Source organism: Heptranchias perlo, unplaced genomic scaffold (assembly GCF_035084215.1).
Source record: "Heptranchias perlo isolate sHepPer1 unplaced genomic scaffold, sHepPer1.hap1 HAP1_SCAFFOLD_54, whole genome shotgun sequence".
Classification (NCBI taxonomy): domain Eukaryota; kingdom Metazoa; phylum Chordata; class Chondrichthyes; order Hexanchiformes; family Hexanchidae; genus Heptranchias; species Heptranchias perlo.
The window spans coordinates 2,220,645-2,292,733 of NW_027139559.1; the positions used below are offsets into that span (position 1 = coordinate 2,220,645).

Below are 72,089 nucleotides of genomic sequence, written 5' to 3' on the forward strand. Positions count from 1 at the left end.
AAAAGCGATGTGCTCTCAGTCCCGGATCATTCTGTCTCTGTTTAAAAGCGATGTGCTCTCTGTCCCGGATCATTCTGTCTCTGTTTAAAAGCGATGTGCTCTCTGTCCTTGATCATTTGGACCGATTCTCTGACCCTCTCCATTCACGGGCCGCGCTCCACGTTTGAAGCCCGAGCTGAGCGAGTGTTGTCTCCCATTGTGACGTCAGAGGCGCAGCGACAGGATCCCGAGACTCAGTCACCCGGTCCCACGAGCACTGATTCTGCACCATATCCGGGGCTGAATGTTCACCACTGGAGCATTGTCTCAATGTACAGACAGGAATGGACAGAGCAGCACTCAGTCTGGGCTGCAATTGGACACTAGTTCAATGTACAAACAGGAAGGGCTCAGTGTGGGACTCAGTCTGGGCGACAGTGTGACACTGGTTCAACATACATACAGGAAGGGAACAGGATACGACTCAGTCTGGGCTACAGTGTGACACTGGGTAAATGTACAGACAGGAAGGGAACAAGATACGACTCAGTCTGGGCTACAGTGTGACACTGGGTAAATGTACAGACAGGAAGGGAACAGGATAGGACTCAGTCTGGGCGACAGTGTGACACTTGGTCAACGTACAGACAGGAAGGGAACAGGATAGGACTCAGTCTGGGCGACAGTGTGACACTGGGTAAATGTACGGACAGGAAGGGAACAGGATCGGACTCAGTCTGGGAGACAGTGTGACACTGGGTAAATGTACAGAAAGGAAGGTCCCAGGGTAGGACTCAGTCTGAGCTACAGTGAGACACTGGGTAAATGTACAGACAGGAAGGGAACAGGATAGGACTCAGTCTGGGCTGCAGTGGGTCACTGGGTCAAAATACAGACAGGAAGGGAACAGGATAGGACTCAGTCTGGGCTGCAGTGTGAACTGGGTAAATGTACAGAAAGGAAGGTTCCAGGGTAGGACTCAGTCTGGGCTGCAATGAGACACTGTGTCAATGTACAGAGAGGAAGGGCCGAGACTGGCGCTCATTCTGGGCTTCAGTGGGACACTGGGTCAATTTACAGACGGAAAGGGCCCAGAGCGGGTCTCAGTCTGGGCAGCAATGGGACACTCAATGTACAGAAGGGTCCAGGAGGCACTAAGTCTGGGCTGCAGAGGGACATTGTGTCAAGGTACAGACAGGAAGGGCCCAGGGTAGGTCTCAGTCTGGGCTGCAGTGAGACACGGTGTCAATGTACAGATAGGAAGGGCCCAGGGTGGCGCTCAGTCTGGGCTGCAGTGGGACACTGGGTAAATGTACAGACAGGAATGGATCAGGCTGGGTCTCAGTCTGCGCTGCAGTTAGTCACTTGCAATCGGACTCAGTGTTCCTGGATTTGTGGAGCGAGAACACCCAAGGTTCCCGGTGACTGCTGGAAAGTGCACCTGTGTGGGTCTCCCATTGGCCCCTCAGTGTTGGATGAGAATGTATTCATAAATCTCTGATTGGCCCCTCAGTGAGGGAGGAGGTTTAACCCGCTGTACTCTTGAGGAGGAGTGGGGATCTGGGGTTAAAAGAGATTGGATTTTTTATACCCGGTTTACGCGGGAAGTGAATCACCCGAATGGCACGAAAACCGGGATCCAGGGGGAGGCGTTGTTATCCCGATTCGGAGCATCAGACCGACCACTGAGCCGCTGATATAATGTGGCGGGTGAATGTGGCATGGTATTGGCGATTCGAGACTGTTTCAAAGTGCAAGTCCAGTTGTTATAAAGCAGCGCTAGTATCGTTAAACTAAAAAGTACTGATATTACTGAGAGTATCTGTGTTGATTATATTGCTGATATTACTGAGAGTATCTGTATTGATTATAGAGCTGATATTACTGAGAGTATCTGTATTGATTATAGAGCTGATATTACTGACAGTATCTGTATTTATTATAGAGCTGATATTACTGAGAGTATCTGTATTGATTATAGAGCTAATGTTACTGAGAGTATCTGTATTGATTATAGAGCTGATATTACTGACAGTATCTGTATTGATTATGGAGCTGATATTACTGAGCGTATCTGTATTGATTATAGAGCTGATATTACTGACAGTAACTGTATTGATTATAGAGCTGATATTACTGACAGTAACTGTATTGATTATAGAGCTGATATTACTGACAGGAACTGTATTGATTATAGAGCTGGTGTTACTGAAAGTATCTGTCCTGATTTTCGAGATGATACCACCTACAGTATAAGTTTTGAGTATAGAGCTTATACTTCTGAGAGTCGCTTTATTGATCATAGAGCTGATATTACTGACTGTACCTGTGCTCAATATAGCGTTGATATTACTGACTGTATCCATGCTCAATATAGGGCTTTTATTACGACAGTATCCCTGCTCATTTTCGGGCTGATAATTCTGACACTGTGTGTTGATGAAAGAGCTGGTGTAATAAAAATATTCACTGACTGACAAAGAATTTTACAGATCAGGAACAACCCACTTGGCCCAACAGGTCTTTGTCTGGATTTATGTTCCACACGAGCGTTCCCCACACTACTTCTTCGCATCCTATCAACTTATCTTTCTATTTCTGGCCCCCTCGTGTATTTACCCACCTTCCCCTTAAATGCATCTGCACTTTTCGACTCAACCATTCCACGTGGTAGCGAGTTGCACATTCTAACCACTCTCTGGGTAAGATGTCTCTCCTGATTTCGTACTTGGTTTCATTAGTAACTACCTAATATTCATGGCCTCTAGTTTAGGACCGCCCACAAGGGGTAACATCTTCTCTTGGTCCACCCTATGGAAATCATTTTGAATATAAAGACCTCCATCAGGTCGTCTATCAGTCTTCTCCTTAATAGAGAATAGAGCCACAGCCTGTTAAGTCTTTCCTGATATTGCTGGTAAATAATGCATTGAACCAGTGACTCCAGGAATTAAAAGAAAGTAATGGCAGGAAGGAACACCCAGGCCACAATCTTCTCCCCTAGGACCGGATTAATGCCGGCAATGTCGGCACAATCCAGAGCACGTTAGAAGGGGAACTTAAAACTGCACCAATAAAGTACCCGGAGCCAGCAGGCCGTGTTTGTGCATTGCTGCGGTTAAAGCAGATTAGTTAGAAGGACTGCACTGTCAAACTCACAAATTAAAAAACAACTTTCTGTACAATTGTTGTCTTGTCCTGCCAGGTGGATGCGGGAGAACTGCTGGGACTCGCCCGGCAGAGGCGGAGACTCCGAAACGGCGCCAGAGAGTTCGATGTTCTGACCTGTCTCACTGTTTGTCGACTGAACGACAAGATTCTTATGATAGCGTGGGTTTGGGTGGGGGGTGAATTGAGATCCAGAATCCTGGACACATCATGTCAGCATCTCGGCAGAAACAAAAAGCATCAATTTCAGGACCTTAGTATTTAAAATCTACAGAGACAGAATCTCTTGTCCCCGAAATAAAATCGCAGGTTGGTTTCAGGGTTTCACTGTTTAATTCTGACTGGACACAGGGTAGAACAATGGGTGTGTTTACTATATTTAACAAAGTTTACCTTCGATTCCCTTGCACCGATTATCTGATCTTTTCAGTTGACCCAGAATCTACAACCTATTGGAGGAGGGCATTCCGCATGTCCAGTAAACTTTGTGTGAAAAAGTGCGTCCAGGTTTCACACCTGAAGGGCCCAGCGCTAATTTTAGTATTATGCCCCCTTGTTCTGGACACCTCCATCAGAGGAAATGACTTCTCTGTATCTAATGAGTGTGGTGTATTATATTTTGGTAGGAAAAATAATGGGGCCACATACTGCTTGGATGATAAGTGTCTAAATAGTGTAGAGGAGCAGAGGGTTCTGGGGGTAAAGATACAGAAATCACTAAATGTGACGATGAAGGCCATTAAAAAGCAAATCAAGCACTGAGGTTCTTTCCAGATGGATAGAATTGCAAAGCAGAGATATTATGTTAAAGTTGTATAAAACCTTGATTAGGCCACACTTGGATTACTGTGTACAGTTCTGGTCTCCATATGATAAAAAAGATATAGAGGCACTGGAGAAGGTGCAAAAAGGATTTACTAGGATGATACGAGAACTGAGAGGTTATAACTATCAGGAAAGATTGATCAACATGGAGCTCTTTTCTCTGGAAAAGGGAAGATAGAGGGGTGACCTGATAGAGGTCTTTCAGATCATCAAAATTGCGGGAGAAACCAGAACTAGGGGCCATAAATAAACGATAGTCACTACTAAATCCAATAGGGAATTCAGCAGGAACGTCTTTCCCCAGAGAGTAGTTAGACTATGGAACTCACGACCACAAGGAGTCATTGAGGCGAGTCGCCTAGATGAATGTATGGGAAGCGAGATAAACATCCGAGTGAGAAATGATATGGTGGGAGGAGAAGATGAATTAAGGAGGGAGGAGTCTCGTGTGGATTATGGACCAGTTGGGCCGAATGGAATGTTTCAATGCCGTACGTTCGATGTAATTCTGTGCAATTCTCTATTGAATCGTTTTATCAATTTATAAATCTCAATTAACGCACCCAGAGTCCATGCAAACCTATCATTTACCAACACTGTCCACGTAACAATGTACTTAATGAGATATCAACCCACCATTTACCCACACTGTCCATTTAACAGTGTATTTAATGATATATAAACCCACCATTAACCCACACTGTCCATTAAGCAATGTATTTAATGATATATAAACCCACCATTTAAGCACAATGTTCATTTAACGGTGTATTAAATGATACATAAACCCACCATTTCCCCACAATGCCCATTTAACAGTGCATTTAATGTTACATAAACCCACCATTTACCACACTGTCCATTTAACAGTGTATTTAATGAGAAATAAACCTCCATTTACTCACATTGTCCTTGTAACTTTGTATTTGGTGATATATAAAACCATCATTTACACACACTGTCTCTTTAACAGTGTATTAAATGATATATAAACCCACCATTTACCCACACAGTCCATTTAACAGTTTATGTAATTATGACCACAATCTGTCCCTGTGATTGATCACAACAATCCGTCCATCCGAATTATCACCACAACCTATCCCGGGGATTGATCACAACAATCCGTCCCTCGGAATTATCACCACAATCTGTCCCTGGGATTGATCACAACAATCCGTCCCTCGGAATTATCACCACAATCTGTCCCTGGGGTTGATCACAACAATCCGTCCCTCGGAATTATCATCACAATCTGACCCTGGGATTGATCACAACAATCCGTCCCTCGGAATTATCACCACAATCTGTCCCTGGGATTGATCACAACAATCCGTCCCTCGGAATTATCACCACAATCTGTCCCTGGGATTGATCACAACAATCCGTCCCTCGGAATTATCACCACAATCTGTCCCTGGGGTTGATCACAACAATCTGTCCCTCGGAATTATCACCACAATCTGTCCTCAAACACTTTCTCTCTTCGGACCTCTGAAAATGAGTGAAATTCGATCCTTATACCGATCACAGCACAGAAATGGTCCTTTCCGGATTTAACAATTTAACTGCTGTATCTTCAGAATATTTACGATGATAAATGTAACTGGGGAAAGACAGTGCTCATTCCACAAGTGACTGAGGTGGTTGATGCTCAGCGACAGCTGAATTCGGCGGTTAAATGGTTAATGTCCTCACTTTCAGAAACAGCCTCTCCTCAGCTCACTGACGAAACACTGTCTTTTGGCCCCAGATTTGAAAGCGCAAACATCAGAAAATCGATGGGACTTTGAGCAAACAATGTCCCTGATGCAAATGTAACAATTTATTTCTAACCAAGTATATTTTTTTACTGAACCTCCCTGGAAAAAGAAGAGAAGAAGTAAAATTTATAACTGACTTTGTTCGCAATTGGCAGCGAATCATCAAACCGGTTCGATTAGATTCCACCAGAAAGGCCGCTCCCTGTTCTGAAACAAATGAGGAATGTTTGTGTTGAAATCCACCCTGATGTCTGGCAGCAGCTTTCACAGAAGGCGCAGATCTGAATCTCACATAACAAGGATCAGATCAAATTCCCAAGTTGTGAACTGCTAAAATAAAGCAAGGAACTTGTACTCGATTGGTTTCAATGAAATAACAAGGATATAATTTGCAAAATCTGCACGGACAGTGAGAGAGGGAAAATCCTCGCGGGATCAAGGTAAGGTTCATGTTGTGTCAATTTGTTTTATTAATTAACTTTTTCTGCCCCTTCCTCCTTTCGAAAGCCGATTTCCCGCGGTCTGATATGTTCCCCAGCGTATGGAGCTCTCTTGCTCGCGGATGGAACAATTCACTAATTGTTCGCTGAGACACGAACTGAAGGTCGGCTATTTTATACCGGGAATTTCAGGGCTTATCCCTTCATGGGCCCCACCAATCTCCCCACAGACACATTTTAAAGCGGTTACAGGACAGAAAGCAGGAACATGAACTCTGGAGATTTACACAACCGGAGTCCAGCGGTGCCTCCTCCCCAACTTAGAAATTGATATTCAGTAAACAGGGGTGAGAAACTGACCTTTCTCACTCTATATGCATTTATTTGTAACTGTGACACTGGCTTTTTTTACTCACTGAATCGTTTTCTGCACGGTACACTTTTATTTAACTGACAAAAGACTGTTGGAACATTCAGTTCAACTTCGTAAAGTTTTAACACAGTCGCAATGGCCGATTATCGCGCTCTACCGGGCACCTGGAAAATCAGCCTATTACAACTACGAGCAGGTCGGAGGGACCATCACTAATCTTTATATAAAAAGTAACCACTGAAATTTCCAACAGGTGGGAGGGACCATCACTAATATTTATACAAAGAGAAACACTTGAAATTACGAACAGGTAAGAGGGTCCATCACTAATCGTTGTATGTAAAGTAACTCCTGAAATTACCAACAGGGAGGTGTGTGGATCACTTATCTTCATTTGAAAAGTAACTATTATATTACAAAAGGTAGGAGGCTGCATCGCTAATCTTCGTTTAAAATGTAATTACTGAAATTACCAACAGGTAGGAGGGTCCATCACTAATATTTACATAAAACGTAACTACTTTAATTACCAACAGGTCGGTGGGTCCATCACTAATCTTTTTAAAGAAAATAACTAATGAAATTACCAGCAGGAGGAGGGTCCATCACTAATCTTTATATAAAAAGTAAGCATTCAAATTACCAACAGTGAGGATGGTCCTTCAATAATCTTTATATAAAAAGTAACGACTGAATTACAAACAGCAAGGAGGGTCCATCGCTAATCTTTAATGAAAATTAACTACTGAATTACAAACAGCTACAACGGTCCATCAATAATCTTTATATAAAAAGTAATTACTGAAATTACCTACAGGTAGGAGGGTCCATCACTAATCATTATATAAAAGTAACGACTGAATTACAAACAGGTGGGATTGTCCATCACTAATATTTATTTTAAAAGTAACTGCAGTTATTACCAACAGGTGGGAGGGTCCATCACTAATCTTTATAGAACAGTAACTAATGAATTACAAACAGGGAGGAGGGTCCATCACTAATCTTCAGATAAAAAGTAACTACAGAAATTACCAACAGGTAGGAGGGTCCATCACTACTCTTTATATATAAAGTAACTCCTGCAATTACGAAGAGGGAGATTTGTCCATCACTTGTCTTTATTTAAAAAGTAATTATTGAATTACAAATAGGTCGAAGGGTGCATCGCTAATCTTCTTTTAAAAAGTAATTACTGAAATTACCAACAGGTAAGACAGTCCATCACTAATCTTCAACTAAAAAGTAACGACTGAATTACAAACAGGAAGAAGAGTCCATCGATAATCTTTATATGAAAAGTAACTAATGAAATCACCAACAGGTAGGAGGGTCCATCACTAATCTTTATATATCAAGTAACTACTGAATTACAAACAGCAAGGAGGTTCCATCGCTTATCTTTAATGAAAATTAACTACTGAAATACAAACAGCTACCACGGTCCATCAATAATCTTTATATAAAAAGTAATTACTGAAATTACCTACATGTAGCAGTGTCCTTCAATAATCTTTACATGAAAAGTAACTACTGAACTAGAAACAGGTTGGAGGGTGCATCACTAATCTTTGTATGAAAAGTAACTACTGAAATTACAAACGTGTAGGAGGGTCCATCACAAATCTTTATTTAAAAAGTAACTACAGTAATTACCACCCGGTAGGAAGGTCCATCACTAATCTTTATGTAAAAATAACTACTGAATTACAAACAGGTAGGAGGGTCCATCACTAATCTTCAGACAAAAAGTAACTACAGAAATTACCAACAGGTAGGAGGGTCCATCACTAATATTTATATAAAAAGTAACCATTCAAATTACCAACAGGTTTGAGGGCCCGATCTCCAGTCTATATATAAAAGCAAGTAACTGCTCAAATGAATCTTGTGTTTGATTGCACTAATGTAATTAGTGTAGGTGTAAATTTAAATTTTTGTTGCTGTTGTCCGTTTAAAGCACTAGTGTGAGCGTGACTGAAACAACAGATAACTGCATCTTACAAGGTCTCAAACTTGGTTGTACATTTATGGTAGAGAATAACTTCAACTATAGTTTGCAGAAATTTCCTGACCGACATGAACCGCTTTTACATTCAAACAGTGTGGAAAGGAAAGCACCGGTACTGATAGTTTGATTGGTTGCTCTTGCATTTGCGCACACATACAGCAAGGCGCACACAAAATGGAGAATTATGATTATAAAACAGCCGTCAAATCTTCAACTTAGAAATTTGTGGTGTTATCTGAGATTGTGCGACCCCAAAAGATAACGCAAAGATAAATGTGCAGCATCTGTTTAAAGTTACACGATTCATAATATTATACATTAGTGTTGATATTATTGAACGGAAATTCCTCACCTCCGACAGTGCTCATAAGTCAGGTGCTGATAACATGAGAGATACGGTAAATATATTCAAATAGAAGCACCAACCAAAACACATCTCCATGAACACACGGACAATGTCACTGTCCATAGAGAGCAGAAAAATCACACCCAGCTCCAAACTGTGTATGTAGATAGATATCAGGTTCATAAAATACCGGAATTTAATATCAAAACTCAACACATTAAAAATATTAAAAATAAATCTGTGAATAAAATAATACAACAGCGCCAGACTGGGTAACACCGAGTGAAGGATCATTTAATTCATCACCTCGCTCCATATTGCCCTCCAGAATATTCACGACCTCAGGAATAAGTCTGGTGTTGGCCTGCACGGTGAGTAAACCTGACCAATTGGTGCTCCCAGTGCAGAATCTCGGCCGGCTACAACTGGGTTGTGAAGATCAGTGGGTCTCATTGGGTTTCACTGGGCAGCTGTCTTTGCCGCACCTCATGTGGAGAGTTGATCCTTACAGTCGGGAAATGCTAGATTCCAGAGCGAACAGCTGTTGTACTGATGGGGGAGGAGGGACTTGATATCGCGACAAGGCGACGTTTTATCCTTCTCATTTCAATATTTCACTCTAACCCTCCTATTAATATATTTATTACAGAGCATCAGAATCTTGGAACGCCTGTCACCTCTATGGCTGAAGGACCAAACAGGGGAGAAGACCCAACATCATCAACAAGAATGAGAATAGACACCGGTAGGTTCAGAACAACCTTTAAAATATCAATTGTGTCCTGATAAAGGGTCCAGCTCACGAACAAGAACCTGCAGCTCACACAAGAAGAGAAAACCGAGCAGATACTTTGTGGATAGAGAGAAGTGAGTGAACATCTAGTGGGGCAGTGCAGTCACAGGTAGAGGGACATCAGTACTGGAACTGTCCGGTAGATAACTGGTGTTAGGGACTGCAAGGTGGATAGAGACAGTGACTCAGGCTGGCCTTCCTGATTAATAGTGTGACACCAGGGAGTAGGGGGACACCCCGAGTGGCGCAGGTGTGACAGGCAGGTTAGGCACAGGAATAGGAGCGCGATAGTGTTGCGAGTTTCTATAGTCAGGCGAGGAAACAGACTGTTCTGCAGCCCTGAGCAGTTCCCAATTGGTAAGTTGCCTTCCTGGTATCAGAGCGAAGAACTTCCTGGAACAGGTTGTACACTCTCTGGGAAGGAAAGGAGAGAGGAAAATAGTCATGGCCGGAACGAATAACAAGGAAAGAGCTCCGTTTATAGAATGAATATTAACTCTGGAGCCCAAGACTGAACAACAAGGCCTGAAGGTGGTGATCTCTGGATTGTTTTGCGCTGGGCTGCTTAAGGAGGACAATATGAGGCAGGACAATGTCCGGCTGCAGGGCTGGAGCAGGAGGGAAGGGTTCATGTTCTTGGGACACGAGGGTGAGTTGAGGAAGACGGGAAGGGACGGTTACGATCTGAACCGACAAACAACAATAGGGTGAGTTCAGGACGAAGGGAATGGATATAAAAACCCATAATTTATCGACATTGTGCGATTAACAGTGTATTTAATGATAAATGAACCTACCATTTACACACACTGTCCATTTAACAGTGTATTTAATGATATATGAACCCACCATTTAACCAGACAGTCCATTTAACAGTGATTGAATGATATATAAACGAACCATTGACACACACTGTCCATTTAACAGTGTATTTAATGATATATAAACCCACCATTTAACCAGACTGTCCATTTAACAGTGATTTAATGATATATAAACGAACCATTTACCCACACTGTCCATTTAACAGTGTATTTAATGATATATAAACCCACCATTTAACCAGACTGTCCATTTAACAGTGATTTAATGATATATAAACACACCATTTACCCACACTGTCCATTTAACAGTGATTTAATGATATATAAACCCACCATTTACCCACACTGTCCATTTAACAGTGTATTTAATGATATATAAACCCAACATTTACCCACACTGTCCATTTAACAATGTATTTAATGATATATAAACCCACCATTTACCCACACTGTCCATTTAACAGTGTATTTAATGATTTATAAACCCACCATTTACACAGACTGTCCATTTAACAGTGTATTTAATGATATATAAATCCATCATTTACCCACACTGTCCATTTAACAGTGTATTTGATGACATATTAAACCACCATTTACACACACTGTCAATTTAAAAGTGTATTGAATGATAAATAAACCCACAATCTATTGACATTGTCCATTTAACAGTGTATTTAAAGATATATGAACCCACCATTAACAACATTGTCCATTTAACAGTGTATTTAATGATATATAATCCCACCATTTACCCGCACTGTCCATTTAACAATGTATCTAATGATATATAAACCTACCATTTACACACACTGTCCATTTAACAGTGTATTTAATGATATATTAACCCAGCATTTGCACACACTGTCCATTTAACAGTGTATTTAATGATATATTAAACCACCATTTACACACACTGTCCATTTAAAAGTGTATTTAATGCTAAATGAACGCAGCATTTACACACACTGTCCATTTAAAAGTGTATTTAATGATAAATGTCCCCAGCATTTACACACACTGTCCATTTAACAGTGTATTTAAAGATATATGAACCCACCATTTACTAACATTGAACATTTAACAGTGTACTTAATGATATATAAACCCAACATTTACAAACACTGTCCATATTACTGTTTATTTTCTGATATATAAACCTACCATTTACACACACAGTCCATTTAACAGTGTGTTCATGATATATAAACCCACTTTTTAACCAGACTGTCCATTTAACAGTGTATTTAATGATATATAAACCCACCATTTGCACACACTGTCCATTTAACAGTGTCTTTAATGATATATGAACCGACCATTAAACGAGACTGTCCATTTAATAGTATATTTAATGATATATAAACCCAACATCTACTCGCACTGTCCATTTAACAGTGTATTTAATGACCTATGAACCCACCATTTAACCAGACAGTCCATTTAACAGTGTATTTAATGATATATAAACCCACCATTTAACCAGACAGTCCATTTAACAGTGTATTTAATGATATATAAACCCACCATATACACACACTGTCCATTTAACAGTGCATTTACTGATCTATAAAACCACCATTTACCCACACTGTCCAGTTAACAGTGTATTTAATGATAAATAAACCCACAATCTATTGACATTGTCCATTTAACAAGTGCTTTTAAAGATATATGAACCCAACATTTACCCACACTGTACATTTAACAGTGTATTTAATGATATATAAATCCACCATTTACCCGCACTGTCCATTTAACATTGTATTTAATGATATATAAACCTACCATTTACCCACACTGTCCATTTAACAGTGTATTTAATGATATATGAATACTCCATTTAACCAGACTGTCCATTTAACATTGTATTTAATGATATATAAACCCACCATTTACCCACACTGTCCATTTAATAGTGTATTGAATGATAGAAAAAACCCATCATTTCCCCACACTGTCCATTTAACAGTGTATTTAATGATATCTGAACATATATTTATCCACACTGTCCATTTAAAGGTGTATTTAATGTTATATAAAGCCGCCATTTACCCACACTGTCCATTTAACAATGTATTTAATGATAAATAAACCAACAATCTATTGACATTGTCCATTTAACAGTGTATGTAAAGATATATGAACCCAACATTTACCAACACTGTACATTAAACAGTGTATTTAATGATATATGAACCCACCCTTTACCCGCACTCAAAAATTTAACAGTGTATTTCATGATTTATAAAGTGTCCATTTACCCGCATTGTCAATTCAACAGTGTATGTAATGATATATGAAATCAACATTTAACCAGACCGTCCATATAACAGTGTATTTAATGATATATAAAAATACCATTTACACACACTATCCATTTAAAAGTGTATTTAATTATATATAAACCCAACATTTACCCACACTGTCCAATTAACAGTGTATTTAATGATATATAAACCCACAATTTATCGACATTGTCCATTGAACAGTGTATTTAATGTTACATGAAAACACATTTTAACAACGCTGTCCATTTATCAGTGCATTTAATGATGTATGAACCCAACATTGAACCAGACTGACCATTCAACAGTGTAATTATTGATACATAAATAAACCAAGAACACACACTGTCCATTTAACACTGTATTTAATGACATATAAACCCAGCATTTACCCACACTGTCCATTTAACAATGTATTTAATGAAATATAAATCAACCGTTTACACACACTGTCCATTTAACAGTGTACTTAATGATATACGAACCCAACATTTACCCACACTGTCCATTTAAAATCTATTTAATGATATATAAACCCACCATTTAACCAGACTGTCCATTTAACAGTGTATTTAATGATATAGAAACCCACCATTTACACACACTGTCCATTTAACAGTGCATTTAATGATATATGAACCAACCATTCAACCACACTGTCCATTTAACATGTATTTAATGATATATTAAACCACCATTTACACACACTGTCCATTTAACGGTGTATTTAATGAAATATGAACCCACCATTTACCCACACTGTCCATTTAACATTGTATTAATGATAAATAAACCCACAATCAATTGACATTGTCCATTTAACAGTGTATTTAATGATATATAAACCCACCATTGACACGCACTGACCATTTTACAGTGAATTTAATGATATATAAACCCAACATTTACCCACACTGTCAATTTAAAAGTGTATTTAATGATATATTAACCCACAAGTTATCGACATTTGTCCATTAACCAGTGTATTTAATGATATATGAACCCAACATTTAACCAGACTGTCCATTTACCAGTGTATTTAATAATACATGAACCCACTATTTAACCAGACTGTCCATTTAACAGTGTATTTAATGAAATATAAACCAACCATTTAACCACACTGTCCATTTAACATTGTATTTAATGATATATAAACCCACCAATAACACACACTGTCCATTTAACGATGTATTTAATGATATATAAACCGATCTTTTAAAAACACTGTCCATTTAACAGTGTATGTAATTATATATAAACCCACCATTTACCCATACTGTCCATTTAACAGTGTAATTATTGATATATAAACCCACCAATAACACACACTTTCCATTTAAAAGTGTATATCATGATATATGAACCCACCAATTACACACACTGTCCATTTAACAATGTATTTAATGATAAATAAACCAACAATCTATTGACATTGTCCATTTAACAGTGTATGTCCAATTAACAGTTGATTTAATGATATGTAACCCACCATTGACACACACTGTCCGCTTAACAGTGTATTTAATGATTTATAAAGTGTCCATTTACCCGCACTGTCAATTTAGCAGTGTATTTAATGATATATGAACTCAACATTTAACCAGACCGTCCATATAACAGTGTATTTAATGATATATAAACATACCATTTACACACACTGTCCATTTATAAGTGTATTTAATGATATATGAACCCACCATTTCACCAGACTGTCCATTTAACAGTGTATTTAATGATATATAAACCCACCATTTACCCACACTGTCCATTTAACATTGTTTTTAATGATAAATAAACCCACAATCTATTGACATTGTCCATTTAACAGTGTATTTAATGATATATAAACCCACCATTGACAAGCACTGACCATTTAATAGTGTATTTAATGATTTATAAAGTGTCCATTTACCCGCACTGTCCATTTAACAGTGTATTTAATGATATATGAACCTACCATTTAACCACACAGTCCATCTAACATGGTATTTAATGATATATAAACCCACAATTTATCGCCATTGTCCATTTAACAGTGTATTTAATGGTATATGAACACACATTTTAACAACACTGTCCATTTAACAGTGTATTTAATGATATATGAACCCACCATTTAACCAGACTGTCCATTTAACAGTGTATTTAATGATATATGAACCCACCATTTGTTCGCACTGTCCATTTAATAGTGTATTTACATAAGAAACATAAGAAACAGGAGCAGGAGTAGGTCGTTCGGCCCCTCGAGCCTGCTCCGCCATTCAATCAGATCATGGCTGATCTTTGACTTCCACTCCACTTACCCGCCCAATCCCCATATCCCTTGATTCCCCGAGAGTCCAAAAATCTATCGATCTCAGCCTTGAATATATTCAATGACTCAGCATCCACAGCCCTCTGAGTGAAGAAATTTCTCCTCGTCTCGGTCCGAAATGGCCGACCCCTTATCCTGTGACTATGCCCCCTAGTTCTAAAAAAGATGACATGATTTTCCTCTCACAAAACCATGCTGACTGTTTCTAATTAGTCCCTGCCTCTCCAAATGCCTGTCGATCCTGTCCCTCAGAATACCCTCTAACAACTTACCCACCACAGACGTCAGGCTCACTGGTCTGTAGTTCCCAGGCTTTTCCCTGCCGCCATTCTTAAACAAAGGCACAACATTTGCTACCCTCCAATCTTCAGGCACCTCACCTGTAGCGGTGGATGATTCAAATATCTCTGCTAGGGGACCCGCAATTTCCTCCCTAACCTCCCATAACGTCCTGGGAGACATTTCATCAGGTCCCGGAGATTTATCTACCTTGATGCGCGTTAAGACTTCCAGCACCTCCCTCTCTGTAATATGTACACTCCTCAAGACATCACTATTTATTTCCCCAATTTCCCAAACATCCATGCCTTTCTCAACCGTAAATACCGATGTGAAATATTCATTCAGGATCTCACCCATTTCTTGTGGTTCCGCACATAGATGACCTTGTTGATCCTTAAGAGGCCCTACTCTCTCCCTACTTACCCTTTTGCCCTTTATGTATTTGTAGAAGCTCTTTGGATTCACCTTTGCCTGATCTGCCAAAGCAATCTCATATCCCCTTTTTGCCCTCCAGATTTCTCTCTTAACTCTACTCCGGCAATCTCTATAATCTTCAAGGGATCCACTTGATCCCAGCTGTCTATGCATGTCATATGCCTCCTTCTTCTTTTTGACTAGTGCCTCAATCTCCCGAGTCATCCAAGGTTCCCTACTTCTACCAGCCTTGCCCTTCACTTTATAAGTAATGTGCTTACCCTGAACCCTGGTTAACACACTTTTGAAAGCCTCCCACTTACCAGACGTCCCTTTGCCTGCCAACGGACTCTCCCAATCAACTTCTGAAAGTTCCTGTCTAATACCATCAAAATTGGCCTTTCCCCAATTTAGAATTTTAACTTTTGGGCCAGACCTATCCTTCTCCATAGCTATCTTAAAACTAATGGAATTATGATCACTTGTCCCAAAGTGATCCCTCACTAACACTTCTGTCACCTGCCCTTCCTTATTTCCCAAGAGGAGGTCAAGTTTTGCCCCCTCTCTAGTCGGGTCATCCACATACTGAATGAGAAATTCCTCCTGAATACACTCAACAAATTTCTCTCCATCCAAGCCCCTAATGCTATGGCTGTCCCAGTCAATGTTGGGAAAGTTAAAGTCCCCTACTATTACCACCCTATTTTTCTTGCAGCTGTCTGTAATCTCCTTATATATTTGCTCCTCAATTTCCCGTTGACTATTTGGGGGTCTGTAGTGCAATCCTATCAAAGTGATCTCTCCCTTCTTATTTTTCAGTTCTACCCATATAGACTCAGTGGGCGAACTCTCGGATATATCCCCTCTCACTACTGCCGTGATGTTCTCCCTAATCAAGAACGCAACTCCCCCTCCTCTCTTACCTCCTGCTCTATCTTTCCTATAGCATCTGTACCCTGGAACATTGAGCTGCCAGTCCTGCCCCTCCCTTATCCATGTTTCAGTAATAGCTGTAACATCCCAGTCCCATGTACCCATCCACGCCCTGAGTTCATCTGCCTTGCCCATCAGACTTCTTGCATTGAAATAAATGCAGTTTAATCTAGACTTCCCTTGGTCTTTGCCCTGCTTTCTCAGACCATCTGTCCGGTCATGTTCTGTACACTCTCCCTTACTGCCTTTTGTTTCTGTCACCATTTTATTTCCCACTGACTTCCTGCATCGGTTCCCATCCCCCTGCCACATTAGTTTAAACCCTCCCCAACAGCACTGGCAAACACTCCCCCTAGGACATTGGTTCGAGTCCTGCCCAGATGCAGACCGTCCAATTTGTACTGGTCCCACCTCCCCCAGAACCGGTTCCAATGGCCCAGGAATTTGAATCCCTCCCTCTTGCACCATCTCTCAAGCCACGTATTCATCTTAGCTATCCTGTCATTCCTACTCTGACTTGCCCGTGGCACTGGTAGCAATCCTGAGATTACTACCTTTGAGGTCCTACTCTTTAGTTTAACTCCTAACTCCCTAAATTCAGCTTGTAGGACCTCATCCTGTTTTTTACCTGTATCGTTGGTGCCTATATGCACCAGGACAACTGGCTGTTCACCCTCCCCCTCCAGAATGTCCTGCAGCCGCTCCGAGACATCCTTGACCCTTGCACCAGGGAGTCAGCATACCATCCTGGAGTCTCGGTTGCGTCCGCAGAAACGCCTGTCTATTCCCCTTACAATCGAGTCCCCTATCACTATAGCTCTGCCACTCTTTTTCCTGCCCTCCTGTGCAGCAGAGCCAGCCACGGTGCCATGAACCTGGCCACTGCCACCTTCCGCTGGTGAGCCATCTCCCCCAACAGTATCCAAAATAGTGAGTTAAATGAAGCAGGGAAAAAAGGGGGCGTATGACAGATGTCAGGTTGATAATACAAGTTAGAATCAGGCTGAATGTAAAAAGTTCAGAGTGGAAGTGGAAAAGCAAATGAGAGGGGCAAAGAGAGAATCGACTGGCAGCTAATCCGGGACGATATTAACCGTCACTTGATCAAGTGGGGATTAATTAAGGAAAGCCAGCACGGAATTGTTAAAGGCCGATCGTGTTTAACGAACTTGATTGAGTTATTTGATGAGGTAACCGAGAGGTCAGATAAGGGCAATGCGGTTGATGTTGTGTACATGGACTTCCAAAAGGCGTTTGATAAAGTGCTGCATAATAGGCTGTCATCAATGTTGAAGCCCCATGGGATAAAAGGGGCAGCAGGGATTCACTAAGTGACAGCAGAAAGAGAATAATGGTGAACGATTTTTTTTCGGACTGGAGGGCTGTACTGTGGTGTTCCCCAGTGGTCGGTTCTGGGACCACAGCTTTTTTGATATACATTAATGACTTGCACTTGGGTGTTTCGGGCAGAATTTCAAAATTTGCAGATGAAACAAAACTTGGAGGTGCAGTGAACAGTGAGGAGGATAGTAATAGACTTCAAGAGGATATAGACAGCTTGGTGGAATGTGCGGACACGTGGCAGATGGAATTTAACGCAGAAAAGTGCGAAGTGACATATTTTGTTGGAAAGAACGAAGAGAGGCAGTATGAATGGAAGGTCGCAATTCTAAAAGGCGTTCAGGAACAGAGAGATATGGGAGTATATGTGCACAAATCTTTGAAGGTCGCAGGGAAGGTTGAGGATGCGGTTTTAAAAGCATATGGGATCCTGGGCTTTATAAATAGAGACACAGAGTACAAACAATGGAAGTCATGATGTAACTTTCTAAAACAATGGTTCGGCCACCACTGGAGTATTGTGCCCTGTTCTGGGCATGGCACTTTAGGAAAGATGCAAAGGCCTTAAAGAGGACGCGGAAGAGATTTACTAGAATGGTTCCTTACACCATGTTTCACTATATTACTGTTCTGGGAATTTACCATCCCCTCCTCGCTGCTGTTTCTGCTTCTGGTCCGACTCTATTTCCAGCTATTAATTGTATAACGCGTGTTTCACAAATTACTGTTCTTGTCATTTACCATTCCCCCCTCCATTCTATTGGTGTCCCTGGTAATTCTCTATATCTGGCTATTAATTCTATAAACCATGATTCAATGTATTATTTTCTAGTCATTTATTGTGCCCGCCTAACTGCTCTCGGTGTCCCTGGAAATTCTCGATAACTAGCTATTCGTTCGATACACCATAATTAACTTTATTACCGTTCTAGTCATTTACTGTGCCCGCCTAACTGCCCTCGGTGTCCCTGGTAAGTTTTATATCCAGTTATTAATTATGGTGTTTAACTTTACGACTGTTCTTCCCGTTTCCTGTCTGCTCATCGCTGATGATGCTATTGTTGATAAGTCTCTATATCCAGCTTTAGTTTTTAAACTATCTTTCACTGTATTACTGTTCTCGTCGCTCATTGCCCCATCTTCACTTCTCCTGGAGTTCCAAATAAGCCTGCATGTGTTTATGGAGTTTTACGGATGTAAGATCCAATTACGATGCTTACTGGGAAGTCTCGATATTCAGAAGGGGTTTTCTGGATGGGAGTTGGGGCGTGTAATTAAGGGGGCTCCTGTTAATTCCCTATAATTATATGAGATTTCTGGAAATGAGATATAATTGCGGGGCTCTCTTGGTAATTATCTAAATCTATATCGGATTTTCATGAATTGATATGCAATTATAGAATCTCCCATTAAGTCTCTCTAGACGATTTTCCGGCATAGTAAATGCAATTGCAGGAAACCCCCATAAGTCTCTATATCTAGATGGGTTTCCAGGATGGGAGATGTAATTACGGGGTCTGTTGGCAAATCCCGATATCCCCATTGGGTTACCTGGATTGGAGATGAAATTACGGGGTATCCTGGTACATGCCTGCATCTATACGTGGCTTCCGGATTGTAAAATATAATTAGAGGGTCTCCTTGAAAGTCTTTACATCGAGGTGAAGTTTCTGAGATGGAGGACATAATTACCGGTCTCCGAGTAAGTCTGTATATTAATGTGGGTTTTGCAGGATTGGAGATGGAATTATGGGGTCGCCTGCTAAGCATGTACAGCTACATCGGGTATTCCGGATGGGAGATTCAATTAGGGGGCCTCCTGGTAATTCTTCATACGTAAGTGGGCATTCCGGCGTTGCCAATTGAGTGTCAGTATTTACAGGATGTTCCTGAGTGAGTGTCAGTATTTACAGGATGTTCCTTAGTGAGTGTTAGTCTTTATGGAATGTTCCTGAGTGAGTGTCAGTATTCACAGGATGTTCCTGAGCGAGTGTCAGTTTTTCCACGTTGTTACTGAGTGAGTGTCAGTATTTACAGGATGTTCCGAAGTGAGTGTCAGTATTTATAGGATGTTCCTAAGTGAGTGTCAATATTTACAGGATGTTCCTGTGTGAGTGTCAGTATTTACAGGATGTTCCTGAGTTAGTGTCAGTATTTACAGGATGTTCCTGTGTGAGTGTCAGTATTTACAGGATGTTCCTGTGTGAGTGTCAGTATTTACACGATGTTCCTGAGTGAGTGTCAGTATTTACAGGATGTTCCTGAGTGAGTGTCAGTATTTACAGGATGTTCCTGTGTGAGTGTCAATATTTACAGGATGTTCCTGTGTGAGTGTCAGTATTTACACGATGTTCCTGAGTGAGTGTCAGTATTTACAGGATGTTCCTGAGTGAGTGTCAGTATTTACAGGATGTTCCTGTGTGAGTGTCAATATTTACACGATGTTCCTGAGTGAGTGTCAGTATTTACAGGATGTTCATGTGTGAGTGTCAGTATTTACACGATGTTCCTGAGTGAGTGTCAGTATTTACAGGATGTTCCTGAGTGAGTGTCAGTATTTACAGGATGTTCCTGTGTGAGTGTCAATATTTACAGGATGTTCCTGAGTGAGTGTCAGTATTTAACGGATGTTCCTGTGTGAGTGTCAGTATTTAACGGATGTTCCTGTGTGAGTGTCAATATTTACAGGATGCTCCTGTGTGAGTGTCAGTATTTACAGGTGTTACTGAGTGAGTGTCAGTATTTACAGGATGTTCCTGTGTGAGTGTCAATATTTACAGGATGTTCCTGTGTGAGTGTCAGTATTTACAGGATGTTCCTGTGTGAGTGTCAGTATTTACAGGATGTTCCTGTGTGAGTGTCAATATTTACAGGATGTTCCTGTGTGAGTGTCAGTGTTTACAGGATGTTCCTGTGTGAGTGTCAGTATTTACAGGATGTTCCTGTGTGAGTGTCAGTATTTACAGGATGTTCCTGTGTGAGTGTCAATATTTACAGGATGTTCCTGTGTGAGTGTCAGTGTTTACAGGATGTTCCTGTGTGAGTGTCAGTATTTACAGGATGTTACTGTGTGAGTGTCAGTATTTACAGTATGTTCCTGTGTGAGTGTCAGTATTTACAGGTGTTACTGAGTGAGTGTCAGTATTTACAGGATGTTCCTGAGTGAGTGTCAGTATTTACAGGATGTTCCTGAGTGAGTGTCAGTATTTACAGGATGTTCCTGTGTGAGTGTCAGTATTTACAGTATGTTCCTGTGTGAGTGTCAGTATTTACAGGATGTTCCTGAGTGAGTGTTAGTATTTACAGGATGTTCCTAAGTTAGTGTTAATATTTACAGGATGTTCCTGAGTGAGTGTCAGTATTTACAGGATGGACCTGTGTGAGTGTCAGTATTTACAGGATGTTCATGTGTGAGTGTCAGTATTTACAGGATGTTCCTGAGTGAGTGTCAGTATTTACAGGATGTTCCCGAGTGAGTGTTAGTATTTACTGGATGTTCCTAAGTGAGTGTTAGTATTTACAGGATGTTCCTGAGTGAGTGTCAGTATTTACAGGATGTTCCTGAGTGAGTGTCAGTATTCACAGGAGGTTCCTGAGTGAGTGTCAGTATTTACAGGATGTTCCTGAGTGAGTGTCAGTATTTACAGGATGTTCCTGAGTGAGTGTCAGTATTTACAGGATGTTCCTGAGTGAGTGTTAGTATTTACAGGATGTTCCTGAGTGAGTGTCTGTATTTACAGGAGGTTCCTGAGTGAGTGTCAGTATTTACAGGATGTTCCTGTGTGAGTGTCAGTATTTACAGGGTGTTTCTGTGTGAGTGTCAATATTTACAGGATGTTCCTGAGTGAGTGTCTGTATTTACAGGAGGTTCCTGAGTGAGTGTCAGTATTTACAGGATGTTCCTGAGTGAGTGTCAGTATTTACAGGGTGTTTCTGTGTGAGTGTCAATATTTACAGGATGTTCCTGTGTGAGTGTCAGTATTTACAGGGTGTTTCTGTGTGAGTGTCAATATTTACAGGATGTTCCTGTGTGAGTGTCAGTATTTACAGGATGTTCCTGTGTGAGTGTCAGTATTTACAGGGTGTTTCTGTGTGAGTGTCAATATTTACAGGATGTTCCTGTGTGAGTGTCAGTATTTACAGGGTGTTTCTGTGTGAGTGTCAATATTTACAGGATGTTCCTGTGTGAGTGTCAGTATTTACAGAATGTTCCTGAGTGAGTGTCAGTATTTACAGGATGTTCCTAAGTGAGTGTCAATATTTACAGGATGTTCCTAAGTGAGTGTCAGTATTTACAGGATGTTCCTAAGTGAGTGTCAGTATTTACAGGATGTTCCTAATTGAGTGTCAGTATTTACAGAATGTTCCTGAGTGAGTGTCAGTATTTACAGGATGTTCCTAAGTGAGTGTCAGTATTTACAGAATGTTCCTGAGTGAGTGTCAGTATTTACAGGATGTTCCTAAGTGAGTGTCAATATTTACAGGATGTTCCTAATTGAGTGTCAGTATTTACAGGATGTTCCTAAGTGAGTGTCAGTATTTACAGGATGTTCCGAAGTGAGTGTCAATATTTACAGGATGTTCATAAGTGAGTGTCAGTATTTACAGGATGTTCCTAAGTGAGTGTCAGTATTTACAGGATGTTCCGGAGTGAGTGTCAGTATTTACAGGGTGTTTCTGTGTGAGTGTCAATATTTACAGGATGTTCCTGTGTGAGTGTCATTATTTACAGGATGTTCCTGTGTGAGTGTCAGTATTTACAGGATGTTCCTGTGTGAGTGTCAGTATTTACAGGATGTTCCTGAGTGGGTGTCAGTATTTATAGGATGTTCCTAAGTGAGTGTCAGTATTTACAGGGTGTTTCTGTGTGAGTGTCAGTATTTACAGGGTGTTTCTGTGTGAGTGTCAATATTTACAGGATGTTCCTGTGTGAGTGTCAGTATTTACAGGATGTTCCTGTGTGAGTGTCAGTATTTACAGGATGTTCCTGAGTGAGTGTCAATATTTACAGGATGTTCCTGTGTGAGTGTCAGTATTTACAGGGTGTTTCTGTGTGAGTGTCAATATTTACAGGATGTTCCTGTGTGAGTGTCAGTATTTACAGGATGTTCCTGTGTGAGTGTCAATATTTACAGGATGTTCCTGAGTGAGTGTCAGTATTTACAGGGTGTTTCTGTGTGAGTGTCAATATTTACAGGATGTTCCAGTGTGAGTGTCAGTATTTACAGGATGTTCCTGTGTGAGTGTCAGTATTTACAGGATGTTCCTGAGTGAGTGTCTGTATTTACAGGATGTACCTGTGTGAGTGTCAGTATTTACAGGATGTTCCTGTGTGAGTGTCAGTATTTACAGGATGTTCCTGAGTGAGTGTCAGTATTTACAGGATGTTCCTGAGTGAGTGTCAGTATTTACAGGATGTTCCTGTGTGAGTGTCAATATTTACAGGATGTTCCTGTGTGAGTGTCAGTATTTACAGGATGTTCCTGTGTGAGTGTCAGTATTTACAGGATGTTCCTGTGTGAGTGTCAGTATTTACAGGATGTTCCTGTGTGAGTGTCAATATTTACAGGATGTTCCTGTGTGAGTGTCAGTATTTACAGGATGTTCCTGTGTCAGTGTCAGTATTTACAGGATGTTCCTGTGTGAGTGTTAGTATTTACAGGATGTTCCTGTGTGAGTGTCAATATTTACACGATGTTCCTGTGTGAGTGTCAGTATTTACAGGATGTTCCTAAGTGAGTGTCAGTATTTACAGAATGTTCCTGAGTGAGTGTCAGTATTTGCAGGGTGTTTCTGTGTGAGTGTCAATATTTACAGGATGTTCCTGTGTGAGTGTCAGTATTTACAGGGTGTTTCTGTGTGAGTGTCAATATTTACAGGATGTTCCTGTGTGAGTGTCAGTATTTACAGGATGTTCCTGTGTGAGTGTCAGTATTTACAGGGTGTTTCTGTGTGAGTGTCAATATTTACAGGATGTTCCTGTGTGAGTGTCAGTATTTACAGGGTGTTTCTGTGTGAGTGTCAATATTTACAGGATGTTCCTGTGTGAGTGTCAGTATTTACAGAATGTTCCTGAGTGAGTGTCAGTATTTACAGGATGTTCCTAAGTGAGTGTCAATATTTACAGGATGTTCCTAAGTGAGTGTCAGTATTTACAGGATGTTCCTAAGTGAGTGTCAGTATTTACAGGATGTTCCTAAGTGAGTGTCAGTATTTACAGAATGTTCCTAAGTGAGTGTCAATATTTACAGGATTTTCCTAATTGAGTGTCAGTATTTACAGGATGTTCCTAAGTGAGTGTCAATATTTACAGGATGTTCATAAGTGAGTGTCAGTATTTACAGGATGTTCCTAAGTGAGTGTCAGTATTTACAGGATGTTCCTAAGTGAGTGTCAGTATTTACAGGATGTTCCGGAGTGAGTGTCAGTATTTACAGGGTGTTTCTGTGTGAGTGTCAATATTTACAGGATGTTCCTGTGTGTGTGTCATTATTTACAGGATGTTCCTGTGTGAGTGTCAGTATTTACAGGATGTTCCTGTGTGAGTGTCAGTATTTACAGGATGTTCCTGAGTGGGTGTCAGTATTTATAGGATGTTCCTAAGTGAGTGTCAGTATTTACAGGGTGTTTCTGTGTGAGTGTCAGTATTTACAGGGTGTTTCTGTGTGAGTGTCAATATTTACAGGATGTTCCTGTGTGAGTGTCAGTATTTACAGGATGTTCCTGTGTGAGTGTCAGTATTTACAGGATGTTCCTGAGTGAGTGTCAATATTTACAGGATGTTCCTGTGTGAGTGTCAGTATTTACAGGGTGTTTCTGTGTGAGTGTCAATATTTACAGGATGTTCCTGTGTGAGTGTCAGTATTTACAGGATGTTCCTAAGTGAGTGTCAATATTTACAGGATGTTCCTGAGTGAGTGTCAGTATTTACAGGGTGTTTCTGTGTGAGTGTCAATATTTACAGGATGTTCCTGTGTGAGTGTCAGTATTTACAAGATGTTCCTGTGTGAGTGTCAGTATTTACAGGATGTTCCTGAGTGAGTGTCTGTATTTACAGGATGTTCCTGTGTGAGTGTCAGTATTTACAGGATGTTCCTGTGTGAGTGTCAGTATTTACAGGATGTTCCTGAGTGAGTGTCAGTATTTACAGGATGTTCCTGTGTGAGTGTCAGTATTTACAGGATGTTCCTGTGTGAGTGTCAGTATTTACAGGATGTTCCTGGGCGAGTGTCAGTATTTACAGGATGTTCCTGTGTGAGTGTCAGTATTTACAGGATGTTCCTGTGTGAGTGTCAATATTTACAGGATGTTCCTGTGTGAGTGTCAGTATTTACAGGATGTTCCTGTGTGAGTGTCAGTATTTGCAGGATGTTCCTGTGTGAGTGTCAGTATTTACAGGATGTTCCTGTGTGAGTGTCAATATTTACAGGATGTTCCTGTGTGAGTGTCAGTATTTACAGGATGTTCCTGTGTGAGTGTCAGTATTTCCAGGATGTTCCTGTGTGAGTGTCAGTATTTACAGGATGTTCCTGTGTGAGTGTCAATATTTACAGGATGTTCCTGTGTGAGTGTCAGTATTTACAGGATGTTCCTAAGTGAGTGTCAGTATTTACAGAATGTTCCTGTGTGAGTGTCAGTATTTATAGGATGTTCCTGTGTGAGTGTCAGTATTTACAGGATGTTCCTGAGTGATTGTCAGTATTTACAGGATGTTCCTGTGTGAGTGTCAATATTTACAGGATGTTCCTGTGTGAGTGTCTGTATTTACAAGATGTTCCTGTGTGAGTGTCAGTATTTACAGGATGTTCCTGTGTGAGTGTCAGTATTTACAGGATGTTCCTGTGTGAGTGTCAATATTTACAGTATGTTCCTGTGTGAGTGTCAGTATTTACAGGATGTTCCTGAGTGAGTGTCAGTATTTATAGGATGTTCCTAAGTGAGTGTCACTATTTACAGGATGTTCCTGAGTGAGTGTCAGTATTTATAGGATGTTCCTAAGTGAGTGTCAGTATTTACAGGATGTTCCTGAGTGAGTGTCAGTATTTACAGGATGTTCCTGTGTGAGTGTCAGTATTTACAGGATGTTCCTGAGTGGGTGTCAGTATTTACATGATGTTCCTGAGTGGGTGTCAGTATTTATAGGATGTTCCGAAGTGAGTGTCAGTATTTACAGAATGTTCCTGAGTGAGTGTCAGTATTTATAGGATGTTCCTAAGTGAGTGTCAGTATTTACAGAATGTTCCTGAGTGAGTGTCAGTATTTATAGGATGTTCCTGTGTGAGTGTCAGTATTTACAGGATGTTCCTAAGTGAGTGTCAGTATTTACAGAATGTTCCTGAGTGAGTGTCAGTATTTATAGGATGTTCCTGTGTGAGTGTCAGTATTTACAGGATGTTCCTAAGTGAGTGTCAGTATTTACAGGATGTTCCTGAGTGAGTGTCAGTATTTACAGGATGTTCCTGTGTGAGTGTCAGTATTTACAGGATGTTCCTGAGTGGGTGTCAGTATTTACAGTATGTTCCTGAGTGAGTGTCAGTATTGACAGGATGTTCGTGAGTGAGTGTTAGTATTTACAGGATGTTCCTAAGTGAGCGTTAGTATTTACAGGATGTTCCTGAGTGAGTGTCAGTATTTACAGGATGTTCCTGAGTGAGTGTCATGTATTTACAGGATGTTCCTGAGTGGGTGTCAGTATTTACAGGATGTTCCTGTGTGAGTGTCAGTATTTACAGGATGTTCCTGAGTTAGTGTCAGTATTTACAGGAGGTTCCTGAGTGAGTGTCAGCATTTACAGGATGTTCCTGTGTGAGTGTCAGTATTTACAGGGTGTTTCTGTGTGAGTGTCAGTATTTACAGGATGTTCCTCAGTGAGTGTCACTAATTACAGGATGTTCCTGAGTGAGTGTCAGTATTTACAGGATGTTCCTGAGTGAGTGTCAGTATTTACAGGATGTTCCTGTGTGAGTGTCAATATTTACACGATGTTCCTGAGTGAGTGTCAGTATTTACAGGATGTTCCTGTGTGAGTGTCAGTATTTACAGGATGTTCCTGAGTGAGTGTCAGTATTTACAGGATGTTCCTGTGTGAGTGTCAATATTTACACGATGTTCCTGAGTGAGTGTCAGTATTTACACGATGTTCCTGAGTGAGTGTCAGTATTTACAGGATGTTCCTGAGTGAGTGTCAGTATTTACAGGATGTTCCTGTGTGAGTGTCAATATTTACAGGATGTTCCTGTGTGAGTGTCAGTATTTACAGGATGTTCCTGTGTGAGTGTCAATATTTACAGGATGTTCCTGTGTGAGTGTCAGTATTTACAGGATGTTCCAGAGTGAGTGTTAATATTTACAGGATGTTCCTGAGTGAGTGTTAGTATTTACAGGATGTTCCTGTGTGAGTGTTAGTATTTACAGGATGTTCCTAAGTTAGTGTTAGTATTTACAGGATGTTCCTGAGTGAGTGTTAGTATTTACAGGATGTTCCTGAGTGAGTGTCAGTATTTACAGGATGTTCCTGTGTGAGTGTTAGTATTTACAGGATGTTCCTAAGTTAGTGTTAGTATTTACAGGATGTTCCTGAGTGAGTGTTAGTATTTACAGGATGTACCTGTGTGAGTGTCAGTATTTACAGGATGTTCCTGTGCGAGTGTCAGTATTTACAGGATGTTCCTGAGTGAGTGTCAGTATTTACAGGATGTTCCCGAGTGAGTGTTAGTATTTACAGGATGTTCCTAAGTGAGTGTTAGTATTTACAGGATGTTCCTGAGTGAGTGTCAGTATTTACAGGATGTTCCTGAGTGAGTGTCAGTATTCACAGGAGGTTCCTGAGTGAGTGTCAGTATTTACAGGATGTTCCTGTGTGAGTGTCAGTATTTACAGGATGTTCCTGAGTGAGTGTCTGTATTTACAGGAGGTTCCTGAGTGAGTGTGAGTATTTACAGGATGTTCCTGTGTGAGTGTCAGTATTTACAGGGTGTTTCTGGGTGAGTGTCAATATTTACAGGATGTTCCTGTGTGAGTGTCAGTATTTACAGGGTGTTTCTGTGTGAGTGTCAATATTTACAGGATGTTCCTGTGTGAGTGTCAGTATTTACAGGATGTTCCTGTGTGAGTGTCAGTATTTACAGGATGTTCCTGAGTGAGTGTCTGTATTTACAGGATGTTCCTGAGTGAGTGTCAGTATTTACAGGATGTAGCTGAGTGAGTGTCAGTATTTACAGGATGTTCCTGTGTGAGTGTCAGTATTTACAGGGTGTTTCTGTGTGAGTGTCAGTATTTACAGGATGTTCCTGTGTGAGTGTCAGTATTTACAGGGTGTTTCTGTGTGAGTGTCAATATTTACAGGATGTTCCTGTGTGAGTGTCAGTATTTACAGGATGTTCCTGTGTGAGTGTCAGTATTTCCAGAATGTTCCTGAGTGAGTGTCAGTATTTACAGGATGTTCCTAAGTGAGTGTCAATATTTACAGGATGTTCCTAAGTGAGTGTCAATATTTACAGGATGTTCCTAAGTGAGTGTCAGTATTTACAGGATGTTCCTAAGTGAGTGTCAGTATTTACAGAATGTTCCTGAGTGAGTGTCAGTATTTACAGGATGTTCCTAAGTGAGTGTCAGTATTTACAGAATGTTCCTGAGTGAGTGTCAGTATTTACAGGATGTTCCTAAGTGAGTGTCAATATTTACAGGATGTTCCTAAGTGAGTGTCAGTATTTACAGGATGTTCCTAAGTGAGTGTCAGTATTTACAGGATGTTCCTAAGTGAGTGTCAGTATTTACAGGATGTTCCGGAGTGAGTGTCAGTATTTACAGGGTGTTTCTGTGTGAGTGTCAATATTTACAGGATGTTCCTAAGTGAGTGTCAGTATTTACAGGATGTTCCTAAGTGAGTGTCAGTATTTACAGGATGTTCCGGAGTGAGTGTCAGTATTTACAGGGTGTTTCTGTGTGAGTGTCAATATTTACAGGATGTTCCTGTGTGAGTGTCATTATTTACAGGATGTTCCTGTGTGAGTGTCAGTATTTACAGGATGTTCCTGTGTGAGTGTCAGTATTTACAGGGTGTTTCTGTGTGAGTGTCAATATTTACAGAATGTTCCTGTGTGAGTGTCAGTATTTACAGGATGTTCCTAAGTGAGTGTCAGTATTTACAGGATGTTCCGGAGTGAGTGTCAGTATTTACAGGATGTTCCTGTGTGAGTGTCAATATTTACAGGATGTTCCTGTGTGAGTGTCAATATTTACAGGATGTTCCTGTGTGAGTGTCAGTATTTACAGGATGTTCCTGTGTGAGTGTCAATATTTACAGGATGTTCCTGTGTGAGTGTCAGTATTTACAGGATGTTCCTGTGTGAGTGTCAGTATTTACAGGATGTTCCTGAGTGGGTGTCAGTATTTATAGGATGTTCCTAAGTGAGTGTCAGTATTTACAGGATGTTCCTGAGTGAGTGTCAGTATTTATAGGATGTTCCTGTGTGAGTGTCAGTATTTACAGGATGTTCCTGAGTGAGTGTCAGTATTTATAGGATGTTCCTGTGTGAGTGTCAGTATTTACAGAATGTTCCTGAGTGAGTGTCAGTATTTATAGGATGTTCCTGTGTGAGTGTCAGTATTTATTGGATGTTCCTAAGTGAGTGTCAGTATTTACAGGATGTTCCTGTGTGAGTGTCAGTATTTATAGGATGTTCCTAAGTGTGTGTCAGTATTTACAGAATGTTCCTGAGTGAGTGTCAGTATTTACAGGATGTTCCTGTGTGAGTGTCAGTATTTACAGGATGTTCCTAAGTGAGTGTCAGTATTTACAGGATGTTCCTGAGTGAGTGTCAGTATTTACAGGATGTTCCTGTGTGAGTGTCAGTATTTACAGGATGTTCCTGAGTGGGTGTCAGTATTTACAGTATGTTCCTGAGTGAGTGTCAGTGTTGACAGGATGTTCGTGAGTGAGTGTTAGTATTTACAGGATGTTCCTAAGTGAGCGTTAGTATTTACAGGATGTTCCTGAGTTAGTGTCAGTATTTACAGGATGTTCCTGAGTGAGTGTCAGTATTTACAGGATGTTCCTGAGTGGGTGTCAGTATTTACAGGATGTTCCTGTGTGAGTGTCAGTATTTACAGGATGTTCCTGAGTTAGTGTCAGTATTTACAGGAGGTTCCTGAGTGAGTGTCAGCATTTACAGGATGTTCCTGAGTGAGTGTCAGTATTTACAGGATGTTCCTGTGTGAGTGTCAGTATTTACAGGATGTTCCTGAGTGGGTGTCAGTATTTACAGTATGTTCCTGAGTGAGTGTCAGTGTTGACAGGATGTTCGTGAGTGAGTGTTAGTATTTACAGGATGTTCCTAAGTGAGCGTTAGTATTTACAGGATGTTCCTGAGTTAGTGTCAGTATTTACAGGATGTTCCTGAGTGAGTGTCAGTATTTACAGGATGTTCCTGAGTGGGTGTCAGTATTTACAGGATGTTCCTGTGTGAGTGTCAGTATTTACAGGATGTTCCTGAGTTAGTGTCAGTATTTACAGGAGGTTCCTGAGTGAGTGTCAGCATTTACAGGATGTTCCTGTGTGAGTGTCAGTATTTACAGGGTGTTTCTGTGTGAGTGTCAGTGTTTACAGGATGTTCCTCAGTGAGTGTCAGTATTTACAGGATGTTCCTGTGTGAGTGTCAGTATTTACAAGATGTTCCTGTGTGAGTGTCAGTATTTACAGGATGTTCCTGTGTGAGTGTCAGTATTTACAGGATGTTCCTGTTTTTCATTAATTTACAGAATGTTCCGGAGTGAGTGTCAGTATTTACAGGATGTTCCTGAGTGAGTGTCAGTATTTACAGGATGTTCCTGTGTGAGTGTCAGTATTTACAGGATGTTCCTGTGTGAGTGTCAGTATTTACAGGATGTTCCTGTTTTTCAGTAATTTACAGAATGTTCCTGAGTGAGTGTCAGTATTTACAGGATGTTCCTGAGTGAGTGTCAGTATTTACAGGATGTTCCTGTGTGAGTGTCAGTATTTACAGGAGGTTCCTGAGTGAGTGACAGTATTTACAGCATGTTCCTGTGTGACTGTCAGTATTTACAGGAGGTTTCTGTGTGAGTGTCAATATTTACAGGATGTTCCTGTGTAAGTATCATTATTTACAAGATGTAGCTGAGTGAGTGTCATTATTTTCACTCCGTTCATTTAGAATTTCGTCAACTGGAACAGTTGGTAACTGTCGCACTTTGTCAAGAGCTCAGTGATCGCAGCGTTCGGTCTATGAACATCAATGGAGAAAACTAAACACATTATCGATCTTCCATCCGGGCGGCTCTATTTCCTCTAATACCAAACGGCTGACGCCCCCTCTGAGCCACGTTACCAAATACCTTGTGAAAACCCATATATACCACATGTGTTACAATCCATTGACCTATATAGTCACGTCTAAAAAAATCTGTATCGAATTAGTCTAATTAAATGTCAGATGTCTAAAATGTATCCGTTCCAGCCTTCCTCGAATCTTAAAAGTTCACTCATACGAACTGAAATTACAGATTCGAGGAGTTTGCCCACAATGAGTAGACTCATTGGTCTCTAGTTGACGAGTTCACCCCTCCCTCCCTATTTTAACAGAGACTTTACTTGGTCTCCTTCAGTCCATCTGGATATTTTTGATAACAATTCTTTTATCAAAATTGTGAGGGTTGAAAAATTATGATCAAAGTCCCTCCTATCTGCTCCCTGACTTCCTTTAACACCCTCGGGTGAGTTATCTCTGGGCCAAGTGACATATCCTCCTCGGCTATTAAATTCAGATCCAAATCCTTCTCTAACGTTGGATCTTCAGCCTCCTCCAGTGCATCAATATGTAACTTCCGCCATCATTTTTAGAAACTAAGGGAAATACTTTGTATCTCTCCAAATCTTCTTCCACCACAACTATTTCCCCCCAGTTTCCTCTATCTCATCTCCACTGCTTGCTGGCCTGCAAAACCCATCGACAATTGTGATATTTCCCTTCCTATTGCATGACTGGGTATATATTGATTCTACCTTCAAATCGCTCCCTGGAACTTCCTTATGTTCTAAACCTCTCCGCCTCCCTCTTCTCCTTCAAGACGCTCCTTAAAACCTACCTCTTTAACCAAAGTATTGATCACCCATCCTCATACCTCATTATGCGACTTGGTGTCAAATTGATAATCGCTCCTCTGAAGTGCCTTCGGTTATTTTACCCCGTTTAGTTGCTATATGAATGCAAATTTGTTGATGTTGTTGTTCCAGCTCTGTCATAGAAACATTTATTAATTCTGGCCTCCTTTCCCCTCAAAACGTTATAACCAGAAACATTTCACCCTGTGCTATGAAAACCCAAGCCCTGTTTTACAGACACTCGATCATATCTCTCATGATTGTGACTTTCCAAACGTGTTTGGAATGTTTTGTTGATTCACAGACATAACACACAATCTGAACTCCAATTCATAAGAACATAAGAAGTAGGAGCAGGAGTAGGCCAATCGGCCCCACGAGCCTGCTCCGCCATTCAATAAGATCATGGCTGATCTGATCCTAACCTCAAATCTAAATTCATGTCCAATTTCCTGCCCGCTCCCCGCAGCCCCTAATTCCCTTTACGTCTGGGAAACTGACCATTTCTGTTTTAAATTTATTTAATGATGTAGCTTCCACAGCTTCCTGGGGCAGCAAATTCACAGACCAACCACCCTCTGAGTGAAGAAGTTTCTCCTCATCTCAGTTTTGAAAGAGCAGCCCCTTATTCTAAGATTATGCCCCCTAGTTCTAGTTTCACCCATCCTTGGGAACATCCTTACCGCATCCACCCGATCAAGCCCCTTCACAATCTTATATGTTCAAATAAGATCGCCTCTCATTCTTCTGAACTCCAATGAGTAGAGTCCCAATCGACTCAACCTCTCCTCATATGTCCGCCCCCTCATCCCCGGGATTAACCGAGTGAACCTTCTTTGTACTGCCTCGAGAGCAAGTATGTCTTTTCTTAAGTATGGACACCAAAACTGTATGCTGTATTCCAGGTGCGGTCTCACCAATACCTTATATAACTGCAGCAATGCCTCCCTGTTTTTATATTCTATCCCCCTAGCAATAAAAGCCAACATTCCGTTGGCCATCTTGATCACCTGCTGCACCTGCATACTAACTTTTTGATTTTCTTGCACTCGGACCCCCAGATCCCTTTGTACTGCAGTACTTTCCAGTTTCTCGCCATAATGATAATAACTTGCTCTCTGATTTTTCCTGGCAAAGTGCATAACCTCACATTTTCCAATATTGTATTGCATCTGCCAAATCTCCGCCCACTCACCCAGCCTGTCTATATCCCCTTGTAGGTTTTTTATGTCCTCCTCACTATCTGCTTTCCCTCCCATCTTTGTATCATCTTCAAACTTTGATATGTTACACTCGGTCCCCTCCTCCAAATCGTTAATATAGATTGTAAAGAGTTGGGGACCCCTGCGGAACACCACTGGCTACTGGTTGCCAGTCCGAGAATGAAACATTTTTCCCAACTCTCTGCTTTCTGTTAGATAGCCAATCCTCCACCCATGCCAGAATATTACCCCCAATCCAGTGATTCTTTATCTTGAGCAATAATCTTTCATGTGGCACCTTGTTGAATGCCTTCTGGAAGTCTAAATACACTACGTCCACTGGTTCCCCTTTATCCACCCTGTATGTTATGTCCTCAAAGACCTCAAGCAAATTTGTCAGACATGACTTCCCCTTCGTAAAGCCATGCTGACTTTGTCCTATTAAATTATGTTTATCCAAATGTTCCACTACTGTCTCCTTAATAATAGACTCCAAAATTTTACCCACCACAGATTTTCGGCTCACTGGTCAATAATTTCCAGCCTTCTGCCTACTACCCATTTTAAATAAGGGTGTTACATTAGCAGTTTTCCAATCTGCCTGGACCTTTGCCGAGTCCAGAGAATTTTGGAAAATTATTAACAAAGCATCCACAATCCCTACCGCCACTTCCCTCAAGACCCTAGGATGTAAGCCATCAGGTCCAGGGGATTTATCCGCCTTGAGTCCCATTAATTTACTTTGTACCAATTCCTTAGTGATTTTAATCGTATTTAGATCCTCCCCCGAGAGCCCCCTGTTTGTCGAGTGTTGGGATATTCTTAGTGTCCTCTACCGTAAAGACTGAAACAAAATATTTGTTCAGCATTTTTGCCATCTCCATGTTTCCCATCATTAATTTCCCGGTCTCATCCTCTAAGGGACCTACGTTTGCATTCGCCACCCTTTTTCTTTTTATATAACTGGAGAAACTCTTGCTATCTGTTTTAATATTTTTTGCTCATTGATTTTCATAATCTATCTTCCCTTTCTTAATCAATCCTTTAGTTACTTTTTGCTGTTTTTTGAAGAATTCCCAATCTTCTATCCTCCCACGAAGTTTGGCTACCTTTTCTGTCCTTGTTTTTATTCGGATACTATCCTTAATTTCTTTACTTAGCCACAGATGACTGTCATTTCTTTAACGCCCTTTTTTCCTCAGTGCAATATATTTTTTTGAAAGTTGCAAAATAACTACTTAAATGAACACCACTGCTCATGTACCGTCTTACACTTTAATCTATTTTCCCAGTCCACTACAAACAATTCCGCTCTCATACCATCATAGCCTCCTTTATTCAAGCTCAGTACGCTTGTTTGAGAACCAACCTTCTCACCCTCTAATTGGATATGGAATGTAACCATGTTATGGTCACTCATTCCAAGGGGATCCTTAACTTGGACATTATTAACTAATCCTGGCTCATTACACAGGACCAGGTCCAAGGTTGCTTGCCCCCTTGTCGGATCAATTATATGCTGCTGAAGAAATCCATCCTTAATACACTCAATAAACTCTTCCTCAAGGCTGCCCCGCCCGATTTGATTTGTCCAGTTAATATGATAGTTAAAATCCCCCATAATTAAAGCTGTTCCCTTATTACATGCCCCGACTATTTCCTGATTAATACTTCTTCCAGCAGAGTAACAACTATTAGGAGGCCGAAAACTACGCCGACGAGTGTTTTTTTCCCTTATTATTCCTTATCTCTACCCAAACAGTTTCATTATCCTGATCCTTTCTCCCAATATAATTTCTCTGTATTACAGTGATCCCTTCCTTTATTAACATATTGTAAACAATTTTACAACACCAAGTTATAGTCGAACAATTTTATTTGAAATTCACAAGCTTTCGGAGGCTTCATCCTTCCTCAGGTGAATGTTGTGGAACATTCCACAACATTCACCTGAGGAAGGAGGAAGCCTCCGAAAGCTTGTGAATTTCAAATAAATTTGTTCGACTATAACTTGGTGTTGTAAAATTGTTTACAATTGTCAACCCCAGTCCATCACCGGCATCTTCACATCATCTTTATTAACATAGCCACCCAACCTCCCCTTCCTTCCTGCCTGTCCTTCCCGATTGTTAAATACCCTGGCATATTTAATTCCCAGTCGTAGTCACCCTGCAGCCATGTTTCTGTAATGGCCACAAGATCATACCCGTATGTAGTTATTCGTGCCGTTAACTCGTCCATTTTGATTCGAATGCTACCTGCATTCAGATAAAGAACTTTCAAATATGTTTTGTGACACTTAGTTCCTGGTTTTTTCCTTTTTTAACACTTTACCTTTTACTCCTTACCTTCTGTCCCTTCCTGACACGCTTTTCTCTGCCTCCCTGCTCAGGTTCCCAACCCCCTGCCACAGCTTTGATGCTTGGTTAATCGCGTTACGCCTTCTAGTTTTTATTTTATCTGTCGTGCCTAAAGTACACTTTCTTTCCGCTGCTCTACGCTTTTCCCTTTCACTTGTTCTTGAACAACTGTTTGTACTATTTGTATTGTAGATTTCCCCATGGTCTTCCCCTCTCTTGCTGCTCTCAACTTTATTCCCTTCTGACTCCCCGCTCAGATTCCCATCCCCCTGCCACTCCAGTTTAAACCTTCCCCAACAGCACTAGCAAACACCCCCGCGAGGACATTGGTCCCGGTCCTGCTCGGGTGTAACCCGTCACGCTTGGACAGGTCCCATCTTCCCCAGAACCGGTCCCAATGCCCCAGGAATCTAAATCCCTCCTTCCGACACCATCCCTGCAGCCACGCATTCATCCTGTCTATTCTCCTGTTCCTATACTCACTAGCATGTGGCACCGGTATTAATCCTGAGATCAGTACCTTTGAAGTCCTGCTTTTAATTCATCTCCTAACTCCTTAAATTCACCTTGCAGGACCCCATCCCTTTTTAACCTATATCGTTGGTACCAATATGGATTACGACTACTGGCTGTTCACCCTCCCCCTCCAGAATGCCATGCAGCCGCTCCGTGACAACCATTTCATTGGAATGTTGATCCGTTATCGTTTTTCTTCGCTTTTAATATCAAGTTACTTCTTCTGACACGACTTCAAAACCTCCGTTTTCCTGCTAATAACTTTTCACTATTTCATAAATTTTCTGTTCCTGCTGCAACAGGTTTATTAATTCCACTCTCTGGTCTCAGATCGAGATATTTCACACGCTCCAGTCCTATCAGCTAAAACCCTCCCACTGCTCCATGTACCCAGTCTGTCAAACCATTGTGGTTTGTCGGTTCAGATCGTAACCTTTCCTTCCCTTCGTCCTGAACTCACCCTAGTGTCCCAAGAACATGAACACTTCCCTCCTGCTCCAGCCCTGCAGCCGCACATTGACCTGCCTCATATTGTCCTCCTTAACCGGCACAGCGCAAAACAATCCAGAGATCATCTCATTGAGGCCTTGTTTTTCAGTCGAGAGCTTAAATCTTAATATTCCCTCTATAAACCTAGTTCTATCCGTGTTAGTACTTCCTACCATGAATGTATTCTGCTCTTCTTTACTCCGCAGAGACGGTCCCATATGTTCCAGAATGTTGTTTTTTATGGCACTAGGGAGGCAGCTTAACATTTGGGACAAGCTCAGGGCTTCAGAAGAGTCTCTCCATACCCCTGACCAGAGAATCTCCCACCACTATCGCTCATCTATTCCTGTGCCCCACCTGCCTCTCACCCCTCCCCCACTCGGGCTGCCCCGCACTGCTCCCTGGTTTCACATTGTTACTCAGGAGGACCATCCTGAGGCACTCTTTCTATCCATCTTATAGTCCCGAACACCAGGTATCTATTGGACAGTTCCAATAATGAGATCACTGCACCTGTGACTGCACTGCCCCACTAGATGTTCACTCACTTCCCTCCATCGACACGGTATTTGCTCGGTTTCCTCTTCCTGTGTGAGCTGCAGGTTCTTGCTCGTTATTTGGACCCTTTTTCAGGACACAATTGATATTTAAAGATTGTTCTGAACCTACCGGTGTCTGTTCTCATTCTTGTTGATGATGTTGGATCTTCTCCCCTATTTGGACCTTCAGCCATGGTGGTGACAGGCGTTCCAAGATTCTGATGCTCTGTAATAAGTATATTAAAAAGGAGGGTTAGACTGAAATAATAAAATGAGAAGGATAAAACGTCGCCTCGTTAAACGTGATATCAAGTCCCTCCTCGCCCAACAGTACAACAGCTGTTAGCTCTGGAATCGAGCATTTCCCGACTGTTAGGACCAACTCTCCACATCAGGTGCTGCGTTGACTGCTGCCCAGTGAAACCCAATGAGTCCCGCTGATCTCGACAACCCAGTTCCAGACGGCCGAGATTCTGCACTGGGAGCACCAATTGGTAAGATTTACTCACAGTGCAGGCCAACACCCAGAATTATTCCTGAGGTAGTGAATATTCTGGAGGGAAAACTGGAGCGAGGTGATGAATTAAATGAACCTTCACTCGGTATTCCCCAGTCTGTCGCTATTGTATTATCTTATTCACAGATTTGTTTGAATATTTTTTTTGTTGAATGTTGATATTAAATTCTGGTGTTTTATGATCCTGATATCTATCTACATACACAATATAGAGCTTGGTGTGATTTCTCTGCTCTCTTTTGGTAGTGACGTTGTCCGTGTGTTCATGGAGATGCGTTATGGTTGGTGCTTCTATTTGAATATATTTATCATATCTCTCATGGTATCAGCACCTGACTAATGAGCACTGTCGGAGGTGAGGAATTTTACACCGTTCTACTAATATTAACACGAATGTATAATGTTATGAATCGTGTAACTTTAAACAGGTGCTGGACATTTATTTTTGGATTATTTTTAGGGGTCTTACAATCTCAGAAAACACCACAAATATATAAGTTGTAGATTTGACGGCTGTTTTACAATCATGGTTCCACATTGTGTGTGCCTCGCTGTGTGTGCGCAAAGGCAAGAGCAACGACTCAAACTATCAGTCACCGTAATTTCCTTTCCACACTGTGTAAATATAAAAGAGATTAAAATCGTTCAGTAATTTCTTCAAACTATAGTTGAAGTTATTCTCGAGTAAATGTGCAACCTAGTTTGAGACCTTGTAAGATGCAGTTATCGGTTGTGTCAGTCACGCTGACACTAGTGTAATAAACGGACAACAGCAACACAAGTTACATTTACTCCTACATTAATTACATTAGTGTAATCAAACACAAGATTAACTTGTGCAGTTACTTTTTATATAAAGATTAGTGATGGACCTTCCTCCCTGTTGGTAATTTGTGTAGTTACTTTTCATGTAAAGATTAGTGATGGGACCTCCTCCATATTGGTAATTTCATTAGTTACTTTTTATATAAAGATTAATGATGGACACTCCTGCTTGCTGGTAATTTCAGTAGTAAGTTTTTATATAAAGATTAGTGATGGGCCCTGCTACCTGGTGGTAATTTCAGTATTTTTTTTTCTTTTACAAAGATTAATGATGGACCCGCCTAGCTGTTGGTAATTCCAGCAGTTGCTTTATTTAAAAAGATGAGTGATGGAGCCTCCGACCTGTTGGTAATTTCAGTAGTTTCTTTTTATATTGAGATTTGTGATGGACACCCCCACCTGGTGGTAATTTCAGTCGTTATTTTTTGAGGTGGACTTCAGTCATGGGACCTCCCGCCTGTTGGTAATTTCAGTAGTTAGCTTTTTATGTAAAGATTCGCGATGGACACTCCCACCTGGTGGTAATTTCAGTAGTTTTTTTATTTTACAAAGATTAGTGATGGACCCCATAGTTGTTGGTAATTCCAGTAGTTACTTTATTTAACAAGATTAGTGATGAACCTTACTGCCTGTTGTAAATTTAGTAGTTGCTTTTTATTTAAAGATTAGTGATGGACACTCCTGCCTGGTGGTAATTTCAGTCATTACTTATTATATAAAGATTAGTGATGAATCCTCCTTCCTGGTGGTAATTCCAGTGGTTACTTTTTATATAAAGATAAGTGATGGACCCGCCTCCCTGTTGCTAATTCCAGTAATAACTTTATTTCAAAAGATTAGTGATGGACCTTCCTCCCTGTTGTAAATTCAGTACTTGCTTTTCAAATAAAGATTAATGATTGATCCTCCTTCCTGCTGGTAATTTCAGTAGCTGCTTTTTATCTAAAAAATAGTGTTGGACCCGACTCCCTGGTGTTAATTTCAGTAGTTACTTTTGAACAAAAGATTTCTGATGGACACTGCCACCTGGTGGTAGTTTCAGTAGTTTTTTTTCGGTGAGGATAAGGGATGGGACCTCCTGCTTGTTGGTTGTTTCATCGTTACTTTTTTCCGTAAAGGTGAGTGATGGACCCTCCTACCTGTTGGTAATTTCAGGATTTACTTTTTTAAAAATCAAGATTAGTGACAGGGCCTCCTGCCTGTTCGTAATTTCAGTGGTTACTTTTTTAATGTAAAGATTAGTGATGGGACCCTCATACCTGCTGGTAATTTGACTTCTTCCTTCTTATATAAAGATTCGTGATGGTCTCTCCTGCCTGTTGGTAATTTCAGTGTTTACTTTTTATATTAAGATTCGTGATGGACCTTTCTCCCTGTTGTAATTTGAGTTGCAACTTTTAATTTAAATATTAGTGATGAACCCTCCAACCTGTAGGTAATTTCAGTCGTTACTTTTTCAAATAAAATTAGTGATGGACCTTCCTCCATGTTGGTAATTTCAGTGGTTACTTTTAACATAAAGATTAGTGATGGATCCTTCTCCCTGTAGATAATGTGTGTGGTTAATTTTCATGTAAGTGTTACTGATGGAACCTCCTACCCGTTGTTTATTTCAGTGGTTACTTCTATATCAAGATTAGTGACCGACAATCCTACCTGGTGGTGAATTCAGTCGTTATTTTTTTAGGTAAAGATTAGTGATGGACCTTCCTACCTGGTGGTAATTTCAGTATTTACATTTTTATTAAAAAAATAGTGATGGACACTCCAATCCGGTGGTAATTTCAGTAGTTTCTTTTTATATAAAGATTAGTGATGGGACCCTCATAACTGCTGGTAATTTCAGTAGTTACTTTTTATATAAAGATAATTGATGTACTCTCCTACCTGGTGGTAATTTTTAATTGAAGATTAATGATGGACCCTCCGACCCGTTGGTAATTTCAGTCGTTACATTTTTATATAAAATTATATAAAACTTTTTTCAATCAAGATTAGTGATGGACCCTCCTGCATGTTGGTAATTTCAGTCGTTATTTTTTTAGAAAAGATTAGTGATGGACCTTCCTACCTTTTGGTAATTTCAGCCGTTACATTTTGTGCAAAGTTTAGTGATGGAACCTCCAACCTGATGGTGAGTTATGGAGTTACTTTATATTTAAAATTCCTGATGCACCATATTACCTGTTGGTAATTTCAGCCGTTACTGTTTATGTAAAGATTAGTGATGGCCCCTCCTACCTGTTGCTAATTTCAGTCGTTACATTTTTATCTAAATTTAGTGATGGGGCCTCCTGCTTGGTGGTCATTTCAGTAGTTAATTTTTATATAAAGATTAGTAATGGGTTCCTCCTACCTTTTGGTAATTTCCGCCGTTACTTTTTATGTAAAGATTAGTGATGGACACTCCTACCTGATGGTAATTTCAGTCGTTACTTTTTGTGTAAAGATTGGTGAAAGAACCGCCTACCTGGTGGTAATTTCAGTAGTTTTATTTTTGTAAAGTTTAGTGATGGACCCTCCTAGCTGGTGGTAATTACAGTAGTTACTTTTTATGTAAACCTAAGTGTCGTAGCCTCCTCCCTGTTGGTAATTTCAGTAGTTACTTTTTTTTATAACGATTTGTGATGAACCCTCCTACCTGTTGCTAATTTGAGTTGTCACTTTTTTCTGTAAAATTAGTGATGGGGCCTCATACCTGTCGGTAATTTCAGTAGTTACTTTTTATATAAAGATTATTGATGGAACCTCTTCCCTGTTGGTAATTTGACTTGTTACTTTTTTTTAATAAAGATTAGTGATGTACACTCCTACCTTGTGGTAATTCCAGTAGTTATTTTTTTTTAGTTAAAGATTAGTGATGGGACATCCTGCCTGTTGGTAATTGCAGTCGTTACTTTTTTATGTAACGATTAGTGATGGACCCTCCTACCTGCTGGTAATTTCAGTAGTTAATTTTTATGTAAAGATGAGTGATAGGACCTTCATATCCGCTGGTAATTTCAGTGGTTACTTTTTGACTAAAGATTAATGATGGACGCTCCGACCTAGTGGTAATTTCAGGAGTTATTTTTATATAAAGATTTGTGATGGACCATCCTACCTGTTGGTAATTTCAGTCGATTTTTTTCATATAAATATTAGTGTTGGACCCTTCTTCGTGTTGATAATTTGTGTAGTTACTTTTCATGTAAAGATTAGTGATAGACCCTCCTTCGTGTTGATTATTTCAGCCGTTACTTTTCATGTAAATATTAGTGATGGACCCTCCTACCTATTGATTATTTAAGTCTTTAGTTTTTATACAAAATTAGTGATGGGGCCTCCTGACAGTTGGTAATTTTAGTACTTTCCTTTTATATTAAGATCAGTGATGGACCCTCCGACCTGGTGGTAATTTCAGTGGTTACTTTTTACGTAAACGTTAGTGATGGACCCTCCTCTCTGTTGGTAACTTCAGTAGTTACTTTTGATATAAAGATTTGTGATGCACCCTCCTACCGGGTGGTAATTTCAATAGTTACTTATTATGTAAAGATTAGTGATCGACCCTCCTCTCTGTTGGTAATTTGAGTTGTTACTTTTTATATAAAGATGAGTGATGGGGCCATCTGCCTGTTGATAATTTCAGTAGTTACTTTTTTTTGTAAGCTTTAGTGATGGACCCTCCGACTGTCTGTAATTTTAGTAGTTAATTTTTATATAATGATTATTGCTGGACCCTCCTTCCTGTTGGTAAATTGACTTGTTACTTTTTCATAAGGTAGAGTGATGGACACTCCTACCTTGTGGTAATTTCAGTAGTTTTTTTTTGTTAAAGGTTAGTGATGGAACCTCCGACCTGCCCGAAATTTCAGTAGTTACTTTTTATATAAAGATTAATGATGGACCCTTCTACGCGTTGGTAATTTCAGTGGTTACTTTTATTTAAAATTGGTGATGGAGCATCCTACCTGTTATTAATTTCAGAAGTGACATTTTTATTGAAAGATTAGTGCTTGGACCCTTATACCTGCTGGTAATTTGAGTGGTTACCTTTTCATACAAAATTAGTGATTTATATAAAAATAGTGATGGGGTTTCCTGCCTGTTGGTAATTGCAGTGGTTACTTCTCATATAAAGATTAGTGATTGAACCTCCTCCTTGTTGGTAATTTGATTTTAACTTTTTCTGTGAAGATTAGCGCTTGGACCTTCATACCTCTTGGTAATTTGGCATGTTACTTTTTGTATAAAGATTAATGATGGACCCTCCTGCCTTTTGGTAATTTCTGTATTTACTTTTTATATAAAGTTTAGTGATGGACCCTCCTCCCTGTTGGTAATTTGAGTGATTATTTTTCATATAAAGATTTGTTTTGGGCCTTCCTGCCTGTTGGTAATTTGAGTTGTTACTTTTTATATAAATATTAGTGATGGACCCTCCTACCTGTCGGTAATTTCAGTCGTTACCTTTTATATAAAGATTAGTGATTGACACCCTCCCACCTGTTTGAATTTCAGTAGTTACCATTTTATATAAAGATGAGTGATTGACCCTCCTACCTGTTGGTAATTTCAGTCGTTACTGTTTATATCAAGATTAGTGCTGGGGCCCTGAAAGTTTGTTGATGTTTTTCCACCTCTGTCATAGAATCATTTATTCATACTGGTGTCCTCTCTCCTCAAAATGTGATAACCAGGAACATTTCACTCTGTTCTGTGAAAACCCAGGCCCTGTTTTATAGATACTAGATCACATCTCTCATGATTCTGACTTTCCAAACGTGTTTGGAATGTTTTGTAGATTCACAGACATAAAACACAATCTGAACTCCAATTAATTGGAATGTTGACCCGTTATCGTTTTCAATTTTTAATATCGAGTTACTTCTTCAAAACCTCCTTCCGTTTTCCTGCTAATAACGTTTCACTATTTCATAAATCTTCTGTTCCTGCTGCAAAAGTTTCATTTATTCCACTCAGTGCTGTGGCCCTCCTCCCTGTTGATATTAAAAGTAACTACTCAAATTACCATGATTAACGATCAGAAACCACCAATCTGTGTGAAAGATGGTTTCCGCCCTGAACCGGTATCCCTTTAAAACATTCGTGAAGTTTGTTTCGATCTGAAGGGAACGGCCTTTCTTCAGTTGAGCCAGTTTAACAAATAACACCCTCGCTAACATATTTTAGCAAAAACAGACGTCCCTGTTCCATTCTCCTATTAATTCGAATTAAACAAATTAATTATAATTAATCAGGAATACGTTTTGTCTCCGATGTTGCTCCTATCCTGTCATTGGATCGCGTTCAGTCTGACCCCTCGGGTAACCATATGCTGATTTTCCAGGTGTCAGGCAGAGAGCGATAATCGGCCATTGCGAAAGAGTTAACCCTTTACTGAGCTGAACTGTGTGTTCGATCAGTCTTTGATCAGTTCAATAAAAGTGTACCGGGCACAAAACGGTTGAGTGAGTAAAAAGAGCAAGTATTACAGTTACACATCAATGCTTAAAGAGTGAGAAAGGACAGTTTCCCACCCCTGTTTACCGAATATCAAATTCTAACATGGGGAGGAGGCACCGCTGGACGAGGATGGTGCAAATCTCCAGAGTTCGTGTTCCTGCTTTCTTTCCCAGAACCGCGTTAAATTGTGTCTGGGGGAGTTTGGTGGGGACCATGAAGGGAGAAGCCCTGAAATTCCCAGTGTAAAATAGCCGGACTTCAGTCAGTGTCTGAGCGAAAAATCAGTGAATTGTTCCGTCCGCGAGGAATAGAGAGTTCCGTACGCCGGGGAACATATCTGACCGCAGGAAATCGGCTTTACAAATGAGGAAGGGGCAGAAAAAGTTAATTAATAAAACAAATTGACACTACATTAAGCTTCCCTTGATCCCGCAAGGATTTTCCGTCTCTCAATGTCCGTGTAGATTTTGCCAATTATATCCTTGTTATTTCATTGTAATCAATCGAGTACAAGTTCTTTGCTTTATTTCAGCAGTTTACAACTTGGGAATTTGATCCGATCCTTGTTATGTGAGACTCAGAGCACCGCCCATTGTGAAAGCTGCTGCCAGACATCAGAATGGATTTCAACACAGACATTCCTCATTTGTTTCAGAAATTGTGAACAAAGTTGGTTCTAAATGTTCTTTTTCTCTTCTTGTTCCTGGGAATTTCAGCAAAATAGATACTTGTTTAGAAATAAATTGCTACATTTGCATCAGGGACATTGTTTACTTGAGTCCCATCAATTTTCTGATGTTGGCGCTTTCAACCCTGCGGCCAAGAGCCAGTGTTTCGTCAGTGAGCTGAGGAGAGGCTGTTTTTGAAAGTGAGGATATTAACCATTATACCGCCGAATTAAACTATCTCTGAGCATCAATCAGCTCAATCACTGGGGGAATGGACAGTATGGGTAAATGATGTGTTTATATATCATTAAATAAGCTGTTAAATGGACAGAGTGGCTAAATGATGGGTTTATATTTCATTAAATACACTGTTAAATGAACAGTGTGGGTAAATGATGGGTTTATATATCATTAAATACTCTGTTAAATGGACAGTGTGGGTAAATGATGGGTTTATATATCATTAAATACTCTGTTAAATGGACAGCGCGGTTAAATGGACACTTTATAAATCATTAAATACACTGTTAAACGGACAGTCTGGTTAAATGGTGGGTTTATATGTCATGAAATAGACCTTTAAATGGACAGTGTGGGTAAATTTTGGGTTGAAATATCATTAAATACACTGCTAAATGGACAGTGTGGTTAATTGGATGGTTCATATATCACTGTCTCCAGGGCTGGACACTCCCGCAGTCTGACTCACTCACTGTCTCCAGGGCTGGACGCTCCCGCAGTCTGACTCACTCACTGTCTCCAGGGCTGGACACTCCCACAGTCTGACTCACTCACTGTCTCCAGGGCTGGACACTCCCGCAGTCTGACTCACTCACTGTCTCCAGGGCTGGACACTCCCGCAGTCTGACTCACTCGCTGTGAATTTGATTGAGTTTTTTGAAGGGGTAACCAAGAAGATAGATGAGGGCTGTGCAGTAGACGTGGTCTACATGGACTTCAGCAAAGCATTTGACAAGGTACCGCATAGTAGGTTGTTACATAAGGTTAAATCTCATGGGATCCAAGGTGAGGTAGCCAATTGGATACAAAATTGGCTTGACGACAGAAGACAGAGGGTGGTTGTAGAGGGTTGTTTTTCCAACTGGATGCCTGTGTCCAGCGGTGTGCCTCAGGGATCGGTGCTGGGTCCGCTGTTATTTGTTATTTATATTAATGATTTGGATGAGAATTTAGGAGGCATGGTTAGTAAGTTTGCAGATGACACCAAGATTGGTGGCATTGTGGACAGTGAAGAAGGTTATCTAGCATTGCAACGGGATCTCGATCAATTGGGCCAGTGGGCCGATGAATGGCAGATGGATTTTAATTTGGATAAATGTGAGGTGATGCATTTTGGTAGATCGAATCGGGCCAGGACCTACTCCGTTAATGGTAGGGCGTTGGGGAGAGTTATAGAACAAAGAGATCTAGGAGTCCAGATTCATAGCTCCTTGAAAGTGGAGTCACAGGTGGATAGGGTGGTGAAGAAGGCATTCGGCATGCTTGGTTTCATTGGTCAGAAAATTGAATGCAGGAGTTGGGATGTCTTGTTGAAGTTGTACAGGGCATTGGTGAGGCCACACTTGGAGTACTGTGTACAGTTCTGGTCACCCTATTATAGAAAGGATATTATTAAACTAGAAAGAGTGCAGAAAAGATTTACTCGGATGCTACCGGGACTTGATGGTTTGACTTACAGGGAGAGGTGATCTTATAGAAGTCTATAAAATAATGAGGGGCATCGATAAGGTAGATAGTCAAAATCTTTTCCCAAAGGTAGGGGAGTCTATAACGAGGGGGCATAGATTTAAGGTGAGAGGGGAGAGATACAAAAGGGTCCAGAGGGGCAATTTTTTCACTCACAGGGTGGTGAGTGTCTGGAACGAGCTGCCAGAGGCAGTAGTAGAGGCGGGTACAATTTTGTCTTTTAAAAAGCATTTGGACAGTTGCATGGGTAAGATGGGTATAGAGGGATATGGGCCAAGTGCAGGCAATTGGGACTAGCTTATTGGTATAAACTGGGCGACATGGACATGTTGGGCCGAAGGGCCTGTTTCCATGTTGTAACTTCTATGATTCTATGATTCTATTTCTTCGTCATCCATGGAGATCTGGCCTTAGTTTCCCTACCTTTCCCAATCGTGGGAATGTATCTAGACTGTACCTGATTCATCTCCACTTGAAAGGCTGCCCATTATTCAATTACAGTTTTGCCTGCCACTCTTTGATTCCAATTTACCCGGGCAGACCCGTTCTCATCCCACTGAAATTCGCTCTCCACCAATTGAGCATTTTACTCTCGAGTACTCCTCTGAGTTATCCATTTAAAACAGGGCCGCACCCTGAACATGGGCCGCACCCTGAACATGGGCCGTACCCTGAACACGGGCCGCACTCTGAAACAGGGCCGTACCCTGAACACGGACCCCACTCTGAACACGGTCCCCACTCTCAACACAGAACCCACTCTGAGCAAGGCCCCCACTTTCAAAACGGACCCCCCTCTCAGCACAAAACCCACTCTGAGCACGGACCCCACTCTGAGCACGGTCCCCACTCTGAACACAGTCCCCACTCTCAACACGGACCTCACTCTCAACACAGAACCCACCTGAGCACGGTCCCCACTCTGAACACAGTCCCCACTCTCAACACGGACCTCACTCTCAACACAGAACCCACTCTGAGCACGGTCCCCACTCTGAACACGGTCCCCACTCTCAACACGGACCTCACTCTCAACACAGAATCCACTCTCAACACAGAACCCACCTGAGCAAGGCCCCCACTCTCAAAACGGACCCCCATCTCAGCACAAAACCCACTCTGAGCACGGACTTCACTCTGAACACAGACCCACCCTGACACAGAACCCATGATGAACACAGACCCTACTTCGAACAAAGACCCCAATCTGAAGATATCTATGTTAGCATTGATGGAGCTTTATTGTACATCTGGACGATGTTGTTCCTCTCTCCTCACTTCTCCTTCATCCCCCTGGTTCCACCCGCCTTTGGAACATTACGTATATCATTTATATACCCCCCTCCTCTTCATCCCCGAATTCTCCTCTCCTCCTCTTTACTTTTTTCTCTAAATCTTCTTTAAATCTGCATTTTATTTCCACATTTCAACTGCATGTCCCAGTAACTGAAACATTTTGGTCATTTTCCAACTGAATTCCTTACTTTGTATACCAAGCAACAAAGCCACCTCATCGACAGAACATTCATCCCTGGGGCTAAAGGTTTCAGATAAAATTGCTGTGTGGAGCTCAGACCCGTATATATTTCGTTCCAGTAATGAAAGATATCCAAATAGTCCCTGAACTGATAAAGTTGCTCTAAGGTGCCTTTCGAGTGCCTTCAAAAACCTGCTTAAAACCTGTTTAAAACCTGTTTCTTCAAATTTATTTTCTCCGCCTATCCCCTTACCACGCACTGCCTCTGCATCACAGTTTGCGAGATGTTGAATTCTTTGTAAAGTAATCTCCGATATCTATTTACAAACAAAGCCTAACACTGAACACAGACCGAAACTGAACATTGTCCCCACTCTGAAAACTGTCCCCACGCTGGGAACACAGAGCCCACAGGAAGCGGGGTGAGAGGCGTTGTGATCAATGTCGCTGTGAGAGCCGGTGTTCTTAATAAGTCCCTGAATTGGCAGCGTTGCTCTGAGGTGCCGATCATGTGGACGCAAAAGAAGCCTATTTCTTCAAAACGATTTTGCTCCATTTTCTCTTTAACCCGCTCTCTCTCTCTCTCTCTCCCACATTCTGCGTGCAATCGAATTCTTTATGAAGTAATCTGAGGTATTTCTTTATAAAGAAAGCCTTTTTCTGAATACCGACAACCATTGCATTAGGGCCATACACTGAACACAGACCCCTCTCTGAACACAGACTCCATTCTGAAGATGTCTTTAGTGTACAGGAAACTCTATTGTACATCTGGACGGTGCTGTTCCTCTCCCCTCCTTTCTCCTTCATCCCCCGTGGCTTCACCCCGCTTTGTATCATTACTTATGTCCTTTAGATTTCCCCTTCCTCTTCTTCATCGAACCTTCCTCTCCATTTTATTTCTTTCTCTGAGTATGCTGTAAATCTGCTTGTTATTTCCACCATTTTAGTTGCTTTTCTCTGTAAATATGACACTTTGGTCAGTTTTTAACTTAATTCCTTAATCTGGTTCCAATAACAAAGCGACCTCATCGACAGAATATATCGAGATTGCTCAGGGGGAAGGAGGAATTTTGTTTAGTTCAAGGCGCAATTCTCACAAAATTGTATCCAGAACAAACTATAAGACACCGCCCTGTGTCACATGAGGGGAAAACAATGAACATTTAATCCTGTGGCCTAAATAGCTGAGATAAAACTATTGTGCGAAGATGAGGCCTAAAAATATTTAGTGCCAGTAATGTAAAGATGTCCTTAATATGTCCTGAATTGTAACGTGGCTCGAACGTGTTTACAAGTGCCTTCAAAAGCTGTTTTAAAACCAATTTCTTCAGAGAGCTTTGCCTCCATCTTTCTCTTTAAGACGCACTTTCTCTCACTTTATGCAAGCAGATGAATATTTATAAATTAGTCTGAGGTATCAATTTAAAAACAAAGCCTGACAATGAACACAGATCCGACACTGAACACAGACTCCTCTCAGAACAAAGAAACCACTCTGAACACGGGCCACACTCTGAACACATACACCCCACTCTGAACACAGACACCACTCTGAACACAGACACCACTCTGAACACAGACCACACTCTGAACACAGGACACACTCTGAACACAGACTCCTCTCAGAACAAAGAAACCACTCTGAACACAGGCCGCACTTTGAACACATACACCCCACTCTGAACACAGGCCACACTCTGAACACAGACTCCTCTCAGAACAAAGAAACCACTCTGAACACAGGCCGCACTTTGAACACATACACCCCACTCTGAACACAGACACCACTCTGAACACAGACACCGCACTCTGAACACTGTCACCAGTCAGAACACAGACCCCACAATGAGCACAGACCCCACTCTGGACACGAACCCCACTCTGAGCACGAACCCCACTCTGAGCACGGACCCCACTCTGAGCACGGACCCAACTCTGAGCACGGACCCCAAACTAAACACAGACCCCACGGCGAACATATTCCCCACTCTGAACACAGAGACACTCTGAAGCAGTTCCCACTCTGAATACAGTCCCCACACTGAACACAACCCCATTCTGAACACAGACCCCACACTGATCGAAGATTCCACTCTGAACAAAGACCACACTCAGAACACAGACCTCACTCTGAACACAGACCCTACTCTGAACACAGACGCTACTCTGAACACAGACCCTACTCTGAACAGACGCTACTCTGAACACAGACCCAACTCTGAACACAGACAACACTCTGAACACAGAGCTCACTCTGAACACAGACACGATTCTGAACACAGACACCACTCTGAATACAAACCCCACTCTGAACACAGACACAATTCGGAACACAGACCCCACTCTGAACACAGACCCCACTCTGAACACAGACCCACTCTGAACACAGACCACACTCTGAAGATTTCTGTGTTCGTATAGAAAGAACGTTATTGTACATCTGGACGACGCTGTTCCTCTCTCCTCATTTCTCCTTCACCCCCGTGGCTCCACCCACCTTTGGAACATTACATATGTCATTTTCATTCCCCCTTCCTCTTCATCCCCCAATTCTCCTCTGCTCCACTTTAGTTCTTTCTGTAAATCTTCTTCAAATCTGCTTTTTATTTTCACCATTTTATTAGCCTGACTCAGTAACCGAACAATTTTGTTCATTTTCCAAAGGAATTGCTTACTTTGCATTCAAAGAACAAGGCCACCTCATCGACAGAATATATTTTCATACGGGACAGAGATTGCTCAGGGGGAAGGAGGAATTCTGTTCAGTTAAATGCTTAATTCTCACAAAATTGTATCCAGAACGAACTATAATACACCGCCCTGTTTCACATGGGGGAACACTTTGAACATTCACACCTGGGAACTAAATACCCGAGATAAAATTACTGTAAGGAGTTCAGGCCTTGAAATATTTAGTGCCAGTAATGAAAAGATGCGCTTAATATATCCTGAATTGTAAAGAGGCTGTCAGGTGTCTGCAAGTGCCTTCAAAAGCTGCTTTAAAAACAATTTGTTCAGAGAGCTTTGCCTCCATCTATCTCTTTAAGCTGCACTCTCTCACACAGTATGCACGCAGTTGAATCCTTTATAAATTATTCTGAGTTATCGATTGATCATCAAAGCCTGACACTGAACACAGATCACACATGGAACACCTCAATCCTCTCAGAACACAGACTACACTCTGAACACAGACCCCACTCTGAACACAGACCCCACTCTGAACAAAGACAGCACTCTGAACACAGGCCCAACTCTGAACACAGAGCTCACTCTGAAGAAGAGAGTTCACTCTGAACACAGGCCCCACTTTGAATACAGACCCCACTCTGAACACATACACCCCATTCTGAACACAGGCACACGTCTGAACAAAGACACCACTCTGAACAAAGACAAAGCACACTGAACACAGACACCAGTCTAAATACATATACCCCACTCTGAACACATATACCCCACTCTGAACACATGCACACCAATCTGAACAAAGACAACATTCTGAACACAGGCCCGACTCTGAAAATAGGCCCCACACTGATCACAGTCCCCATTCTGAACACAGACCCCACTCTGAACGCAGGCCACACTTTAAAAACACAGACAACACTCTGAACACATACACCACACTCTGAACACAGACTACACACTGAACTCAGACCCCACTTTGAACAAAGAGAGCACTCTGAACACAGGCCCAACTCTGAACACAAAACCCACTCTGAACACAAACCACACGCCACATGCAGGCATCGCACTGAACGCAAACACCACTCTGAACACAGACCCCACTCTAAACAAAGACAGCACTCTGAACACAGACCCCACTCTGAACACAGACCTCACTCTGAAAAAAGCCACCACTCTGAACACGGACCCCACTCTGAAAACAGACATCACTCTGAACAAAAAAAACAATTTGAATACAGACCTCACTCTGAACACATACGTCCCACTCTGAAGACATGCACACCATTCTGAACACAGGCTCCCTTCTGAACTAAGACACCACTCTGAACAAAGAAAGCACTCTGATCACAGACACCACTCTGAACACATATACCCCACGATGAACACATATTCCCCACTCTGAACACATGCACCCCACTCTGAACACAGACCCCACACTGGACACAGACCCCATTCTGAAGATTGCTGTGTTAGTGTTGACAGAGCTTTATTGTACATCTGGACGATGCTGTTCGTCTCTCCTCACTTCTCCTTCACCCCCGTGGCTCCACCCACCTTTGGAACATTCCATATTTCATTTACATTCTCCTCTCCTTTTCATCCCCGAATTCTCCTCTCCTCCACTTTAGTTTTTTCTGTAAATCTTCTTTCAATCTGCTTTTTATTTTCCCCATTTTACCAGCCTGACCCAGTAACTGAAATATTTTGGTCATTTTACAAATTAATTGCTTGCTTTGCATACAATGGAACAAAGTCACCTCATCAACAGAATACGTTTTCATAAGGGACACAGATTGCTCAGGGGCAACGGAGGTATCTGTTTTGTAGAAGTTCGAATTCAAACAATATTCTGTCCAAAACAAACTGTGAGACATGACTTTGTGTCATACGAGGAGAAACACTCCTAACATTCAACCCTGGGATCTACAGATCTCAGGTAGAATTGTTATGTTTTGCTCAGACCCGAACATATTTCGTGCCAGTAATGAAATAAATCCTCAATAGTCCCTGAACATATAAAGTTGCATTAAGGTGCCATTCAAGTGCCATCAAAAACCGACTTAAATCCTTTTTCTTCAAACTTATTTACTCCACCTATCTCCTTACCCCGCACTGTTTGTCCCTCACATTCTGCACGCTGCTGAATTCTTTGTAAAGCAATCTCCGATATCCATTTACAAACAAAGCCTGGCACTAAATACAGACCGAAACTGCATAAGGGCCATATTCTGAACACAGGCCCCAAACTGAAGATGTGTTTTGATAGTGTACAGGAAACTTTATTGCACATCTGGACGATGCTGTCCCTCTACCCTCACTTCTCCTTCACCCCGCCCCACCCTATCAGCTCGACCCATCTTTGTAACATTCGTTATGTCATTTACATTTCCCCTTCCTCTTCCTCATCGAATCTTCCTCTCCTCCACTTTACTTGTTTCTATAAGTATGCTGTAAATCTGCTTTTATTTTCCCCATTTCAGTTGCTTTCCTCTATAAACATAACACTTTGGTCAGTTTTCAACTTAATTCCATAGTTTGGATTCCTCGCAACAAAGCCACCTCATGGACAGAATATATTTTCATAAGGGACAGAAATTAATGAGGAGGAAGGAGGAAATCTGTTCGTTTAAGGCGTAATTCTCATAAAATTTTATCGAGAAAAAATTATGAGACACCGCCCTGTGACACAGGAGGGGAACACTATTAACATTCACCCCTGGGAACTAAATAAAGAGATAAAATTACAGTGCGGAGTTCAGGCCTTAAAATATTTAGTGCCAACAATGTAAAGATGTCCTTATTATGTGCTTAATTATAAAGAGGATCTAAGGTATCTACAAGCGCCTTCAAAAGCTGTTTTAAAACCCATTTCTTCATTGAGCTTTGCCTCCATCTATCTCTTTAAGCCGCACTTTTTCTCACATTCTGCAAGCAGTTGAATCGTTTATAAATTAGTCTGAGGTATCTACTTATAAACAAAGCCTGACACTGAACACAGATCCGACACGGAACACAGGCTCCTCTCAGAACAAAGACACCACTCTCTACACAGACCAAAGTCGGAACACAGACCCCACTCTGAACAAAGACACCAATCTGAACACAGGGCCCACTCTGAATACATACTGCCCAGTCTGAACACAGGCTCCACTCTGAACATAGAGTCTAATCAACACATCGTAATCAGACTGAACGCAAATCCCAGTCTGAACACAGAAACCCATTCTGAACACAGACCCCACTCTGAAGATTCCTGTGTTCGTGTAGACAGAGCTTTATTTTACATCTGGACGATACTTTCATCTCTCCCCACTTCTCCTTCAACCCCCGTGGCTCCACCCACGTTTGGAACATTACTTATGTCATTTACATTCCCCCGACCTCTTCATTCTGAATTCTCCTCTCCTCCACTTTTATTCTTTCTGCAAAACTTCTTTAAATCTGCTTTTTATTTTCCACATTTTACCTGCCTGACTCAGTAACTGTTACATTTTGCTCATTTTCTAACTGAATTCTTTACTTTGCATACCAAGGAACAAAGCCACGTCATCGACAGAATGTATTTTCATGCGGGACACAGATTGCTCAAGGGGAACGGAGCTGTCTGTTTTGTTGAATTTCGAATTCAATCAATATTCTGTCCGAAACTGTGAGGCAGGACCTTGTGTCACATGAGGGGAAACACTCTGAACATTCACCACTGAGACTTAAAGATCTCAGGTAAAATTGCTATTTGGAGTTCAGAGCCTAACGTGTTTCGTGCCAGTAATGAAAGATGTCCTTATTAGTGCCGGAAATGGTAAAGTTTCTCTTAGGTGCCAATCAAGTGCCTTCAAAAAACTGTTTCAAACCTCCAAAGTATTCCCTCCATCTCTCTCTTTAACCTCCACTCTCTCTCTCTCTCTCACCTTCTGCACACAGTTGAATTCTTTGTAAAGCAATCTGAGATATCTATTCACAAACAAAGCCTGACACTGAACACAGACCGACACTGAACACAGACCCCACTCTGAGCACAGGCCCCACTCTGAACCCTGACCCAACTCTGAATCCAGACCCCACTCTGAACCCAGACCCCACTCGAAACACAGTCCCCACTATGATCACAGACACCACTCCGATCACTGTCCCCACTCTGAATCCAGACCCCACTCTGAACACAGGCCCCACTATGATAACAGACACCACTCTGAACATTGTCCCCACTCTGAATCCAGATCCCACTCTGAACACAGGCCCCACTATGATCACAGACACCACTCCGATCACTGTCCCCACTCTGAACCCAGGCCACATTCTGAACACTGTCCCCACTCTGAACACAGACCCCACTCTGAACACAGACCCCACTCTGAACACAGACCCCACTCTGAACACAGGCCCCACTATGATCACAGACACCACTCCGATCACTGTCCCCACTCTGAATCCAGACCCCACTCTGAACACAGGCCCCACTCTGAACATAGGCCCCACTATGATCACAGACACCACTCCGAGCACTGTCCCCACTCTGAAAACTGTACGCACTCTGAACACTGTCCCCACTCTGAACACGGACCCACTATAAGCACGGACCCCACTCTGGACACGGACCCCACTCTGTGCACCAACTCAACTCTGAGCACGGACCCCACTCTGAGCACGGACCCCACTCTGAGCACGGACCCCACTCTGAGCACGGAGCCCACTCTGAGCACAAGCCCCACACTGAGCACGGACCGCACTCTGAGCACGGACCCCACTCTGTGCACAGGCCCCAATCTGAGCACGGACCCCATTCTCAGCACGGGCCCCACTCTGAGCACGGACCGCACTCTGTGCACGAACTCAACTCTCAGCACGGACCCCAGACAGAGCACGAGCCCCACTCTGAGCACGGACCCCACTCTGAGCATGGGGCGCACTCTGAACACAGATCCCACTGTGAACACAGTTCCCCCCTCTCAAAACTATGAGCACGGAGCACAATCTGAACACAGACTCCACTCTGAACACAGACACCACGCTGAACACAGACTCCACTCTGAACACAGACTCCACTCTGAAGACAGACCGCACTCTGAACACAGACCCCACTCTGAAGATTTCTTTGTTCGTGTAGAGGAAACTTTATTGTACATCTGGACGATGCTGTTCCTCTCTCCTCACTTCTCCGCCCTGTGTCAGAGGAGGGGAACACTATGAACATTCACCCCGGGAACTAAATACATGAGATAAAATTACTGTGCGGAGTTCAGGCCTTGAAATATTTAGTGCCATTAATGCAAAGATGCCCTTAATATATCCTGAATTGGTAAAGAGGCTGTAAGGTGTCTGCAAGTGCCTTCAAAAGCTGCTTTAAAACCAATTTGTTCAGAGAGCTTTGTCTCTATCTGATTCTTTAAGCTGCACTCTCTCACACAGTATGCACTCAGTTGAATCCTTTATGAATTAGTCTGAGTTATTGATTGATAAACAAAACCTGACAGTGAACACAGATCCCACACGGAACAGAGACTCCTCTCAGAACACAGCCCAATGTCGGAACACAGACCCCACTCCGAACAAAGACAGCACTCTGAACACAGGCCCAACTCTGAACACAGGCCATCTCTGAACACAGGCACCACTCTGAACACAGGCCCCACTTTGAATACTGACCGCACTCTGAACACAGGCACCACTCTGAACATGGACCCCAATCTGAACACAGGCCCCACTGTGAACATGGACCCTACTCTTAACACATAGGCCCCACTGTGAACACAGACCACACTCTGAGCACAGACACCACTCTGAACACAGACACCACACTGAACACAGTCCCCACTCTGAACAAAGACGCCACTGTAAACAAACAACCCACTCTGAACAAAGATCCCACTCTGAACACAGTCCCCACTCTGGACACAGACCTCACTCTGAAGATTCCTGTTTTAATATTGACGGAACTTTATTGTACATCTGGACGATGCTGTTCCTCTCTCCTCACTTCTCCTTCACTCCTGTGGCTCCACTCACCTTTGGAACATTGTATATGTCAATTAAATTCCCCCTCCTCTTCATTCCGAATCCTCCTCTCCTCCACTTTAGTTGTTTCTGCAAATCTTCTTGAAATCTGCTTGTTATTTTCTCCATTTCACCAGCCTGACTCAGTAACTGAAACAGTTTGGTCCTTTTCCAAATGAATTGCTTACATTGCATACCAAGGAACAAAGCCACCTCGTCAACAGAATACGTTTTCATTAGGGACACAGATTGCTCAGGGGTAACGGAGGTATCTGTTTTGTTGAATTTCGAATTCAACCAATATTCTTTCCGAAACATATTGTGAGGCAGGACTTTGTGTCACATGAGGGCAAACACTCTGAACATTCACCCCTGAGACTTAAAGATCTCAGGTAAAATTGCTATTTGTAGTTCAGAGCCGAACATGTTTCGTGTCAGTAATGAAAGATGTCCTTATTAGTCCCGGAAATGGTAACGTTGCTCTCAGGTGCCACTCAAGTGCCTTCAAAAAACGGTTCAAACCATGTTCTTCCCAGTTATTCCCTCTATCTATCTCTTTAACCCGCACTCTCTCTCTCTCTCACTCTCTCACCTGCTGCACGGAGTTGAATTATTTGAAAAGCAATCAGAGATATCTATTTACAAACAAAGCCTGACACTGAACACAGACCCCACTCTGAACACAGTCCCCGCTATCCTCTCAGACACCACTCTGAACACGGCCCCTACACTGAACCCTGCCTCCATTCTGAACACTGCCCCCACTCTGAGCACGAACGCCACACTGTGCACGGACCCCACACTGAGCACGGACGCTACACTGAACACGGACCCCACTAAGAACACGGTCCCCACTCTGAGCAGGAACCCCAGTCTGTGGACACACCACACTCGAAGCACCAACGCCACTCTGCACGGACACCACTCTGAGCACAGACGGCACTCTGAGCATGGAGCCCAATCTCAATACAGATGCCACTGTGAACACAGTCCCCGCTCTCAACACAGAACCCAATCTGAACACGGACTCCAATCCGAACACAGACCCCACTGTGAACACAGTCCCCACTCTGAACACAGACCCACTCTGAACAAAGACCCCACTCTGAGACAGAACCAACTCTGACACAGAACACACTCAGACAAAGAACCCACTCTGAGACAGAACCCACTCTGAGGTATAACCCACTCTGACACAGAACCCAGTCTGACACAGAACCCACTCTGAGACAGAACCCACTCTTAGACAGAACCCACTCTGAGACAGAACGCACTCTGAGACACAACCCTCTCTGAGACAGAACCCACTCTGACACAGAACCCACTCTGACAAAGAAACTACTCTGACACAGAACCCACTCTGACACAGAACCCAGTCTGACACAGAACCCACTCTGAGACAGAACCCACTCTGAGACAGAACCCACTCCGAGACAGAACCCACTCCGAGACAGAACCCACTCTGAGACAGAACCCACTCTGAGACAGAACCCACTCTGAGACAGAACCCACTCTGAGACAGAACCCACTCTGAAAACAGACCTACTCTGACACAGAACCCACTCTGACACAGAACCCACTCTGACACAGAACACACTCTGAAAACAGACCCACTCTGAAAACAGACCCACTCTGACACAGAACCCACTCTGACACAGAACACACTCTGAAAACAGACCCACTCTGTCACAGACCACACTCTGACAGAAAACATACCATGAGACATAACCAACTCTGAGACAGACCCCACTCTGAAACAGAACACACTCTGAGACAGAACCCACTCTCAGACAGAACCCACTCTGAGACAGAACACACTCTGAAGACAGAACACACTCTGAGACAGAACACACTCTGAGACAGAACACACTCTCAGACAGAACCCACTTTGAGACAGAACCCACTTTGAGACAGAACACACTCTGAAGACAGAACACACTCTGAGACAGAACCCACTCTGAGACAGAACCCACTCTGAGACAGAACCCACTCCGAGACAGAACACACTCTGAGACAGAACCCACTCTGAGACAGAACCCACTCTGAAAACAGACCCACTCTGACACAGAACCCACTCTGACACAGAACCCACTCTGACACAGAACACACTCTGAAAACAGACCCACTCTGAAAACAGACCCACTCTGACACAGAACCCACTCTGACACAGAACACACTCTGAAAACAGACCCACTCTGTCACAGACCACACTCTGACAGAAAACATACCATGAGACATAACCAACTCTGAGACAGACCCCACTCTGAAACAGAACACACTCTGAGACAGAACCCACTCTCAGACAGAACCCACTCTGAGACAGAACACACTCTGAAGACAGAACACACTCTGAGACAGAACACACTCTGAGACAGAACACACTCTCAGACAGAACCCACTTTGAGACAGAACCCACTTTGAGACAGAACACACTCTGAAGACAGAACACACTCTGAGACAGAACCCACTCTGAGACAGAACCCACTCTGAGACAGAACCCACTCCGAGACAGAACACACTCTGAGACAGAACACACTCTGAGACAGAACCCACTCTGAGACAGAACCCACTCTGAGACAGAACCCACTCTGAGACAGAACGCACTCTGACACAGAACCCACTCTGACACAGAACCCACTCTGAGACAGAACCCACTCTGACACAGAACCCACTCTGAGACAGAACCCACTCCGAGACAGAACCCACTCCGAGACAGAACACACTCTGAGACAGAACACACTCTGAGACAGAACCCACTCCGAGACAGAACACACTCTGAGACAGAACACATTCTGAAGACAGAACCCACTCCGAGACAGAACACACTCTGAGACAGAACACACTCTGAAGACAGAACACACTCTGAGACAGAACCCACTCTCAGACAGAACCCACTTTGAGACAGAACACACTCTGAAGACAGAACACACTCTGAGACAGAACCCACTCCGAGACAGAACACACTCTGAGACAGAACACACTCTGAGACAGAACCCACTCCGAGACAGAACACACTCTGAGACAGAACACACTCTGAAGACAGAACACACTCTGAGACAGAACACACTCTGAGACAGAACACACTCTGAGACAGAACCCACTCCGAGACAGAACACACTCTGAGACAGAACAAACTCTGAGACAGAACACACTCTGAGACAGAACACACTCTGAGACAGAACACACTCTGAGACAGAACACACTCTGAGACAGAACCCACTCTGACATCGAACCCACTCTGAAGACAGACCCACTCTGTACACGGACCCGACTCTGAGCACAGACCCCATTCTGAAGATGTCTTTGTTAGTGTACAGGAAACTTTATTGTACATCTGGACGATGCTGTTTCTCTCCCCTCACTTCTCCTTCAATCTCCATGGCTCCACTTACCTTTGATACATTACTTATGTCATTTACATTTCCCCCTCCTCTCCGTCATCGAATCTTCCTCTCCTCCACTTTATTTCTTTATCTAAGTATGCTGTAAATCTGCTTTTTATTTTTACCATTTTATTTGCTTTTCTCTCTAAATATAAGACTTTTGTCAGTTTTTAACTTAATTCCTTACTTTTGATTCCTAGCAACAAAGCCACCTCATCGACAGAATATATTTTCATAAGGGACAGAGATTAATGAGGGGGATTGAAGAATTCTGTTTTGTTGAAGGCGCAATTCTCACAAAATTGTATCCAGAACAAACCATGAGATACCGACCTTTGTCCCATGAGGGGAACACAATGAATATTCACCCCCGGGACCTCAATACCTGAGATAAAAGCAAAGTGCAGAGTTAAAATATTCAGTGCCATTGATATAAATAATCCCTTAATATGGCATAATTGGTAAAGAGGTTGTAAGTCCTGAATTGGTTCAGATACCACACTCTGAACGCAGACCCCACTCTGAAGATTTCTGTGTGAGTGTTGACGGAGCTTTATTGTACATCTGTTCGGTGCTGTTCCTCTCTCCTCACATCTCCTTCACCCCCGTGGCTCCACCCACCTTTGTTACATTACTAATGTTATTTCTGTTCCCCCTTCCTCTTCATTCCCCAAACGTCCTCTTCTCCACTTTAGTTCTTTCTGCAACTCATCTTTAAATCTACCTTTTATTTTTCCCATTTTACTTGCCTGACTCAGTATCTAAAACATTTTGGTCATTCTCCCCACTCTGAACACAGACCCCACTCTGAACACAGACCCCACTCTCGACAGAGACCCCACTCTGAACACAGACCCCACTCTGTGCACAGACACCACTCTGAACACAGACCCCACTCTGAACACAGACCCCACTCTGGACACAGACCCCACTCTGAACACAGACCCCACTCTCGACAGAGACCCCACTCTGAACACAGACCCCACTCTGTACACAGACCCCACTCTGGACACAGGCCCCACTCTGGACACAGACCCCACTCTGAACACAGACCCCATTCTCGACAGAGACCTCACTCGGAACACAGACCTAACTCTGCACACAGACCCCACTCTCGACAGAGACCTCACTCGGAACACAGACCTAACTCTGCACACAGACCCCACTGTGAAAATTCTTCTGTTAGTGTTGATGTAGCTTTATTGTCCATCTGGAAAATGCTGTTCTTCTCTCCTCATTTCTCCTTCAACCCCCGTGCTTCACCCACCTTTGATACACTCCTTATGTCATTTACATTCCCCCCTCCTCTACATTCCGACTTCTCCTCTCCTCCACTTTTGTTCTGTCTGCAAATCTTCTTTAAATCAGCGTTTTATTTTTCCCATTTAACCTGCCTGACTCAGTAACTGAAACATTTTCGTCATTCTCCAACTTCATTCATTACTTTGCATACCAAGGAACAAAGCCACGTCATCGACTGAATATATTTTCATACGGGACACAGATTGCTCAGGGAGAACGGAGCTATCTGTTTTGTTGAATTTCGAATTGAACCAATATTCTGTTCGAAACAAACTGTGAGGCAGGACCTTGTGTCACATGAGGGGAAACACTCTGAACATTCACCACTGAGACGTAAAGATCTCAGGTCAAATTGCTATTTGGAGTTCAGAGCATCACATATTTCGTGCCAGTAATGAAAGATGTCCTTATTAGTCCCGGAAATGGTAAAGTTGCTCTCAGGTGCCAATCAAGTGCCTTCAAAAAACTGTTTAAAAACTTTTTTCTTCAAAGGTATCCCCTCCATCTATCTCTTTAACCCGCACTCTCTCTCTCTCTCACACACACACCTTCTGCACGCATTTGAATTCTTTGTAAAGCAATCTAACATATCTATTTACAAACAAAGCCTGACACTGAACACAGACCCCACTCTGAACACAGACCCCACTCTGAACACAGACCCCACTCTGAACGCAGACTCCACTCTGAACGCAGACTCCACTCTGAACGCAGACCCCACTCTGAACGCAGACCCCACCCTGAACACAGACCCCACTCTGAACACAGACCCCACTCTGAACAGTGCCCCCACCCTGGTAACAGAACCCACAGGAAGTGGGGTGGGAGGAATTGTAATCAAGTTCGCTGTTTGAACCGTTATCATTTATAAGTCCCTGAATTGGCAGAGTTGCTCACTGTGCCGATCATGTGCCCTCAAAGGAATCTTTAAATCCTATTTCTTCAAAGGGCATTTCCTCAATTGTCCCTTTAATCCGCACTCTCTCACATATTCTGCGTGCAGTCTTTGTAAAGTGTCCTGAGGTATCGATTTATAATCAAAACCTGACTCTGAATACCGACTAACACTGCATAAGGACAATACTCTGAACACAGACCCCCCACTGAACACAGACCCCAATCTGAATACAGGATCCACTCTGAACACAGACCCCACTCTCGACACGGACCCTACTCTGAGCGAAGAGACCATTCTGAAGGTGTCTTTGTTAGTGTACAGGCGACTTCATTGCACATTTGGACGATGCTATTCCTCTCCCCTCATTTCTCCTTCTCCCTCCATGCCTCCACTTACCTTTGTTACATTACATATTTCGTTTACATTTCCCCCTCCTCTTCGCCATCCAATCATCTCCTCCACTTTACTTCTTTCTCTTAGTATGCTGTAAATCTGCTTTTTATTTTCCCCATTTTAGCTGTTTTTCTCTGTAAAAGAACACTTTGGTCAGTTTTCAACTGAATTCGTTACTTCGGATTCCGAGTAACAAAGCCACCTCATCGTTAGTAGAAATATTCATAAGGGACAGAGGTTGCCGGGGGGGAAGGAGGAATTCTGTTTTGTTGAAGGCGTAATTCTCACGAAATTGTGTCCAGAACAAACTATGAGACACCGCCCTGTGTCACAGGAGGCGAACATTATGAACATTCAAAGCCGGGACCTAAACATCTGAGATAAAAGTGCTGTGCGGAGTTCAGGCCTTGAAATATTTAGTGCCATTAATGTAAAAATGTCCTTTATAAGTCCTGAATTTGTAAAGAGGCTGTAAGGTGTCTGCAAGTGCCTTCAAAAGCTGCTTTCAAACCGATTTGTTCAGAGAGCTTTGCCTCCATCTATCTCTTTAAGCCGCACTCTCTCACACAGTATGCAAGCAGTTGAATACTTTATAAATTATTCTGAGTTCTCTATTGATAAACAAAGCCTGACACTGAACACAGATCCCAAACGGAACACAGACTCCTCTCAGAGCACAGACTCCACTCTGAACACAGACTCCACTCTGAACACAGACCCCACTCTTAACACAGGTCCCACTCTTAACACAGGTCCCACTCTGAACACAGACCCCACTCTGAACACAGGTCCCACTCTGAACACAGGTCCCACTCTGAACACAGACTCCACTCTGAACACAAATCCCATTCTGAACACAAACTCCACTCTGAACACAGGCCCAACTCTGAACACAGACTCCACTCTGAAAACAGGCCCAACTCTGAATACAGACCCCACTGTGAACACAGACCAAAGTCGGAACACAGACCCAACTCTGAACACAGACTCCACTATGAACAAAGATCCTATTCTGTACACAGACCCCACTCTGAACACAGACTCCACTATGAACAAAGATCCCATTATGAACACAGACCCCACTCTGAACGCGGACCCCACTCGGAATAATGACCCCATTCTGAACAAACCCTACTCTGAACACAGACCCCTCACTGAACACAGACCCCAATCTGAATACAGGCTCCACTCTGAACACAGACCCAACTCTCTACACGGACCCGACTCTGAGCACAGACCCCATTCTGAAGATGTCTTTGTTAGTGTACAGGAAACTTTATTGTACATCTGGACGAAGCTGTTCCTCTCCCCTCACTTCTCCTTCACACTCCATGGCTCCACTTAACTTTTATACATTACTTATTTCACTTACATTTCCCCTCCTCTCCGTCATAGAATCTTCCTCTCCTCCACTTCATTTCTTTCTCTAAGTGTGCTGTAAAGCTGCTTTTTATTTTTACAATTTTAGTTGCTTTTCTCTCTCAATGTAAGATTTGGTCAGTTTTTAACTTAATTCCTTACTTTTGAATCCTAGCAACAAAGCCCACACGTCGACAGAATATATTTTCATAAGGGACAGAGATTAATGAGGGGGAAGGAAGAATTCTGTTTTGTTGAAGGCGCGATTCTCACAAAATTGGATCCAGAACAAACTATGAGACACCGCCCTTTGTCACGTGAGGGGAACACAATGAATATTCACCCCGGGACCTCAATACCTGAGATAAAAGTAAAGTGCAGAGTTAAAATATTCAGTGCCATTAATGTAAAGATGCCATTAATATGTCATAATTGGTAAAGAGGTTGTAAGTCCTGAATTGGTTCAGATACCACACTCTGAACGCAGACCCCACTCTGAAGATTTCTGTGTGAGTGTTGACGGAGCTTTATTGTACATCTGTTCGGTGCTGTTCCTCTCTCCTCACTTCTCCTTCATCCCCGTGGCTCAACCCACCCTTGTTACATTACTTATGTCATTTCTGTTCCCCCTTCCTCTTCATTCCCCAAACCTCCTCTTCTCCACTTTAGTTCTTTCTGCAACTCATCTTTGAATCTACATTTTATTTTTCCCATTTTACTTGCCTGACTCAGTATCTAAAACATTTTGGTCATTCTCCCCACTCTGAACACAGACCCCACTCTGGACACAGACCCCACTCTGAACACAGAACCCACTCTCGACAGAGACCTCACTCGGAACACAGACCCCACTCTGGACACAGACCTCACTCGGAACACAGGCCCCACTCTGGACACAGACCCCACTCTGAACACAGACCCCATTCTCGACAGAGACCTCACTCGGAACACAGACCCCACTCTGAACACAGACCCCACTCTGAACACAGACCCCACCCTGAACACAGACCCCACCCTGAACACAGACCCCACTCTGAACACTATCCCCACTCTGAACACAGACCCCACTCTCAACACAGACCCCACTCTCAACACAGACTCCACACTGAACACAAATCCCATTCTGAACACAGACCCAACTCTGAACACAGACCCCACTCTGAACACAGACCCCACTCTGAACACAGATTCCACTCTGAACACAAATCCCATTCTGAACACAGACCCCACTCTGAACACAGACCCCACTCTGAACACAGACCCCACTCTGAACAAAGACCCCACTCTGAACACAGACCTCACTCTCAAAACAGACTCCACTCTGAACACAAATCCCATTCTGAACACAGAATCCACTCTGAAAACAGGCCCAACTCTGAATACAGACCCCACTGTGAACACAGACCAAAGTCGGAACACAGACCCCACTCTGAACACAGACCCCACTCTGAACACAGACCCCACTCTGAACACAGACACCGCTCTAAACAAAGACCCCGCTCTGAAGATTTCTGTGTTAGTGTTGACGGAGCTTTATTGTACATCTGTTCCAAAGAAAAAAAGAACTAGTATTTTCAATCTTTACTCATCGCGAAAATTCTCCAGCTCTGGCAACATCCTCGCAAATCTCTTCTGTCCCCTCTCTAGTGCAATCACATCTTTACTGTAATGTGGTGACCAGAACTGCAGCAAGTACTCAAGCTGTGGCCTAAACAATGTTTTATGCTGTTCTAGCATAACCTCCCTGCTCTTGTATTCTATGCCTCGGCTAATAAAGGAAAGTATCCCGTATGCCCTTTGAACCATCTGATCTACCTGCCCTGCTACCTTCAGGGATCTGTGGACATGCATTCCAAGGTACGTTGGTTCCTCTACTCCTCTCAGTATCCCCCATTTATTGTGTACTCCCTTGCCTTGTTTGCCTTTCCCAAATGCATTTCCTCGCACTTCTCTGCATTGAATTCCATTTGCCACTTTTCTGCCCACCTGACCAGTCCATTGATATCGTCCTGAAGTCGACAGCTTTCTCCTCACGTTCAACCACACGGCCAGTGTTTGTATCATCTGCAAACTTCATGGTCAAGCTCCCCACATTCAAGGCCAAATCAATAATATATACCACAAAAAGCAGGAGACCTGCTACTGAGCCTTGCGAGACCCGAATGGAAACAGCCTTCCAGTCTCAAAAACAACCGTCAACCACGGCATGAACAACTCGGGTTCGATACAGAGCAAAGCTCCTTCTACACCGTCCCTTCAACACTCCCAGGGCAGGTACAACAGAGGTTAGATACAGAGTAAAGCTCCATCAACACTCTCCCATGCTCTGTGTGTGGGTGTCAGTCCCACACCGGGTGAGATCTACGAACAGAGGCCGGGATGTGCCTGGGCCTTCCACAGAGATCACTGCCTCCCCCATTCTCGGTAATTCCACCTCCCTGTGATGCTGTGATCCTGATTCTCTCTCTCTCTGTCATTCTACCCTCTCTCTGACCAATCTCTATCACTCGCTCTGTCCACGTCTCTCCCTCTCACTGTCTGTCTCTCCCCTGTTTCTCTTTCTCTCTTTTCCCTCTGTCGGTTTCTATCACTCTCCCCCCTGTCTTTATCTATCTTCCCCTCTTTCTTTTTTTAGCTTCTTGTGCTCTCCTTCTCTTCCTCTTGTCTCTGTCTCATCCCCTCTTCCTTCTCTCAGTCTCTCTCTCTCTCTACTCTCTCTCTTTCTCACCTAACTCTTTCTCTCTCTCTCTCTCTCTCCCACTCTCTCTCCCTCTACCTTCTCTGTCTCCTTTTACTCTCTCTCTTTCCTTCATTCTCACCCTACTCTCTCTCTGTCTCTCTCTCGCTCTCCTAATCGCCCTACCTCTACTCTGTCTGTCTCTCTCTACTCTCCCTATTTCTCTTGCCCTGTACTATCTCTGCCTGTACCTTCTCTGCCTCCTTTCACTCTGTCTTTTTCTCTCTTTCTCACACTACTCTCTCTCCCTCTTCCTTCTATGTCTCCATTTACTCTCTCTCTCTTTCTCTCTTTATTACACCACTCTATCACCCTCTACCTTCTCTTTCTCCTTTTGCTCTCTCTCTCTTTCTCTCTTTCTCACCCTACTCTCCATCTCTCTCTCGCTCGCTCTCCGAGTCGCTCTACCTCGACTCTCTCTCTCCCTCTCTCCACTCTCCCCATTTCTCTTGCCCTCTACTCTCTATCTCTGTACCTCTCCTCTCGGTGATAATAAACGAATTGGCTAATGATCTAGAGCGGAAATGAGGTCACACTTTTCACTGAGGTTTATTATGATTTGGAATGCATCATCTGAAAGAGCGGTGGAACGATATTCCATCATTACTTTCAAAGGACAATTGGACATGTCCTTGAAGAGGACTAATTTGCAGGGTTGTGGGTGAAAAGCTGGAGTGTGGGACTAAATTGCGCAGTTCTTTCGAAGAGCCAGCACAGGTATGACGGGCCGAATGTGTGGTAACATTCCTGGATTCCGTTGACTGAACAGCCCAGAAACAGGCCATTCAGCCCAACAGTTCCATGCCAGTGTTGATGCTCCAAACGAGCCCCCTCCCCTCCTTCTTCGTCTAACCCTATCAACATGTCCTTCTGTTCCTTTCTCATCTAATTGAAACATATAAAATAGAATATAAGATCTGAGGGGGCTTGACAGGATAGATGCTGAGAGACTGTTTTCCCTGGCTGGAGAGTGTAGAACGAGGGGGAAGAGTCTTCGGATCAGGGGTCGGCCATTACGACTGAGATGAGGAGGAATTCCTTCACTCAGAGGTTTGCGAATCTTTGGAATTCTTTCCCCCAGAGAGATGTGGATGCTCAGTCGTTGAGTATACTCAAGGCTGAGATTGATAGAATTTTGTACTCTAAGGGAATCAAGGGGTTTGGGGATCGAGATGGAAAGTGGAGTTGAGGCAGAAGATCAGCCATGATCTGATTGAATGGCGGAGCAGGCTCGAGGGACCATGGACCTAATCCTGCTCCCATTTCTTATGTTCTTGTGATCTTACTCACTCATGTGTTTATCTCGCTTCCCCTTAAATCCATCTTTGTTATTCGTCTCAACTACTCTTTATGGTAGCAAGTTTCACGTTCTCATCACCATCTGGGTAAGGAAGTTTCTCCTGCATTCATTATTCGATTCAATTCGATTTATTAATGACTATCTTATCACAATGACCTCTGGTTCTGGTCTCCCCTACAAGTGGAAACATCTTATCTACGTCGACCCTATTAAGCACATAATTAATCTTAAAAATCTCTATCACGTCCCTCCTCAGTCTTCTCTTTTCGAGAGAAAAGAGCCCTAGCTTGTTCTCTCTTTCCTGACATGCGTAACCTCTCAGTTCTTTGGTATTGTTTCAGAAAACTGTCCTAGATGCACTCTAGAAATGTATTGCCCTTATGTCCCAGTCTAGGTGAAAATTAAAATCTCCCTTCATAACTGCTTTGCCCTAGCTACAGGCTCCTCTGATATCCGTATCTCTGTGTAGGGTCAATACTTCCTGTTTGAAGTATTTGCTTCATTAATTGAATGCATTTCATGCCCCAGTTCACCTCAGTTGGTTGTGATCTCCAGTGTGATCGAGCCGTCTACGGGATCATGCTCTGAACAGCAACTTGATTCTCTGATCTGGGACTGACAGCACACCCGTTTTAAACAGACACAGAATGATCCGGGACCGACAGCACCAACATAAAAATACTTTTTCAGTGCTCTAAGCAACTGAGCTAACCGGCCATTTCCTAGAAGAGCTGCTGACACTTTCAGTTTACTTTGCAACGTTGGCGTTCCCGGGAAACGAATCCTCTGTAGCTGCCTCTCAAAGACACTGCTGGAGGGTAGAAATTTATGAAGATATACAACATAGGCCTGAAAAATCTGTAATCTCTGCAACAATGTATAACATAGGCCTGAAACATCTGTACTCTCTGCAACCGTGAATAACGTAGTGCTGAAACATGAGTAATCTCTGCAACAACGTATAAGATAGGCCTGAAACATCTGTAATCTCTGCAACCGTGAATAACGTAGGGCTGAAACATTTGTAATCTCTGCAACAACGTGTAGCACAGGCCTGAAACATCTCTAATCTCTGTAACATTGTATAACTTAGGCCTGAAACATCTCTAAACTCTTTAGCATTGTATAACATAGGCCTGAAACATCTCTAAACTCTTTAGCATTGTATAACATAGGCCTGAAACATCTCTAAACTCCGTAACATTGTATAACATAGGCCAGAAACATCATTAAACTCTGTAACATTGTATAACATAGGCCTGAAACATCTCTAAACTCTGTAACATTGTATAACATAGGCCTGAAACATCTCTAAACTCCGTAACATTGTATAACATAGGCCTGAAACATCTCTAATCTGACCTCTCTCTCCTGCACGCTGATCGACTCTTTAATATCTCAACTAGCCTGGTCTCTCTTCCACCCGCCCCACTCGGGCAGTCAGCAGCATGATTCTAAGTACCGAGAGCAACACTTTCATCATACACAAACATATACAGTCACATGCACACACATACAAACACATATAGGCACATACATTCACATAAAGGCACATCCTCACACATAAATTCGCAGTTGCACACACACATACACACGCACATGCACATACACATGCATACAGGCACATACACACATATACATGCAAATACATACATATAAAGGCACAGACACACACATAAGGACACAAAACAAACATAACATACATATATAAAGGCACATACATACATACACACACATACAGGCACACACACAAATAATGGCACCTACACACACACGGGAACATACACACATATATACACATTCACACACGTAAAGCCACATACACACTTCGATATACACACACAGAAAGGCACACACACACACAAATACTCTTACATACTCATTCAGGCAAATACACACACATAAAAGCACATACACACACATACACACATAGAGGCACATACACATACATCAAGGCACATACACAGACATACACATACACAATCATAAAGGCATAGAACCATAGAAAGTTAAAGCACAGAAGGAGGTCATTCGGCCCACTGCGTCCGTACCAGCCGACAAATAGCTATCCAGCTTAATCGCACTTCCCAGCACTTGGTCCGTAGCCCTGTAGGTTACGGCACTTCAAGTGCTCATCCAAGTGCTTTTTAAATGAGTTGAGAGTTTCTGCCTCTACCACTCTTTCAGGCATTGAGTTCCCGACCCCCACCCACCCTCTAGGTGAAATCTTTTGTCCTCAACGCCCCTCTAATCCTTCTACCAATTACTTCAAATCTATATCCCCTGGCACTGACATCTCTGCTAAGAGAAACAGGTAATCTCTATTCACTCTATCTAGTCCATCATTATATTATATACCTCAATTAAATCTCCACTCAGCCTTCTTTGTTCCAAAGAAAACAACCCCAGCCGAGCCAATCTTTTCTCATAGCTAAAATTCTCCAGCCCTGGCAATGTCCTCGTAAATCTCCTCTGTGCCCTCTGGAGTGCAATCACATGCTTCCTTTAATGTGAGAACAGAACTGTATGCAGTTCTCAAGCTTTGGCCGAACCAATGATTTATACAGTTCTAGTATAACCTCCCTGCTCTTATACTCTATGCCTCGGCTAATAAAGGAATGTATTCCATATGACTTCTTAAGCACCTTACCCACCTGTCCTGCTCCCTTCAGGGATCTGTGGATACGCACTCCAAGGTCCCTTTGTTTCTCTGCACCTCTCAATATCCTCCCATTTATTGTTTATTCCCTTGCCTTGTTTGCCTTTCCCAAATGCATTATCTCACACTTCTCTGGATGGAATTCCATTCTCCACTTTCCTGCCCACCTGACCAGTCCATTAATATCTTCCTGCAGTCTACAGCTTTCCTCCTCACCGACAAGTGCACGGCCAATTTTTGTATCACATGTAAACTTCTTGATCAAGCCCCCACATTCAAGTCCAAGCCATTAATAGATACCACAAAAAGCAACGGTCCGAGTATTGAGCCTTGTGGAACCCGACTGAAAACAGCCTTCCAGTCGCAAAAACACCCATCGACCATTACCCTTTCCTTCCTGCGACTGAGCCAATTTTTGATCCGATCAATCACTCTCCCTTTCATCACGTGGGCTTGTACTTTTTGACCAGCCTGCCATGTGGGACCTGGTCAAAAGCCTTGCTAAAATCCATGCACACAAGATCAAACGCGTTACCCTCATTGACCCTCCTCGTCACCTGCTCAAAAAATTCAGTCAAGTTAGTCAGGCACGACCCTCCCTTAACAAATCCATGCTGACTGTCCTTGATTAATCCGTGCCTTTCTGAATGACGGTTTACGTTATCCACAGAATCGATTCAAATAATTTGCCCACCGCCGAGGTAAGACTGTTTGGATATATTACTCTATCTATCTCTTTCTCCCTTTTTAAACAATGGTACAACGTTAGCAGTCCTCCAATCCTCTGGCACACACGTGTAGCTAGGGATGGTTGGAAAATGATGGTCAGAACCTCCGCTATTGCCTCCCTTGTTTCCCATTACAGCCTGGGATACATTTCATCCAGGCCTAGTGTTTTATCTGCTATAAAAGATGTCACTCTCCTTAATATTTGCTCTCTCACTATGTTTACTCCATCCAATATTTCACACTCCTCCTCCTTAACTTCAATTCCTGCATCATTCCTCTCCTTGTGAAGACAGAAGCAAAGTATTCATTAAGAACCATACCCACAATTTCCACCTCCACACACAGGTTATCGAATAGCCCGTACCTTTTCCTTAGTTATCCTCTTGCTCTTTATGTATTCATAAAATATTTTTGGGTTTTACTTAATTTTAATTGCCAATATTTTTCTTTGCCTTCCTAATTTCCTTTTTAATTTCACCTATTTAATTTAATTTCACTTTCCAAACATCCTCTCGGCTTACTGCTGTATTGAGCTCTTGGTGTCTGTCATAAGCTTCTCTTTTTTGCTTTCTCTTAACCTGGATGCTCCTTCTCATCCAGGAGGCTCTAGATTCGGCAGTCCCAGCCTTTATCTTTGTGGCAGAACGTTTACTCTGAAACCCTTGAATCTCTCCGTT

At 42.3% G+C, this 72,089-nt stretch overlaps 1 long non-coding RNA gene across 1 annotated transcript; it reads left to right on the forward strand.

Annotated features, from left to right (window-relative positions):
* The first annotated feature begins 5,774 nt into the window (after window positions 1-5,774).
* On the forward strand, window positions 5,775-45,223 carry LOC137315203 (uncharacterized). The gene is made up of 3 exons (XR_010961347.1): window positions 5,775-6,175; window positions 9,555-9,650; window positions 44,648-45,223. It is a non-coding gene; the product is annotated as an uncharacterized lncRNA (long non-coding RNA).
* Window positions 45,224-72,089: the final 26,866 nt, after the last annotated feature.